At 37.8% G+C, this 50892-nt stretch overlaps 1 protein-coding gene and 1 pseudogene across 7 annotated transcripts; both read right to left on the bottom strand.

The window, feature by feature from the left end:
• Window positions 1–9478: 9478 nt before the first annotated feature.
• LOC104612326 (RNA-binding (RRM/RBD/RNP motifs) family protein) lies at window positions 9479–43738 on the bottom strand. 7 transcript variants are annotated; one of them, XR_016082536.1, is made up of 12 exons: window positions 43578–43719; window positions 43349–43492; window positions 39444–40992; window positions 39195–39332; window positions 21548–21622; window positions 17479–17520; window positions 17291–17380; window positions 11767–11874; window positions 11513–11605; window positions 11337–11416; window positions 10166–11243; window positions 9479–9855 (listed from the first exon to the last, which is right to left on the bottom strand). XR_016082536.1 is itself a non-coding variant. In XM_010279711.3 (12 exons), the coding sequence occupies exons 3-12, from the start codon at window positions 40878–40880 to the stop codon at window positions 9739–9741; spliced, it is 2901 nt and encodes a 966-aa protein (XP_010278013.2). In that variant the 5' UTR covers window positions 40881–40914; window positions 43349–43492; window positions 43578–43738; the 3' UTR covers window positions 9542–9738. The 7 variants fall into 7 exon arrangements, 5 of the variants coding, with proteins under 5 accessions (XP_010278013.2, XP_019055802.2, XP_019055801.2 ...); XR_016082537.1 differs by having other exon boundaries at window positions 39444–40914; XM_010279711.3 differs by having other exon boundaries at window positions 9542–9855; window positions 10526–11243; window positions 11513–11608; window positions 39444–40914; window positions 43578–43738.
• Window positions 31119–32868, bottom strand: LOC148802097 (C-type lectin receptor-like tyrosine-protein kinase At1g52310; annotated as a pseudogene).
• Window positions 43739–50892: the final 7154 nt, after the last annotated feature.

The raw sequence follows: 50892 nt of genomic DNA, 5'->3' as shown, positions 1-50892 counted from the left end.
ATTTTCCATCACTAAATCTCTTTCTCCATTATTTATTCTCTTGTTGTTGAGAAACCCCTACATAGTATTTGAAATGTATAGGGTTTCTCTAGTAGCAATCCACCAAGTATTAGAATGTACTTTAACAATATTAGAGTTAAAAACTACATGGGCTAGTAAAGTACATATTTTCTCCATGTTCTTTTTGAACCAAACAATCTTTATATGATTTATTTGCTTGCAATAAAAATAACGGACTCCACTATTCCCTCCTTTTCGCCCTTAAGATTTTTTGGCCCTTAAGACTTTTTGATATTCTTTTTCTATTGGCCTATGAAAAACTTCTTCTTATTTGGCCCTTGGGGTGTTTGTGCAACATGATTCACACTATCAATTCTACTTTTCTTGAGCATATCCTCTTCCTAGACATACATGGAGATCAACTCACTAGAGCAAAACATGTTCACTACATTGTATCTAAGTCCTTATGCATGTTAAGTCAAAACCATGCCACTAAGATGCATAACATCAAGCAGACAAGACCAAGAGCGACCCTGAAAGCTTAAAGGATCTGCCCCAATGAGAAGAGCTGATATATTATTGCATTCTCACCTTTGGGCAAAAGGGCAACATAGAAATGCTTTCTCTCTCTCTCTCTCTCTCTCTCTCTCCCCTTTTTCCTTTAAAGTGATAAGATTGCCACAAGGCAGATTAATATGAACATCATAAATTTTCGGGAATTTACTCCATTTGGCTTAAATCCTTGTTATTTATGGCATTCCTATCAATTATCTTGTCCCATTCAATTGCACAAGGTAATGACCCACCTTGGGGTCATTATCTATGACAATGTTATCAATACAATGCAAATTTTGTCCATACTTAAAACAAACGAACAATCATTTATCATTCAAATGCCATGAAAATTTTCAAAATCCGACCACTTCGATGGTTTTGAGATTTATCCAATTTGAATGGTTTCAAATCGGCTTGGTACATGATAATCCAAAGGTCTAATGAAGCAAAATATCACATATCATGCAAATAATTATAATTTAGATTTGCAGGGATGAATATTAAGCAAAATAGAATAACAATACTGACAAATTAAATGATAAATTGAACCAGTATCTAAATTAATTCCAAAATTCACAAAATTTTACCATAATGTAGTCCAAACCATTACAAGATTGTGAGAAAAATTTGGGTCAAAATAGTTTTAGAAAGCCCTTGAACCAGTCGATTAAAGTTTTAAGTTTTATAGAACTAGGGCAGAAATGTAGGGTTTTAATCATAATTAGAGCGTGGAACCCACATTTATGGATTTAGGAGGTCTTAAAACCCAGGGTACCAAGTTTCATCAAAAACTAATATTTATAGGGACATGAACCAGCCGATCAAAGTTTTAAATATAGATGAGCTAGTCTGGTCAAACCAGATTGTTAGATCACATAGGTCCTTACCGAGTTAACACGGTGAATTGAATCAGACCAACTCATTGGGTTAGCACGAATGAACTCACCTAGTCAAATCGATACCGAGCCTAGCCCAAAATTGGTTAAGCCTATTTGAGATCTGATACCAATTATAAGACACCATAAAACAATGTTTGCATGATTTAGCCAACCAATGTGTATGAAATAATATCTAAAATTGTATTGGAGGGAGACATAAAAATTCTTCACTAGTGAGAGCTCTTTAAAACGAGCAAAATCACAACCCTGATGCCTCCTCTTCTTTGGATTGATGGGGAAGCCTTTCTTTTCACAAAGAATGCATAGAGTTCAGGTAGGGGACCTTTTAAAATAGAGGAAAACGCTAACCGTTTCCATACCCATCAAGGAATAGTTCGACGATGGCATTCACTATCATTTGAAACGCTTGATCGGGTGTTATAGGGGGATTAAATGGTCAGTTGCATGACCATTAATCAACTAGTTTAATTGTTTTTAAACGTTTCATTCTAACAAGGGGAGGTCTAAGGCATTGTCAAAAAAACTCAAGGGAGGTTTGAAGGATTTACCTTTTTATCTAAAGAATAAAAGAGATTAAGGTTTGTTTCCTCTACAATGAATCTTAATTTGGTTGTTTATTCATGAATAAAGCAGAAGTTTAAGCAATGGAGTCTACTTAGTTGAATTGAAATAGAAAAAAAAATAAAAGGATAAGGTATAAACAAGTACAATGTAATCTTTATGAGTTGATCTCATTCAAGTAGACCTAGTAAAAAGTTGACCCAACTTGCGAACCTGATCCAACCCAACCTAAAAAACGCAGGTTGGGGTCTCTAGTGACTCAAACCAAAAGGTTGCACAAATTGTTTAAATCGTTCAAATTGAATGGCTAAAACCATATTTTTGGTAAAAAAAACCATTGGTTTGGTGCCTTGGTCAAAGGCCAACTAACCCGGGTGGTTAAGCCATTAACCCATTTGACTTATGGGTCAAACCTAACATAAATATTTATAGTCTAGCTTTTGCTGACTTGAACCCATCCCAACTCACTCCAAACTACTAGATCTACATTCAAGATTTGTTTTCTCCACCAATTGTGTTTTACATTTATTTTTGTAATGTTTTTTAAAGGGAAAATTATAAATAAGTGCCTTATACTTTGGGAGTAGTGATACCTAAGAACCTGAACACTCAAGTGCCACATTTCAATACCCTAAACTTTGAGAAATATATACTCAGGTCCAATATGTTAATTGATGTTATAGCAAATAGTGAAATGACTAAACTGCCCATTATCTCATAATTTATTTAAGATGAGTGCCACAAGTTTGGAATAAAAGGGGGAGGGGAGTTTCTTAACAATGAAGGATGCAAAGGGGAGGGGGTACTCTTTAAAATCTCCAACCTCCCTAACAACGAAGAGGCTAGAATAGCACCCCATTCTCCCTTTCTCCACCTTCTTTTTCTTTTTTTCACCTTCTTCTTCCTCTTTATTTCCTTTCCTTCCACTTTATAGAACAACTCTATTATGAGCCTGTTTTGGCTCTGTTGTGAGATTTAATCTACTCCCTATCAAACCCTAGTCTCACACTTGAATGATGTACATTGGCCAATTATGGAGGTCTTAGGCGTTGACCCACTAAAGCTATTAGATTCTTGGTGATATAATAGATATTGCTTGTGAACAAAAAGGAAATTGTTATTCCAAATTTTAGGTTGTAGATATCCCATGATGCCTTTTCCAACACAAGAAATCTTCAAACTACAAATGTATCAACTGAGATCAAAGCACACCATAATCATAGGAGAATACCCACCACATGTTTGCTTGTGGGCAAGAAATATTGGCTACTTAATTGACTACAAATCCTTCTCGATGAAGATGGACTTAGTAGGCAAAGCAACTCTTCCTTGTTCGAGTTTGAAGTTTGAAATGAACTGCAAATTCTTTCAAAATCTTCTCTATTCAGTTCATTCTCCATTAAGAAGAAAAATTGATAAACTAATTCAGTTCAATTGGGGTTGGGGAGCACCCTCTCCAATCTACATCAGTGGCATCTTTGTTGTTTTGGTCAATTTCTTGGTCTTTCTCATTGTCATTCAAAGCTTTTCAATTAATGAAAGTCACTTCGTAACGGGTCTCTTTTCCTTAACACCAAGTACATTTCATGCATTTAAAAGACTACTTCTTGGATGAGAGGTTAAACAGAAGTGTACTTTCGAGATTTTAAAATGTCTTAAGGCATATATGCTTAAGATAATTGATAGAATACTAATGGTTGGACTTGAGTATATATTTCCCATAGTTCAAGTGATTTAAGTAATTCTCCAAGTCAAAGTTGTAAACAAAAATGTCATCATCAAAAAACATGAGGACAAACTTCTTTAGTTATAGTGTGAAACCCTCATTTTTGAAGGCCTAAAATGTAGTTGGGGCATTGGTTAAATTGAAAGGCATGGTCCTAAACTCATACTGGCCATGATTACTTTTCAAGGCTATATTTGGAACATCCTCCTCCCACACCCTGATTTGATGGTTCCTAATCCTAAGTCCAATTTTGAGTATATCTTAGTACCATACAATTCATCTATTAACTCATCTATGACAAGTATAAGAAACTTGTATTTAACAGTCATCTCATTGAGTTGCCTATAGTCTATACAAAACCTTTAACTCCCATTTGTCTTTTTCACCACAAGCATAGGATAGGCAAAGGCACTAAGGCTAGATTTGATTCTACCTTATTGTAGCATTTCTGTCACCATTTTTTCTATCTCTCCTTTTTGAACATGAGGGTATTAATAGGCCCTTTGGTTTACAAGTATAGAATTAGGCTTAAAAGGAATGTAGTGATCATGGTTTCTAGCAAGAGGTAGCCCTTTTGGCTTAACAAAAACATCTTGAAAATTCAAGCAAAAACTATTTAATAGAAGGGGGGTGAGGTACTTGCTTTCTTCAGCTAAGATAGAGAACAATTGTTCAAAGAGCCTAAAAGGACTCTTCTTGAGTAGCCTCTGTGATGCTTTGAGATCAACAGTATGCCACACTTTCAATGTAATCTTCTTGCCTTGCTTGTTAATGGTAAGTTGAAGTATAGTCCAATACTACTGGAATGTGTGCTTTCATCCAATCAACTCCTAAGACCATGTCACATCATCCTAATGATAATGTTCTCAAATCAGTTGTGAGCTCCTGTCCATTCATGGTCCACATTTTAATTGTGGACACTTAATATTACTCACCATTCTGTTGCCACTATAACATATAATGGACTGGCCTCTTTTGTAGCACAACCTGTCTATGAAACTATAATAAGATACAAAAAGCTATATGATGAGCCAATGCCAATTAGAATGGTCAGAGGCCTCATCTCTACCCTTCCAATGATCTTAATAGTGTTGTGCGATGTGTGCCTTGCAAGAGCATGCACTGATATCTTCATTTCCTCCTTTGGTTTTACCTAATGTTGTGCGTCAATGGCTGAAAGCTCATCTTATGTACTTTCTTCCTCCTCATTTTCCATCAAAATACACACTTGCTTTACTTTACACTTATGGTCTACTGTGAACTTCTCATTAAAAAAGTAGTGAAGACCCTTATCCCTTTTGACTCTCCTTTTGGCCAAGATCATGGTCTTAAAGAATCTACACCTCATTTGTTTTCTTGTCAAGAAAGGGTTTCTGGATTGTTGGAGGGTTGTGGAAAGTAGGTCTGAGGCTGTGTAAGCGGTTTAAAAGGTTGAGAACGATTAAAGTTCTAGGTGTTCATGATAGGATTGATAGGCCTCAAGGGTGGTCTATTGCTTGATAGAGGGTAAAAGGATTAAACATTTGCACCATTGTATGAATTTCATCTTTTAGGCCACTTAGGAAACTAGAGATTATATAGTCCTCAATAAGACCATGATTTCTCTGACCCATGTAGGATTTGAATTCCTCAAACTGTTCTTGATATACCATCATAAAGGCTACTTGTTGCAGTTTATTGAAATCCCCTACAATATTTTCATATCCGACTTCTCCAAATCTTTAACAAACAACTTTTGAGTAAATTATTCCCAAGAAACAGAGCCCTTACCTTCCAAATAATCTTGAAAAGATAGATCAGCATTCCCTTCCAAGTGGAACATGAATTGATACATCTAAAAGAACTACACTTTCTTAACCATCCCCTTTGGTAATCACTATCAAAGAATGACAAATTGACCTTGGGCATCTTGAGAGAAGAACTCTATTTGTTAAAGTCTTGAGAACCCATTTCCTGACTTTTGTACAACCCCAAGTTCTGTCATCGGGCCCTTAGATTTGGAAATCTCTATCATCATGTGATTGACAAGAAACAAGTCTTTGAACCTTTTTCCAAGATCCTTATCTCTATTTGAACTCCCTTGAACTGCACTAGGTTGATCATGTTCCATTGGCTATACAAAGTTTGTTCCGCAATTTTGGACTAGGTGGGGGTGCCATCTGCCATGTTCTCTTAGGAATATACGGCTCTAATACCATATGTTACATCCTTAATACTAACAAGCTATTATGTGCCTCAGGAGAGCTCACCCCTAAAGCTAGTTAGAGGAAGGGAACCTAAGCACATATATACCCCACAACAAAATCTCATACTACCGATGTGGGATACCTCACATTAGCATCCCATACTACCAACATGGGACAAATGGATCGTAACAATCCAACACGCTCCGCAATCCCGACGCTCACACAGGATGGCTTTGCACTAGTCCACCTAGTCCCAGCTGAACACTGCAATACTATGAGCTCCGGAAAGGTCATGGCCGGCTCAAAAGAGTTTGAGTCGCCACCCATTTTTCTAGAGGAAATGGGCCCTTACTTTCGAGTTAAAAAAATGGTTTACTAGGCTTGATATTCTCCACCAAGGAAAAGCACTGAACCGAAAGGCTTTGGGTTCAAAGGATTGGGAGAGGGAAGGTGTTAGACACCCCTCTCTCCAAGCTGCTATAGCAGCCCACTACGGAGTAATTTAGGCTTAAATTCCGATAGAAACACGCACTAACAAGATTGTTCAAAGCTCATGAAATCTGACCAAAATGATTTGAGGTGATGTTATTGGGTCTTAGGTACTAATTTCCCTAAGACCCTCGCCTCTCTAACTCTTTTTCTCAATCTAGAGGAAGATGGGAATGCAAATTTCCTAAGATTTCAGAGCTTTAAGCAACTTGAAACTAAACTAAAAGCAAAGAGATGATGGAATGAGAGGCTTACTTCTCGTGTACGACCTTGAAACAAGCTTTCCAGTAGCCAAAAGGACTTCAATGAAACTTGAACAAGGCAGGAGTTAGGTTGGGCGTTTCTGGTGTTGAGACTGAAAAACAGAGGATGAGGCTTGAGCTTGGCTTCAAGGATTCCGGGATTTCAAGCAAGTTAGGTGTGTTACAAGAGTTGGAAAGCTCTCCCCTCCCCTCCTCCCTCAAGTTCGAGCTAAGCCTCTATTTATAGAGAAAAGTGAGGGAAATGGGTCTGAAACTCGTCCAATTACAGTGTTTGTAGCTCAACAGAGCTTTTTCACCGAAATAGGCAAAGATTTTGAGAGAATGGGGCTTGCAGTTGACCCTTCCTTCTTTGTGCAACAAATCTTCTCGATTTTGGGTGGTTTCTCATGGGTTTCGTGCGTCGAATGAGGGATTGGGGTGTGCTAGACGTTGCATCCCCGTATTTGGGGCTGACAGTGGCAAAAAATATAAATTTGATGAGATTTTAAAAGTCGTTTTGTCTTTCTTAGTTTTAAGTAGGGGTCTGTTTGGTATTTTAGGTTTTTTAAGCCTATTAGGCTCAAAATCAGAAGTCTAGGTGTTTTAAAGGGGTTAAGTAAGGATCTGACGTCAGTCCCCACCCACTTAAGATCCTAGGTTGGACAGCTGATGTGGTGGTTCAATCGGGTACATAAAAAAGGTATATCTTTAGTTTAACGGTCAAACGAATGAATCTGTTAATGAAATTTGGTGTGTTGGGGTTTTTTCGGCCTCTGAGCACAATGGTGAGGTCTGATCGGACAAATGGAGTTGGGAAGATTGAGATCTGTGTCTGATAAGTTTGGATCAATAAGATTTACTAAAATAGAATCTTTATTTGATGAAGGGTCAAGCGAGGGGATTTTGGATTGAAATTTGGTGGGTAGGCATTTTCAATCATGTCGAATCTGATGGAAGTGATGGATCTTTGATCAGAGCTGTGGATTGACTGATATAGTTCAGATCATGGTCTTAGCTTATGGTCTTTCAATTAACGAATGGGCCCGAAATGGAATCTTGCTTTTTCAATGGTCAAATAGAGGTGTTTGGTCATAAAATTTGATGTGCTGGGGTTTTTGGGGTCATTTAACATGGTGGCGGGGTCTGATTGGTCAAATAACGCTTGGATGATGGAGATTCGTGACAGGTGAACTTTTGATCAATAAGATTCGTCAAAACAAAATCAAGGTTTGATGTTGGGTCAAACAAGAGAATTTTGGGATAAAATTTGGTAGGTAGGTATGGATTGGGTTTATGAGGCTGTTGGAAGAGTTCAATCGTGTTAGGCGTGTGCAGATCATGGGTTTTAGTGTCACGGTGTTATATACATCGAAATGGGATGTCTGATGGATGATTGGCTAAATCCAGGGGTTTAAGGTTGAATTTTTGCGTGTTTGGTTGTTCGAGGATTTTGTTTCATGTGATGGAGTTTGATCAGGGATCAAGTATGGTGATGTGGCATAATCAAGACCATCGAAAGGGTTATGGGCGCTTGTGCTAAACTTTGGTTTCTTAGGGTTTTGGTATGTTTTAAAGTGATTGGTGTGGTCTGATTGAACTTCCAGAATGTAGGAGATGGGCCAAAAAAGGGACCGAGCAAAAATCGGGTGATAACAAAGACCGATGTCACCACCTGTGCCGCATGATTGTAACTGGGAAGCATAGTGTAGGCCATGATACCATTTGTTATGTGCCTTAGGAGAACTCACCCCTAAACGCTAGCTATTAGAGGGAGGGAACCTAAACACATATATACCCCACAACAGCATCCCATACTACTAAAGTGGGATACCTCACATTAGCATCCCATACTACCAATATGGGACAAACAGATCGTAACACAAGCAGAGCTATGGGTGTGCATCCACGAGACAGAAGCCCGATGAGAAAACCTAAAATGAAGGAAAGGTAGAATGAGAGAGAGAGAGAGGAAATCTCAAGAACAGAAATTAGAGAAAGAGGAAAAAAGAAATCTGTTATTACTTTTCCATGCTCGATTATAGTGCTATGATTACCCCTTTCATGGGTGTATTTTCAGAACTCGGACTAACAACCTAACAAACTGGCTGGTTCTAACAAATTGCCTAACAAACTCTCAATTAATATTACCCAATTAGCTTTCTTCTCGCCAGAAAAAAAAAAATACTAGCTTTCTTCATGGGTGTTTTTTCAGAACTCGGACTAACAACCTAACAAACTGGCTGGTTCTAACAAATTGCCTAACAAACTCTCAATTATTATTACCCAACTAGCTTTCTTCATGGGTGTATTTTCAGAACTCAGACTAACAACCTAACAAACTGGCTGGTTCTAACAAATTGTCTAACAAACTCTCAATTAATATTACCCAATTAGCTTTCTTCTCGCCAGAAAAAAAAAAATATATATATATATATATACTAGCTTCCTTCTCATATACAGTTCTGCTGCAGCTACAACAAGATGTCATCATAGATAATGACTAGAATTTTTGACAACTCAGGAATTTTGACAATTAACTTAGGGTTAATTAACATCTACCGTGGTCCTCAGTGAAAAAAAAAATCACCAATGAGCCGGATGACCAATCAAGGAATAGTCGTGAGATGGTACATATTGAAGTACCAAGGCATCTTAATAAATAATAACATTGCTCGATCATTTTCTCGCCTTATAAATCATGATTGTGTTTGGTACCATTGCTACTTCTACTAATAACTGTTTAAGTTAATGCAAATTTTTCAGAAATTGTAAATTATAAACATTTGATTGGTTGTTGACATTTATAGTAGAAACACCAAATTTAAGGTTTGTTTTGGAAATATCAATGATATCAAATGTTGCATTGATAACTCAAATCATATATAATAGACAGGTAAAATAAAATATATTCTCATAAAATTTGCATTGACCAAACTAAATCATTGCAGATAAAAGTGGCAATCACCAAACGTCACAACTCACAAGGGGTTCTTCGCTTTTGATTTCAGTGCTTTTATTGATTCGTTTTCTGAATCAACTTGTCCGCTTAATTCACAGGGGAGGTAGTGTGAAAACGTTGGCTACAATGCCGATGAAATAATGGGAAAACAAAACAGTGAAAATGCTGCCTGTGAGTTCATACGCTGCTCCCGGTGAACTCGTACGTTGTGATCGATCATGGGAACCCGAGAAATTATCTACATCCACATTGCCAATAAAGTACAATCATAACATAGATGAGTATAGAAACAAGTTAAGCAGTTGAAGGATTAAGAGTCCATGAGACGTAACAAATATTACTTATAAGATTTCTGTATATAGGATATATCAAGTTATCAAATAAACAAAGAGAAACAACAGGTAAATTGGGTTCTAGGCTTCAAGCTTCTCGGGAGAGTTGATCTGGTTTGATACAAAGTTAATCCCTCTGTTGAAAAGAATACATTAGACTGGAGTAAGGGGCAATGCAATAAAACAACTAATAAAGTTAAACCCTCCTTGTATTACCATTATAAGGATACAAAGAAAGTGGCGATGCATTCAACGTCGTGAATATTGATTATATCACAACAGCTAAAAGGACCTCGAGCTCTCAGCTAATATTTTCCACAAGATCAGCTCTAGAACCCAGTCAGCAACCGGTTATCTGAGATCAGACCACACTCCCAAAGAGAAGTCAGGCCAACTGACAAGCTTTCACTTTTTGTTAAGAACACGTAACAAGACACCCAACAAAAAGAGGGAACTCTCCGGGAACAAGGTGGACCAATCAAACCTCATGTCAGTGATGTCACGAAGTAGCACCTATTGTGGATGTGCTCATTTTGGAAACATTGCCAGATAGAGATCATGAGCTACATAACCTACCTCTACATTCCGATTCCCAAAAGGCCGCCTATGGAGACAATGTGCTGCCATGCAAGAAGCTTCTGTTCTTGCATACTCCACAAGAATGCATCCAGGTTCAAAAATGTAGCTAAGATCACTAGCCTCCTGCTTTTTATCACCTTTGTCTGTGACACCTGATTCAATTTGAGTAGCAGTAGCATCCAATTCAATGGAAACATCCTTCTTGTCATTAGTTTCCTCTGCTCTGAACTCTTCAACCATCAAATTGGTTCCCATGCCAGACTCCTTGGCCCAAAGAACATCAATGTCCTCTTTATTATGGACCAATTGACCTTCAGTTGCATCCAGCTGTACAGCTGGTTCTTGGAGAGCCCCATCTGCATTGAGATGACAGATTAATTCTACAAGGCCTGCTCTCTTATCAGGATGGCCTGGTTCACTTGATCCATCCTTTGCAAGATCCTGCACTGGCATATCAACACTAGTGCTGTTCTCTTCTGCAGTTCCACCACCACCTGAAAATTCTTTGGCATCATTTGGGTGCTCTGGTTTGCTATTGTCTTCAGAGCTTAGGTGAAGGGAATCTCCCATCCTTGGTATCTCCTTGATGTGGTCATCATCTTCTGGGTATAGCAGGTCCCTTGAATCATTCTGACTAGTAACCTCAGATGTTCCAAGAGCAAAGGCATAATTGCTTCTATCCTTGACAATATTAACAGACTTGACAGTCCCAAACCTGCACAATTGCAAGTGGGTTTCAATAAAATCACCAAAACTCATTTAAAGAATGATAAACAAATACACATAAAGATAGGATTTCATCATGGACCTGGCACACTCCAACCGTATATCTTCCAAAGTTTCTTCGAGTTCAGGTCCAGAAAGAGATGCAAGCTCTTCTTGATTGAACTAAATCCAATTGTTCCATACATTTTTTTTTTCAGATAAACCAGGAAGAAATAAAAGATAAAAATAACATCAACCATAAATAGCGTAGTAGCATACCACATTTTTGAGCTTCAGGACTTGTGTGGGTTTGTCAAGCAGTGGCTTTGCATGATCAGGAATCTCATAGGATGGTGGATTCTCAGTATTTTCCTGCTATAAGTTGTACTAGGTAACCATAAATGATGACAACAGTAATAAAACAGAAACACTAAAACAAAAAGAACATTTATCTACTCCATGGACATATTCCAGAAACATAGTCTCTCTAGTTTATCTGAAAAAAAAGGACAAGAACACAAGGCATTGGTTACCTCCGAAGATGCATCAGGCACAGCCTGAACTACAGTAAGGATCTGTCCACCCAACTTCATTCCATTCAGTCCAGCACATGCCTTAAGGGTGATTGACTTGTCTACATACTGAAACAGGAAAATATGAGTCACCAAATCATATTTTTCTCCACTTTCTCTATTATGGTTTAGTAAAACTCATCAAAATAAAACCCATTGTGATGAACAAAACTATCCTGTAACTTTTATTCCATAGATAATTATAGATATATGAGTGTCTATGAGAGAAAACAATACAACAAAGATCAAAGATACTGGGTAAACCAATGAAATTTATATTACTGCAGTAATTTAATTTCCAATACCATCAGACCTTCAATATACATCTGTGCTAATACCGGGGATTGATTTGCCACATCCTATTCTTTGTGGAAGGAGAAAACTCCTAGTTATTAGTCAAAAAGTACATATGTAAAATTCAAAAGTAACACTACACATAACTTTTATAATTATAAATACTAGCAGGTGGCCCACGGAACCATAAAGATTTGCTTACAGGAATGAAATAGAATAAGGTAGCAGAATCCCTAATTTTTTTAATTAAAATCTTTTTTAGGGAAAAATATTTACTTAAAATAAAAAAAAAAAACTAAACAAATTGGGTCGTGGATAGGCCTAAGAGTGATGGCTTTAATTGTCATCATCAATTTTTGTTTTATATAATGGCATAATTGTAAATAGTTGAATGTTTAAAAACAAATATAAAACATAACTTTTTAATTGTCATTAATACTGTCTTCTGTAGTGGCATTATTGTAAATATTTTCATGTTTAATAGCAATTCTAAAACAGGACTAAGCCCTTCACACATTTCATGCCTTTCGTATGTGGGATACCATTTACTGTCACCCATTTTATTGTTAGCATATATATTAGATGGGTATCATTTTTGTGTTTTGATTAGGGATTTGCTGGTTTTTTCTTTTGATTGGTAACTATTATTTTATTAATGGTAGCATATGCACTATTTACAATGACTTGTATACATATTACTTTCTCTTTATGGCTAGTTCTAGCCTACCCCCCCCCCCAATTTCTGCTTACACCTTTTACAAATGATTTTCACTTGTCATCACCCAATACATTTGTACTTGCACCCTGTTTTGCAAGTGAATCAGTAATGCAATTTGCTGATATAGGTATCCATCTGATTGAGATAACCATCTCCCTTGCTACATGCTTGATTTCTCCCGAAGTGTGTTTCTCAAGTTCCTTGACCATCATATATTAGCCAACCCACTATTGTCTTAGAATCACCTTCCACACTAGGTTTCTCATATTCAGTCTCTTAGACATCCAAATTCCACATAAAACTATTAGAAACATCAATCGTCCAATTATAAGAAACATGTCAGAAACGTCAGAAATGTCATATGGAAATAGTGTAAAAATTATAGACATGGTGGAAAATTGTAAAATATGCAAAAATATAGTGATGTCTTATGATATGATAAAAGAAGCATAGGCACACCTTTTTACATTATTATCTTGCTCCAAATCATTAAACAAAGCTAAGAAACTAAGGTTATAGATAAAAGAATACATTCCAAAGTTGTCCTATAAACCTTAAGATTCAAACCCATGGAAATGGAAACATGTCGTGGAAAAATTAAGGAATTTAGGGACATTTTAAACCATGCTCTGCTCTTGTGGAATCTCCAAACCCAATAGGTCCTGAATATAATGCTATGACAGCCCCAATGCTGTCTCTAAAAACTCCCCCAATCCCGTAGGCACCAAGGTAAAATATGCTGTAGGAATGTACTTGGTTTATCAAAATGGGATTATGCAAACATGCATGCATAACTGTTTAAGTATTTTACTTAGTAGCAAAAATAGTCTTTTTGGCAGTCTTTTATCTTACTGATGGTTCCGGAGGCAAATTACTCTAGTAATAGGGCTAAAGGGTTGAATTCAATCATGGCAATGGAGATTCCACCACAAGGTGAAGAGGCTTCGACTGGGTTTGCCACGCCAAACAGTGGCTGAAAGAAAGGGAGGTAATGCTTCTTCTATTGATGTGGAAGAGGAGCTCATGGATGTAACACCAATTGCAGTTGGTCAGATCTAGTATGGATCGTAAAACCTACTCAAACTTGATGGTGTGATCCAATGTTTTAAAACGCGGACGTGTGACGCGAGGTGTTCCACACCTAGAGGCGTGAGGCGTAGTTCAGAACGTAAGAGGCGTTAAGCCTCCCGAACACAAGGAGGCGTAAGCCTCCTTAAGAGGAGGGGGATGAGGAGGAAGGAGGAAGGAGGAGGAAGGGGAAGAGGAAGAAGAGGAAGGAGGAATGATGAGTCAAGCTTTTCACAAGAAAAACTTGAATGATGAATGAATAGCTTGATTTAAGATCCAATTCAAATTTGAACTAAACTCAATTAACTCAAAATTGGATATCCATGTGTAACTAAATGAATCCGATCGGATCGGAAAACTTGATCCATTTAATAATTGGACCGAATTTATAGCATGATTCGATTTGATTATATATCATATTAAATATAATATACAATTAAAGATATATACTGTTGTACTATTAAATATTATACATTGACATTTATTTTGTTTAAATGTGTATGGACATTTATGTCCCAAATATTGATATTAGTACATAAAAAAACAGTGTAATTTTCTATGAAGAGTGGACCTAAAATTGTCTATCTTGTCTAATCGATAAATAAAATACAACTCTCTTTTTCTTGAAATAGATATTTTGTCTCCTCAATGTATTAGTCCCTCTCTCTTCCATTTCCATCAATCTTCTTTATCCCATAAACTCTAAACCAGTTGCAACTTAAAGGCCTAAACCAGTAAACTTATTACTTGAACCCTCGATCAGTCAGTTGCTAAGCACAACTCATTGTGTCTAGTTGTTAAATCACCCAAACTTGCCTATTTTAGTGTTTCTCTCCTCTACAAAGTGATCTCCCTTGCTGCCATGTTGCTTCCATAGTTCATTACTGGCAAATCACCTTCTACGCTACCACTGACCAGTATAATCTGTTGCATCATCATTAGTAGTGCAACTTGAGATCCCTTTTGTTATTGTCTCTTCTAGCCTTTAATCTAAGGCTGCAAACTCTTCAAATTGGCTCTAGCTCTCAGAATCTCAGGCATTGTTGTTTTCTTTTATTTCTTTCTTTATGGTTTTGTCATTTTGGATTCAGGTTGTCCTGTTCATGGTGATGGTGTTTGGTCATCAACTTAGGTTTAACACAACAATAGAGGATTGGAAATCCCTGTTCCTGCATGCTACCCAATGGCCCAAGATTTTTTCTCATTTCTGTTTGAGATCCCACTTCTTCTTCATGTTACAGTCTGAAATCAAATCGAATTAGAATTGGATATCCAACAATATAAACAAATTGAATTCAGATAAGATTCTGTGGATATTTGTCAGATTCGAATTGCATGTTTCTTATCAAATTGAATTCAGATATACCCCATAGGGAGCGCGGATGGTTTGCTAATTTTGTGGAACCCTGTTAAAGGTAATTTTTTCATTCACAGAGTTGGAGAATTTCTCCCTGTGGAAATCGTAATCTCAGGAGTTAGGTGCCCAACCACTAATGTGTATGGGCCCCCTGCGACAAATAGAGGAAGACTGTGGGAGGACCTCTTGGCAGCCAGGGGCAGTTTGCAAATTTCTTGGATGATTGGTGGTGACTTCAATACCACCAGGTTCACTAATGAGAAGTCTGGAGATGAGTAGATTACAAAATCTATGAGGCAATTTAGGGAATTTGTTCAGGCTTTCAAGCTAGTTGACCTCCCCTTAGCAGATGCCCAATATAGTAAAGCAGGACAGGTTTATAACATATTCCAATGGAAAGATGGGAGGTTAAGCTAACGTTTCATAATATGCAGGCCTCTCTCGATGGGTGTCCAATTCAAGCAACTAACAGAAGATCAGAATTCAGAAATTGGAGCTTGACCCCCCCACCCCCACCCCGGAAAAAAGAAAAGAAAAGAAAAGAAAAGAAAATGGAACTTAAACAACCTAAGTGTGGAGGTGTGGCCATGTGGGAAGTGGTGAAGTCTCCGGATGGGGATAAAACCCCCAAGCCCCGATGGGTTCACTAGTCTATTTTATTAGAAAATTTGGAAGGTTGTGTAAGTGGATGTGATGTGTGGGCTCTGATCCATAGAAATGCATCTTTGGAGAGAAGCTACTTAGCTACCCTTATTCCAAAAATAAGGGTTCTGATCTTGTTCTTCCTCTGTTGTGATATACTTAATCTATGGTTATCATGGAACCATGAATTGTGACTTTTGATCTTCTTAAAGCCCTCATGGATTTATGTATCTTCTATGTAATTGCCTAAATGGATTGTGGCATTTTATAGATATTGAACTATCAATGTTTTTTTATAAAATGTAGTAATGAACAATCACATTAAGACATTATGTTGGTTTATGTGTTTTTTATTTGACATGGAATCCAGATTTGCACATTAGTCTATTTACATGTATTACAAGCAGAAGAGAAACTGAAAAGAGAGAGGGAAGAAAACTGCAGCCATGTTAAAGGGAAGAGAAGAAACTTCCAGAGAGAAAATCAGCCAGCCCTCTTTATATATATATATATCACTTAAACCTATTTAAACACTACCAAAAGATGAAGGATAAAAGGATAGCAAGGAAACCCAGCCTATACTCTCAGCACTCCCCCTCAAGCTAGCTATATATTTTATAACCCAACTTGGAAGTAGTGAAATCCACCCTTGGTCCACTAAATGCTTTGGTAAATAGGGCAGCAAGTTGATCCTCAGAACCACACTTAACCTTCTCAAGAACAAAGTGACAATCCATCTCAATGTGTTTCTTCTTTCTCTCATGAAACACAGGAATAGATGCAACATATGGTTGCTTGGTCGTCACAATGAAGATTGGGAATCCAATCTCCTTAAGTAAATGTCTCAACCACATTAATACACATTTGGTATGACTCATAACTAGATCTCTTGGGGAACCATCCAATTCCCTGCTATAGCTTGTTTTTACCCTGACAATCCATCTCAAAATGAAACCACTGTTGCTACATTTTTCCTTCGAGGTTTCCATAAAGGGTCATACTAGTTAAGCCAAAATGAAACCACTGCATCATTAGGATTAACATGAACCATTTTGATAGAACCTATTGCAACAAAAATACTGTTTGGTTCAATTTTACAACATTAATTACTTCTCAAGGCCCTATATCGACGAGCCAACCTCATGTGAAAGCATGCATGACAGAAGACAAAGCATTTTAAGGCATTATGAAGTCCATTGGTAATGCACAAAACTCCAAAATATCATGAAAATTGCTTAATGAATGATTTCAGCCACCAGATTATTAGATTATTGGGCCACCATCAATTTGGATCAATAATAGTCAATTATCAGAATTCAATGATAACCAAGTCATTGTGCCGAAATGCAAAATAAAGATCTTCTGCAAGAACAAAGAACCCGAAATATAGTTTTGGCATCCAATACCTCCAGAAAAGCAATTTGTTCCTTCAAATCTTCATTAACATGAATGCAGAATGCCTTCAGATGTCCAAAGGCACCAGCGATCTCCATAAGCTGTAAAAAAAATATAAAAAGCATAGGAGAATCAGTCTACAAGAAGAATGGTGGCAATTTTTATCTCAAATGTAACACAAATCTCATAACCAACTTACCATATCAGATGAGAGATCCCTTGAAATTCCACCAATGAATATCTGCAAAATAAAGACAAGGCACAGACAACATTTAAAACAACAAAAAAATTGAAATAGATAATCTTGGAATAAGCCACAAGAAGTAGCATGGTAGTATTGTGAAGCAAGAATTACAACTCATATTAACAGTAAGGGTGCAACTTGTGCAGGCTCAGGTTGAGGATTTGATAAAATTTGTATGGGCCTGGGCCTATGTAAATTATTCAAATCAGGAATGAATAATGTCTGCAAATTGTATATGGTTTCAAATCTCAAGAAGATAGCATTGAGAGAATCATTGATAAAGCTTCCACAACAGGGAAAAGAAGAAAGGATGCGAAATTTCATCTTGATTGGATTTTTGGCATGATTATATCATATCTAATTTGTAAGTTGGGTTGCTATCCATTTCAGTTCAGAGAAAACAAATATCTACCAATATTGACTTCCACCTACTTTATAAGAGATAGAGAAATAAAGAAATTAAATGTAGTCAAAATTCATGTAGAAGGTACACTGCAGCAAAATCCAGTGCACAATGAGTCAGCAAAAGATGTCCTATGCTAAAGCCTCTGATTGCATGAAGACGTGTACACTCAATCTAATGCAGTGAAGGAAGCTGCAGATGGGTGATGCCATCCTTTCTGTCCATTTCTCTTGTATTTCAGAACGGTTTTCTTCTCTCTCTGGTTGTAGGTGGAACCCTTCCCCTGATGTGGCAGGCCTCTTTGATACAAGCTTCTTTAGACAGCTGACGAAGAGAGAAAGGACAATGTGGAGAGCCACAAGAGTAGCAATACTTTTGAAGGTTTAGGAAGAAAGAAATAATAGAATTTTTCAAGGGCTGGAAAAGTCTGAGGAAGTAATTGACAGCATATCCATAAAGGTAAAACATTCATTGAAAACTCTTGACCTGTTTAAGGAGTTTTCAGTGGATAATATTCTCCGAGGCTAGAGTGCAGTGGCATGTTTGTCGAGCACTCGAGCTCAAGGTCTGAGATTCAGGAACACCAGGCCCCATCAACATAACAAAAGGTTAAGCTGAACTTTGATGGAAGTTCTTTTGATAACCCAGGTCCATCAGGCATAAGTGAGAGTATTAAGAGATGAGGAACGAAGAATGTTCGCCCTCTATTCCAGACCAATACAGGTGGGAGATTCTCTAAGAGATGAACTGACACCTCCAAGGGTTGAGATTGTCTACAGAGATGGGACTCCAACAGATTGAAGTGGAGGGGGATTCCAAGCCGGTTATAGGATGGATGCTGTAGACAAATGGATTGGTGTATCTTTAGGATGGGTTAGAAGGACAGCAAATGGACTGGTTGACGCCTTAGCCAAACAAGGGGCTACTAGAGAAGATCTCTTTTGGGCTATGTTGTAATTGTTGTTGTCCTGGAGGGGTCGACATCTTTTTTTCTGTTTGACAGATGTACTTCTAAATTAATTTATGAATGAAGTTACTGTTTAAAATTACGTATGCACATATATAAATACGTAACCAGTTGGTTGGTAAGGTCTCCTGTTGGTTGTAGCGGAGACTAGGGATCGAATCCCACCTGCACCTGGGTTGGGGGATGGGCTACCCCCGTTGAGTAGCCCTTAAAATGATATAAAAAAATGTATGGGAATGTATAAAAGTGATACAACAGGTTAGGTATTTGATACGTAGGGGATGTGTAATCTTTATGAGGTGAGACAAATGTTTCCCCTCTCTAACAAATAAAGGATGAAGTGTTGATTTTTGGAGAAAAGTACAAATTTATGGCCACTATTAATATAAGATGGAGGAAAAAGAATAACTTCAGAGCATGGAAAATCTAAAAGGTGGTGCCAAGTCTAGGCATCAGCAATCTTAGAATCTTAAAAGATGGCTCTAAAACCCCCTCTGAATATAGTCTTGGACCATTAGTGAGTTGTAGTAAACATGCAGGTTATTAAACAGTTTGAATCCAAAGGTAGCTGCTAGGCCTAATTCCAAGATCCCCTAATGCAGGGATTCCCATCTTCACAATGTTTTTTTTTTTATCAGTAAAGCTTTGATTATATTAATAATATGTGAAAAAACAGCACAACTTTGTTTTGCTAACCATGATATCAGACCCAAAAACAACACTATGTTACGAGATTCCCAGAACAATTTCATCTAACTCATTTGCATTCCTGACCCATTTGAATTCAGCACCCAAATCTTTTGCAGTCCTTTCTACTTCCCTATAGGCATCCTTGGGGGTCCAAAGTTTTAATCCAGAAAGCTACCTTCACTTTTATGATCTCTATTACCTCCTCCACAGATCTATTTTTGCCATTAAAGATTCTGTTGTTCATCTCCTCCCAAATCACCCAAATAGTTGCAGCCTTAGTAACTTTCCACACCGATCTTCCTCTTTCTTTGGTTGCCTTGGGAAGTTAGGCCTGAATATGTCTGCCACCTCATGAGGAGGGATCCAACTACAGCTGAAAATATCACAGAAAAACTCCCAGATATGTCAAATAAAGGAGCGGGAGATTAATAAGTAGGGTAGGGTTTCTCCACTATTCCCATCTCCACAATGTTCCTTCCACTAACTCAATATGGGCGATGTATATGGTATCAAATTTTGGAAATTTCACCTACCCATGCTTTTCAACTTCCCCATTCTCAGGATGTGGAACACTAGCACTCACAGAATTTCAAATTCTATAAGAAACATCATAGATGTTGAAGCTCCCCTTTCCCTGTTCATTTTATCCAGCATCCTTCCTTGATTAATTGTAACAGTTTTCTTATTCATTGAAATGGGTTTGCATCTCCTACAAATCCCAATACACAGCTATGGTTTTGAGCTCCATATCTGCTTTTCTTCCAAACCCTTTCAAAACTGTTCTGCACAAGCCACCTCTCTTGGATGAATTGAGCTTTCACATGCCTCCAAAGGTGGAAGATATTATTTGGTGGGTGATCCAGAAGACAAATTGATGTAACTCAATGATAGGAAACATAGGATTCATAGACAAAATGTATAGGATCAGAATTGTGTCCTGGCAAGATGGAAGCATAGGATCACTTTTTTTTAGCCAACAAGCATAGGATCTCAATTAATGCGTAAAAAAGGTCATTATCCAATGCTGGTCTTAGTTATCTGGGGTTTTGGGACAGGTAAACTGGATATGGTCCTAACCTTTGGCATTTTTTGCACAAAGTGGCCACCCCGAGACTCGAACCTGCATTCTCATACATGCCAACCTAAGATTTAACCATTGCACCAAATAATGGCCGTTAATGCATAGAGGATTGCAAATACAATTATTTAGCTTCATTTAAATGGTATCTATGTGTTTGAGAAATTCCCAATTGTACAGAAATCTTCACTGTCCTGAATGGGTTTCCCCATTGACCATCAACATGAAAAGTAACTCGCTACTATCTAGGTATAATAAACTTAGGGTCCAACTATGACACCAAAAACACTTCCAACCAATCAACTGGTATCATATTAATGGTAACCAATCAGGTGGTATTTATTAAAAATCAAAGCTCTTCTGGTATCATGTCTTTCAAGAAGCATAGATTTTCCCATAAACTTAACATTAACTTCAAAATCTTTAAGGGAAAAGCACTAAATGTGTCACTGCAAAACTCACATACAAAATGCATAAATAAATAGTAGCATCAACGTAAGATAAGAACATAAGAAAGTTCATTTAACACAGCTTCCTCTGTTTAAACAGTTCTCTTCATAATAGATAGTAAGTTGACGCCTCCAAGAAGCAATATGCTGACTATAACAGGCTAACCAATTTATCACAGTTAGTCTATTTTATAAAGTTATAGAGGCTCGTTGTTGAATACTTGTACAAAAATATTATGGTCATGAAGCTTCATTCAAAATTTTATTCCAAACCAGAAGAAACTATGAAAATATCATAATGGGAAACTCCTTTATTTTTGGTTCTTTCTTTTGGGAGGTAGAAGCAAGAAAGATGACAAAAGCATTTAGTTTTGAGCCTACTTAACAGTTTAGATATGCTATGAACATTGGCATACTTACAGAATGTTGTTTCATACCTTGTGTGGGGAATCATTTACAATGTCAGATATGGCATCAGCTGAGGTGGCCACTGGTTTCTGTGGGACTCCAGTCTGCATGAAAATAGCAACTGTCTGAAAACCTGCTACATGAATAATAACCACAATTCACCTCAGAAACCAAAAAGTACTAGTTGAAAATGAATGCTATCTGAACCAAACTTGCTTCTGTGACATGACAAAAACAAAGGCAATAAAAGCAAACAATCAACACAATGGAAAAAAAAATGACGAAAAAGCAAAAACCAAACAATCTATCAATAATTTGGCATTGAACACTGAAGGCCTGCAATCCATAAGTGAACTTTTGATGTAGAAAAGAAATATAATGATATATGAAAAGAAATATAGAAATAATACTCAAATAAGTACACATTATATCAGTATATGCATGAATATCTAAATTAAAAATTGGAACAGGAATAAAAAAAATGTGAACTGAGGAAGAGTGTGGATTCCACTCGTCACAGATATCAATAAAAACCAGCCTGATGAAGGAATATGACCTACCTCATCGAAGACATTCTTTTTTTTTTGGAAAGTTAATAATAATTGCATTTAGAAAGTAAGAAAAGTAGAGGTTACAAGATATAGCAACCTTAGAAAGAATATCAGTACTGATACCAATCCATGATTAAACATGCTTCCGCATCAAACTCCCACTATATGAAAAGGAGCCCCCCACTCTTGGTCGCATTAATCTATTTGCATTACCATTGATCTCCATTTTAAGGAAAACACTAAAGTATTTCATTAATGAAAAGGATAAAATTACAAAAGGTGATCCCTGTACAAAGATGATCCCCAAGCGACCTTATCCCCTTTGCTCAACCAAGCACCAAGGAGGCTCTTAACATCACCTGGAAAACACAACTCCACCTCAAACAGATTCAACATACTTACCCAGACCCTGTAGGCAAAACTGCAATGCACTAACAAGTGATCTATTGTTTCCATGCACCTGCAGCATAGGACACAATCAGTATCATCCACCTCTATGACTCTTCTGATTAAGTTCTCTGTTGTTAAAATTTTATCTATTGCTGCAGTCCACACAAAGAAAGACATTTTGGATGGGCCATGGGACATTCTTGTACCACATCCTTAAGCTTTGGAAAATTTCTGACCTCTTCCTTTGTCAACCTGCTGTAAAAAGATTTAACAGTAAAATCCCACCCCCCCTTTTCAAGTAACCACACCTTCCTCTCCTCCCTTTGCCTGTTACCCCTTAAGTTCAGATTCACATTAAGTGTCACTTCCAAACAGTTCAGATTCCTTCGAAACTGGGGATTCCAAATTATAGAAACATTCTATTCCACCATACAATCAGCCACCATTGCGTCTTTAATTCTTTATTTGCAGCAATATCAAACAGATCTGGGTAAAAATCTTTTTTTTTTAAATGAGTAATGAAAAGTATTTTATTAAAGACTAAGTCAGAACTATTATAGGATACAGCATAAAATATCGATATAGAGGCACGAGTTGCAGCCTCAAAGGCAAAACAAGTTTACAATTGAGCCCAGAATAAGTGATCCCTATGCACCCCTTGCTTTGCCAGAAAGTCTGCCAGTTCATTAGCTGATCTCCTCTCCCACTGAATTCTCACTAAAATGTTGGAAGTTAGACATTTGAATCTTCTCATCACCCCCCCAAAAGGATTAAGCTACTGTCTCCAGCTCCTTCAACCATCCAACCACCAGTTTAGAATCACCTTCAATCAGCAATCTCCCAAAGTTCAGCTCCTTAGCAATCTGTGCTCCCTGTAGAACTGCTTGAACCTCTGCAATAACCACATTCCCCATTCCAATTGGACCAGAGAACAAGGCAACAATCTGACCCTCTGCATTCCTAAAGACTCCTCCAATACCAGAAGGCCCAAGATTACCAAGGCTGCTATCATCAAAGTTTAGTTTGATAGTCTTCTTCAGGGAGCTTCCAATCTGCTACAAGCTTGTTATTAACCAAGGAAGGTTTTGCAGCCAAAATTTCTCCAAAGATCATCAAAGAACTCTCTGACCATTCCCTACTTCATATTTTACTCCCCTAATGAAATGCAAGTAAACTTTCTGAATTCCATTCCACAGTGAACACCCATAGGATGAACTTGCCACCCCTACATCCCACTCACTACTACTAAAGCCATATTTGGCAACTACTACCTCTCTGCACAAACACCCAGGCTAATCACTGAACCTCCACATTCACTTGCCCACAAGAACAACACTCATCTCCTTTAACTTCCTTATCCCCACTCCACCCCGCATTCTTTGCTTTACACACTTCCTTCCATCCTACCAAATGGAATTTGACTTACAATTGTCCCCCAAAGGCATACCCTAATATTTAGTAGGTAATTTGCCAACCTTTCACCCCCACTCATCGGCCCATTCTTCCAAATCTTCCACTTCCCCTACTGGCATTACCTCACATTTCATGTTTATTTTTAACCCCATAACCACTTCATACCATCTCAAAACAGCTTTGATGTTCCAGAACTACTTAAGAGAAGCATCGCAAAAAAAATTAAAAATAAAAGTAAAAATGAAGTATCATTACTATCATCTGCAAACTGCAATCATGGCACCTCTAAGACTGCTCCACCCACCTTGAAACCTTCAAACAAACCCCCTGTGCATGCCCTTTTCACCATTCTGCTTAGAGCTTCGGCTAGACAAATGAACAGCATGGATGACAAAGGATCACCCTGCTTGATGCCCCTTGAACTCTGGAAATGTCTAAAGGAACTTACTTCCATTCACACTTTTATCAAGTTTCTCCACTTCTGCTCAAAGTTCATTCTCCTTAAAATACAATACAAGAAATTCCAGTTCACATGATCATACACCTACTCCAATATCAGACTGCACTGATCTCCATTTGAATCTGCCTAATCTGATCCAAGCAACCAAGCATTGTCCCAATCTCTACAAACAGCACCCCCCAGTTCATTATCACTAACCAGATGTCAAGAATCAGGCTCCAGCTGAGACCCTACCTCCATTTGTGTATTCACTTCATAGTTCATACAGAGGAACACCTGCAACACAACCCCCAACTTCAACAATCTTTTATTGATTTGAAACCTAATTCCTTCTTTTGTTGTTAACCTTAAATTTCATTAATGAAATAAAATGAAATTTCTCTATTACTTATCAAAAAGATAGAAGAAAACATCTCAATCTCCAGATAGGATAGAGAGAAAGACATTACAATCAGTTCTCTGTTGCTAACAACGATTATTTCAAAAATACAATACATTGGATTTAGATCAATACGCGGCTCTGGTATTCCCCAACAAAGTTGGCCGGTTGGCCCCTGGTTACTCCATTTCTTTCAAGGGCATCAACTAAGATATTAGTTAATCTAGGCATCCATTTGACCAAGCAGTTCAACTTGGATGCCAAAGATAATGCTTATCTAATCAACTGTTGGAGAACCCATGGGCCCTCATTCTCCTCCATACAGTTGAGCATTTCCTTGCAATCCCCTTCCAGAATCAGGTTCAACCATCCTAAAGAATCAACTAGTTTTAGGCCTTGAAGAAGTACAAGAATCTCAGCTCTCAAAGAATTTCCAATCCAGTGAAACTCATGACAACATCTCCATGATGATCTCTAACTGCACTCCCTATTCCTTAATGTCCCAGATTGCAAGACCCATCACAATTTAGGTTCAAGCCATCTCCTAGGCTGTCCAAATGGTGTTGATGTGGTTTTGTTCATGGACACACCTTACCATTCATGCCCAACCTCTTACAACATCATCCATGGAAGGCCCTCAAGCTCTTTTCCCATCGCCACTCAATGAGTAGTTTTACCCATGCAATTTTCTATGATTGTGTTTTCGTCTTTGGCCTTGTTGTCAAAAATTCTTGCAGACAGAATTCATACTGTGGGTCTGCTAGAAGAAGGGAAAGGATGCTAACTCCTTGTGCAGCCTTTGTGGTGTGACACCTGAGTCAGCCAGCCATCTGCTCATCCATTGTCCTTTCACCCATGCAATTTGGAGCTACTTTCTAAAGCTTTTCCAAAGACAATTGATAGTCCCTCAAAACATTGCAGGTTTACTATCTTCCTGGAGGGTGTCGAGATTTTCTGTTAAGGGGAAATTCCTTTGGGATCAGTTGCCTTTTGTTGTATGATGGAGTCTTTGGAGGGAGCAGAACAGCAGGGTTTTTCAGGGGAAAAGTTCCGCGGAGGAGATGATTTCTAAAATTGAATGGACACTCATTCACTGGGATAGAGCATTACACCATCTTCTTGGAGTAGATCTTGGTGATTTTAAGGATGACTGGATCTCTATTATTTGTTTGTTGAGATATGATCTGCTTTTTGTACATACAATACTTACATATCATACATATATAGCAATTTGTAAATTTTCTGAGGGCACCTTGCTCTATTTTGCAGCAATACAAGACTTTTTACCATCTATAAAAAAAAATGGTGGAGTGAGTCCACCTGAAACTCCATGCATGAGAAAAGAGATAAATGGACTAATTAGGGCATTAAAGAAAGATTTGCAAGAAAAATGGCCCAAGGTCAATCACTCAATTGACCATACCTTCTTGTCTTGGGCCTCAAGGAGAAGGCAGACTTGTTTGAGTAGATCAATTAAATGGATGACCTCTTCACCATCAACATCCCTAAGACCCCCTCCAAAACCAAAAGGATAAATTACAAAGACCCCCTGCAAGGTGCCAACCAGTTGGTTGGTAAGATCTCCTGCTGGCCATAGCGGAGACTTGGAGTCAAATCCTGCCTGCACCTGGGTTGGGGGATGGGCTACCCCCCCCTCCCCCCGTTGTGTAGCCCCTTCAAAAGATATCAAAAAAGACCCCCTGTACTATAGGGCCAGTGATAATTAACCCCCTGAAGTTTCATTTGTGACAAAGTCCCCCCTGAAGTTTAACTTTGCAACAAATACCCCAGTACCCCACTAGCCATTAAGTGAGGTGACTGAATGTGCTAAAACTACCAAAATACCCACCTGAACTTTCCTTATTTTCTTTTTCTTGCTCTTTTCTCTTAAACCCTAATTGACCCAAAAATATCCCCATTTTCTCCAAATGAAACCAGCTAAAATAACAAGGATCATTTCACTGACATAGAAAAACAAGTTTCTTTAAATTCTAAATTCATTTAACTGACATGAACATCTTTCTTCATCTTAAAATATAAAAATTATCCACTCCTTTCTCCAATAAATCAAGAAAAACCAAATGAAACCTTAAATTTATATCCATAAAAAAAAAACTCTACTATTTCATCTGAATATTGAATCCAGAAAGAAATCTGCAAGGACCTATTAGAGCATCCGAGATGATTTCAATATTATATTTAGAAAACTAATCAAATCATAAATCATTCAAATAAATAAGAAAAGGTCATTTGGGGATTTGAAAAAATTTACACAACTGAATGAGAATCTTTTTTGAAATTAACTGACAGAACTCTAATAGAGGTGGTATTTGTTGCAAATGAAAGTTGAGGGGGGTAATTGTCACTGACCCCATAGTACAGGGGGTTCTCTTTGTAATTTACCCAAACCAAAATCCCAAGGTTGTGATGTGCACAAATCTTGTTTTTGTAAGTTGTTAAGGCATATAGTCTGCCAAAAAAAAGTGGGTAGAAACGATAATCACCCCAGATTTTCCAATCCTGTACCTTGAGACCTGCATGGAACTGTCTTGCAACCTTGACTTTAATTGGAGCTTATGGTTACCTCTGCCAGTTTTTTTGAAGAATCAAAAGAAAATTTATTAAAGAGAAAAAAAGATTACAGCAGAAGGTGATAAGGCATCACCTAGAGCAAAAAACATCCATGGGAAATCCAAACAGGCCTAAGAAAACTGCACTAACAAGCAAAATAAAACCCAAACAGACTCCATAAACAAAAGCAGAACCACCACCCAACTCTAAACAAAAGCAGAACCGATCTAGTTGCCAACATCAGTCTTCATCTGTAAACTCATCCTCTTGATTTGTGAACTCATCGTCCCAGACCTTGCTCCCTTTCAACTGTGCTTTGGTCTTCAATTTCTCTTCCTCTTTTTTTCTTTCAAATTCTTCAAAAGCCCACCTAGCAAAATCCTCACCACCCTAGAAACATAAACCCAAGCTTTTCCCAATTGTGACCTCCCTATCAACTAATTTTTTGATAGTCACCTTACCTGTAGCTTTATCAGCACTTTCATTCTCCTGTAATAGCTGCATTGCACCAGATTCCGATTCAGCATTAATAACCTTATTGGCATGTTGTTCCTTCACGAAAGGGGGGTCAGTGGTTGATTTTGCACTGTTGCCCCCCTATGATCAGTACCAGGTGTCCCATTAACCCTCACTCTTTTCCTTCTGTACACCCATCTATATTTCTTAGTAGGTCCTGCCCCTGCCAAGCCGAGTTTAAGTCTAGAAAAAACCTTTATCACATGAACCATATTGTGAGTTCTCAAATTGCGCGATTTCTTGTTAATTATCCCACCATTCTGATCTTCCTTCTCTTCCATTTTGCTCCTTCGACCCAGATCTACACCTAGCCTTCCAATCTCAACCTCCAGATAAAATAAGCCATCTTCATCCTGACTTTCAGCCTGTCCACCGGAAGAATCATCAACAGCTAAGTCTTCCTTTCCTCCATCATTGCCTTCGGTTTCTGACTCAGCAACGATACTGGCAATCTCTTTCCTAGTAGTTCCCCCCCCCCCCCTTTCCAAATTCTCCAACAGGAGTTGTCTCTTCTGCATGTGAAGAATCTGGACATTCCAAGTCATACCTATCCTCTGAGGACATCAAACTTAAGATCTCAGACTCATAGGGAACACAATTCTCGTTGGAACCCCTCCTGACCTCAGAGAAGCATCCGGCATCACCAAACACTGACAAGAGAGGACTGTTGATAAGAGTCTCTACAATGTCAAAGACAAACCTTTTCTTATCGCATTTGTCAAACCTAGGAATCACCTAGACCCACCTCTCCTCTCTTTTTCTAATCTCAAACAAGATAATTCTTCTCATCCCTCCCTTTCTTTTCAAGTCAGATTTTTTGGGCCTCAGATGCTTCCTCTCATTTTCTTTGCTATGTGTAGACAGAACTTCCTTCCTACGAATTTGCAAATCTTTCTTCACATCTTTAATACCAGTCAAAAATTCCAGGCCAGATTTCTTAATTGAAAAATTCAAAGGCTGATTTACCTCACCAAACTTGTCGTCACCCTCTGGCCCTTGTGGAGACACTTCTACAACCTCAATCTCCGAATCACCAGGGACCTTGCCTTGAGTTGAATAAGAGGATTTAAATCCCCTTTGCCTTTGCGATCCCCTCGAAGATCTTTCCTTTCGAGACAAGTGCCTATAATCTTCTCCAAGAAACAACTCCGCTTCACCCTCAAAAAAAAAAGACCTAGTTCGGATCCTCCCTGGTTTAAAGGGCCTTGTGGACACAAAGGGTTAGCTGACGTGGCTCCACCCTTAATGATCTCCGCGTAACACTTTGATCTCCACTTTCCAAAATATTTGAGTTATTGACATTCTTATCCAAAGACTTACCGACTAACCCGCATGGAGTCTCTTCATCTTCATTCGACATCTAGACATTATTCAAGACCTTTTGGCACGAACTCTTTTTTCCACATGTAACGCAACCTTCAAGGATGTCAACATCTTCCTTAGAACCTTTCACCCATAGAGTCGTTTCACCTTCCAACAAAACCCAAACCTTAAGCCAGCAACCATTAATGAGCATCTCTACGCATCTAGAAACTTCTTCGAGCTTTCAGACCCTCGACCCTTACTCTTGTTGCATGAAGATCTCCCTTAGAACCTTTCATCCATAGAGTCGTTTCACCTTCCAACAAAACCCAAACCTTAAGCCAGCAACCATTAATGAGCATCTACACATCGAGGAACTTCTTCGAGCTTCAGACCCTCGACCCTCACTCTTGTTGCATGAAGATCTTGGAGATTAAAGGTTGTCAGCAAACCGCCTAAAACTTGGATCAATTTTACCAGAGTTTCCTCATTCCAATAGTTGAAGGGAAGCCCTACCAGCTGGACCTCGAGAGAACATTCTAAGATGTTATTCTGGTTACAAGACGCAAACCAGTTCTCTACCCTTACTCTTCCAACTGAAGTTTCCACCATCTCAGCACTTGGGATCACTACTTCTTCGCCAGCTCCATATAACAAAGCCTTTGAGTCATCAAAAGGTCTAACTTTAGCGGTACCTTTTATATTAAATCTCTTTGCAACCGCCCCTACAACATTCTCCCAATCTTGGACTCTTTTGGCTACAGTCAGAATCAAGTTCTTCTCCCATTCTCCTTCCGCTACATCTAAGAGCAATCTTCAACTTCTAGAGTCATTGCAAACTATGGCTTGAGGTCCTTTAAAGCTTTGTTCTTCTTCCTTCGAGTTATCTCTGTAGCTCTGCTTAGCACGAATTTCTAAGCCACCGCGAAGATTTGAGATTTGTCTTCTATCTACACTTGTAGAAATTCATGTAGGGCCTCTGTGAACATTCTCCATCCTACTCTCTCTACCCTCTGGCACACGCACCATGTGTTTTCTATTGTCATCACCAACTTTCATAATCACTACAAACCAACCCTTTGTATTTCTTCTCAACTCAACTTCATAACTCTTCCCATCTACTGTTACTTCGCTCTTCTAGCCTAATTTTTTAACAGAGAGAATCGTCCCATCCAATAAACCCTTCAGCCATATAATCACTTTCTAGACCACAAAAATGGTGGCTCTATTTTCTTCTTTGATCTTTAACCATTCCTTACCCTCATATCTACCTTTTTCGAAACAGAAACTTTTGGCTTCAATTTTCACTTCCTTTCTCCAGATCGCCATCATGGAGATGGCTATTGGGTATAAAGACTTAACGCAAACTAAAACAAAACCATTAATGGAAAGCCAAATTTGTTATGGGAACTGCTCATTTCAAATACTGGGTATTCTCTGTTTGATGGATTTGCATTCCATTCTCATTATAGATATTGGGTAATCACCAATACCCACTCATCATCTCTACCAACTACCCCCACTTTTAAGATTACAATCCTTCCTTTATCAAGAAAATCTTCCATACACAATTCCCCCCACTTTTGTTCCACCATCAACCGCATGTCTCTCCACAACAAATTGACTTCAATTGTCACCCTACTTTCATATATTTCACAAGAAAAACTAAGCACAATGAAGGATGGGATGAGGGAAAGATTGATAGCTTCCATGAGGATCCTTGCAAGTCGCAACCTGTAATCGATGCTGAGAATTACAGCAGGTATCAATATGATATGACCCAGAAATTTGACACGCAATTCACAGACTTACAGCAGCGTTCACACACTCTAACATCAACAAAAGATACTAGTATTCATTCAGCAGAAAACATTAACAGTTGGTCGATTCTTCGAGAGACCGCCGGCTCTCCCAAAAACTCTTCTTTTTTCATAACTGCCATAGCTATAAATGCCCCAAGACTCTCCTTATTCCCTCCAGCTATAATTGCCCTCATGTGATTAATTGTTCAATTATTTCCCCCCCTTAGCTGATTGTTGACCTTTCTTCTTCCTGGCATACGTAAGGTTAATTGAAGCCTATCATTACCCGCCGCCCAAAGTCTAACCTTGTCCTCAAGGTTAAAATGAGGAAACTAGTCTCGAAAAAGACTCCCAAGAATCTTCAAAATCAGAGGTCCTACCAATGAATAAGCACTTCCAACCAGTAACTCCAGGCATAGTGGATGGACGCACACCGCGCACGGCAGCAAGATAATGGAGCTTTGCAACTCTTCCAATCTCTGAATAAAATTCCTTCTTTCTTTGAAAGGTAGACCTTTTCAATCTCTTGACTGCTACCCTTGTTCCATCAGGTAAAAGCCCACACTATATGTGCCACCAGTCTTGGCATTTCCAACAAGACGGTTACCTTCACTGAAATTCTTTGTAATTGGCCTCAGTTCCTCATTGCTAAAGACTTTCCATGATGGGGTAACTGATGCAAATGTCGATGGATTAGATGCTCTGCGAGACCTTCTGCGCCTCATGCTCCTCCTGTATGCAAGCAATCAAATTACAACAGCCAAAGTTGTGCAAAGGATCATCCCACTAACAGTTGCAAGGATGATAAGATACTCCTTGTGGCGGCGCAGGTGGTAGCATTTGTTCTCTATATCAAGCATACAGATGAACTCATGAGAGTTGTTGCATCTCTCACCCACAAGGGTTGGCTGGCCATTAGTCACCGATGTACAGGTATTGATTAGATTAATGCCTTTGCATGATGAATCGGAGCCATTGGAGTGAAATGGTGCCCCAGGGAGATGGACTCATTCCAATGTGTTGCATTGTCAAACCACTTCCAACTAAAACCACCTGTAGAATTGAAGCCTCTTCCTCCAACCCATCATCCTCTTGTTGTATTAGTGCAGAGTTTTCCAGCAAAACTTAGTTCCTTGGCTGATGTCAGTGTTGCCAAGTGCCCATTATAATCCCTACATCGAGACTCTGATACATCCCAATAATTGGAGTTTTCTATCAGCCCAAAACACTTGCTCTTATTCGGACTAATTACCGGCAGGTCTCGTAGGGGAGCAGAGAGCACCTCGAATTGGCGACGATATTCCTTAACAGTAGAAGACTGATTTAACGAGAAGAGTTGCTCCTGTAAATTACCCTCCTGAGTCGATCGAAAACGTTCAAGGAGGAGCTCTTTGAATTTTGTCCAACCACGAAAAGGTCGCCAACCATCTTCCAAGTAATACCACGCCAATGCATCGCCCTCTAAACAGACAACTGCAGCTCGCAGACACTCTGCCGGAAACAAGCCATTAATCTCAAAATAGCGCTCCGCGCGAAAAAGCCAGCCGTCTGGATTTTCCCCATCAAAGATAGATAACTCCAACTTCCAAGGAAGTGAATCAGAAGTATGTTCCAGGACTGATATTGAAGAAGACGTCAAGAAAGCTGCACTCTTCCCTTTGTCAGCCGCACAACTCGATGCGACTAAAGGGGGAGCAATGTCAGTTGTAGACAAAGGAGAAGAAGAGACCTATTGATGAAGCAACAGATCAAAACGTCTTACCAGATCTTGAACGCCTCTCTCCAGAGATCGGACCGAGCTCTCCAGAGACGAGATCTTCGAAAGTCCAGCTGCTACCTTATTCGGATCGAGACGCTGAAAATCATTACGTAAGCCATCCATCTCCAGATGAAAATCAGAATGCAGAGAAGACAAGCGTTCTTCAAATCCCTCCACCTGCGAAGCCACTTCCTTAACTGTCACCATGGCCGAGGAAAGATGGGCTGATACCACTGATATAACTCAGAAATTTGACACGCAGTTCACAGACTTACAGCAGCGTTCACACACTCGAACATCAACAAAAGAGACTAGTATTCATTCAGCAGAAAACATTAACAGTTGGTCGGTTCTTCGAGAGACCACCGGCTCTCCCAAACACTCACAATATTCTTTACTCAAAGAAAAAACATACCACCCCCTATTCCCAAAGCCCCTTCTTATACTCTTCTGATAGCATAACTGACTCCCTCTATAAATGCCCAGCTGGCCTAGTTATAAATGCCCAAAAACTCTTCTTTTTTCATAACTGGCATAGCTATAAATGCCCCAAGACTCTCCTTATTCCCTCCAGCTATAATTGCCCTCATGTGATTAATTGTTCGATTATTTCCCCCCCTTAGCTGATTGTTGACCTTTCCTCTTCCTGGCATACGTAAGGTTAATTGGGGCCTATCACGATACAGAGAAATATCCTGCAAGCATCTCCAATAGCACAAAATGTGCAAAACCACCATTTAAGAGAGCAGGATACCAGCAACATAAATCCATAGAGTTCCTTTTAGGTCAACTTTTTAAAAGAACTAAATGGAGGGATCCATCACCCATTCCTCAATGCTGGTCTACAAAATTGGCAGTTTTTTTTATGAATGCAAAATTGACAGTTTGTCACCGAAAACACTAAGTTTCCTCTTTGTTTGACAACAGGAACAAACCTCCACCTAGCCTCCTCACCTCAACTGGGTTAGTAGTATTCATTGCTTACTTTCCCAATTTGCAACCTCATTTTCAGTTGGATTAGCTTTCATGAAATAACAAACCCTAACAGTTTGAATAATCTCTGCTGCAATGTTCATAAATTTGCAACTTTCACATGGCAAACCACAGCTTTTGCCAAACCCATCTTTCCTCTTAGACAGTTTGGTCTTTTAGGTTTTGTCATCATGTCCTTGAGGACTTGGCATCTTCTTATATTTCCATTTCCTGCTTCTTGATTTTCCTAGAAAGTTTCTTGTTACTAATCAAAAGAAAGCCTTATTGGTTATCGAGGCAATTCAAGAAAATGTTTCAAACATCAAAATAATAATCCTAGTTTGATATTTTCACGAGTTAAGCATCATTATTTGGGATCAGCTAAAGAATTCCTTAATTCCAATTATTTTTAGATCAACCACACAAATCTTGTCCAGACATTAGGCTCTATCAAGAGCTATGTTTTCTGTCAAATTTTTTATGTCTTTAGTTCATTTCTTTCCACTACAGCTACATTTTCTTTTGTCTTTCCCTTGCCTCTTTAGAGCTTTCTACTTGCACCAAGTCTCTCCTCATTGCTGCAATCATTGATCATCAATGGACATGATAAAACCACCTTGGTCATCTTTCCCTCCTCTTATCACCAGTTGGAGCTACTCCTAAGTCCTCCATAATATGCTTGTTTCTAATTCTGTCCTTTCAAGTCTTGCCACTCATCAATCATAGCCAAGGTTCAAAGTAACGATACACCCCAATATGGCAGAAGGGGTGTATATTGGTACTTTGTACCGCAAGCTTCCTTTTTTTAAATTTCTTTTTCAAAAATAAGGCTAAGGGGTAAGTTTAAGTATGGATTATTAACATATAAAACAGAGGATTTTGGGACTAGCCTTAAAAAAGGCTTATTGGCACCCTGCCGATACAATACGATACGCCTGATAGTGTCCCAAGTGACCAATTTGCCGCGCCATCAAGTGCCATCATCACGCCATCAGTATGCCATCTGAGTGTCCAAGTGTGTCTTGGGTGGTGTATTGCATGTACTTTGTTTGGGGGGAATGCCAATGGCAATCTTGTAATTCCGTAGTATGATTTTTCACCATTTCCATGTTTCTTTATGTCACTCCCCCAAAAGCTTAGCGTACTCTTTGAGGGGAGGTAGGTAGTCAAGTGAATCAGTAGCATGTAAAGGTTTAGCACGAGATCCCCTCGACACTAAACTATGTGCTTGTGCTTGCCACCAATTTATGCAATACAAAGTGCCTTTTGTCTAATTCTTGTGCCTTCTTGTTGCCTTTTGTGTGTTGTTGCTTGCATTCGTAGGCTTACTCGACCCCATCAAGCACCACATGGGGCCTCGTCACTAACCCCGTGACAATTGGTATCATAGCAGGAGCTCCTACATGCACATTGGACCTTGTCCACTGCTCCTTATTCAGCACAATGAAGAGCAACCGCGATATCGCCGATGACATACTACACGGGCTGTACCAAGCCCATAACACCGATGAGGCTCCACTCGATGAACCTGCCAAGACACAAGCCCCGAAGGGCCGCACAACTAAATCTAGCAAGCGTGACAAATTAGTCAACCAGATAGCTAGCATGGACATGCGCATCCTACGTTGTGAGGCGACAGTAGGTGAAACCAGAGATCGGATCGATGAACTACACCACAACCTGGAGACTGTTGAGAATGCGATGGTCGAACTAGAAGGGTGATTCAATGGCGCCTTTAGAGAGATGCACGCCACCTTACAACTAGATGAGATGAGAGATGAAATGACTCTCCTAAAAAGGGCGATGGCCAACTCTACCAGCACTTCAGCCACCCTAGCTCCCATGCACATCAAGATCCATGAGCCAACACCCTACTTAGGCACTCGGGATGCTAGGGAGCTTGACAATTTCCTGTGGCAAATGGAACAATATTTCTCTGTCGCTGTCATTATTGACAACCAAACCCAGGTACGCACAACAGCTATGTATTTGACTGATATTGCCATGTTATGGTGGCGTAGGTGTTGTCAAGACATTAAACGTGGCACCCGCACCATTGACACCTGGGCTAGATTCAAGCATGAGATCAAGTGTTAGTTCTACCCTGAGAATGTGGAGTACCTGGCGCGCCGAAGAATGAAGAACCTTAGGCATCAAGAATCACTACATGACTACGTCAAAGAATTTTCTGCCTTGACGCTTGAGATCTCCGACATGTCAGACAAGGACCTCTTGTTCAATTTCATGGATGGTGTGAAAGACCTCGCCACAACCATGGTCGTAGCTGAGCAACTTGTTGATATAAGGACACCTAATGAAGAAGACCAAAATCCATCCAGCCCACGTACCATGAGTTTGAGTGGGGGAGATCAACAATCAACCTCTACGCAAGAGAAACCAGGGCACACTGACAAGGTTAACAATTATCAACAAGGAAAGAAGCCACAGGGAGCCCAAAGCTATGAAGGTCACTGGTACACTAGGAAACCTGCCTCTCCTCCTTCACCTTGTTACATTTGCAATGAAAAGCACTGGACTAGCGACTATCCAATGCGAAAGAAGATCAATGCCCTCATCGCCAAGCTTAGTGATGATGGAGTGATGAGGAGAAGCCCACACCAGCACCAAGAGTAGGTGCCCTCCAACTGATAAATGCTATGGTAAAGAAAGAAGCCACATCCAAGCGGCCCACCAAAGCTCACAAGGGGCTGAAATATGTAGACATCACCCTCGACGGAAGGCCGACCCAAGCATTGGTGGACACTGGGGCCACCCACAACTTCATCTCGCTTGCGAAGGCAAAGTGACTCGGCTTGACCACTACCAAACAAACAAGGTGGGTCTAGGCCGTCAACTTGGGGGCCAAGGCAGTAGAAGGCATGGCACGTGCAGTAGACCTACAAGTGGGACCATGGAAAGGCAAAGTCAACTTATCTGTGGTTCCCTTGGATGATTTTCAAGTTGTTCTTGACACAAGCAGAGGCAGCCCTCATGCCACACCTTGACCATTTACTCATCTTGGACGAGCATTCTCCATGCATGATCCCAATGACATCAGCCCTCCAAAACATGGGAAGCAGCTGTCAGCCCTACAATTGTACCAAGAGACTAGCAACAACGAAGCCAGTGTCGTGCCAGCAAGGAATACCCCCACTCTAACATCTCACAGCAGCACCAGAATGGATTGGGAAGTCTCCCCCAAAGCCATTCCAACACCAGCGCCAACATCAACATCAGCACCAGCATTAGCATCAGCAGAAACCGCATTCGCCTGCAACTGATGGGCGTGGAAGAAAAGAAGATCGTGGAGCAGCTGAAGAATCCTCCTTGACCAACACTAGACTCACACCACAAGCAGAAGTTGGTCTTCGAGGACGAAGACTGGATTGAGTGGGGCAGACTATCACAAGTGACCAAATTGTTGCGCCATCAAGTGCCATCAGCATGGCATCCGAGTGTCCAAGTGTGTCTTGGGTTGGGTATTGCATGTATTTTGTTTGGGGGGAATGCCAATGGCAATCTTGTAATTCCGTAGTATGATTTTTCACCATTTTCATGTTTCTTTATGTCACTCCCCCAAAAGCTTAGCGTACTCTTTGAGGGGAGGTAGGTAGTCGAGTGAATCAGTAACATGTAAAGGTTAAGCACGAGATCCCCTCGACACTAAATTGTGTGCTTGTATTTGCCACCAATTTATGCAATACAAAGTGCCTTTTGTCTAATTCTTGTGCCTGCTTGTTGCCTTTTGTATGTTGTTGCTTGCATTCGTAGGCTTACTCGACCCCATCGAGCGCCACATGGGGCCTCATCGACTAGCCCCGTGACATATAAAACATAATATTTTGGGACTAGCCTTAAAAAAGGCTTATTAGCACCCTGCCAGTACAATACGATACGCCTGATACAGAGCATATCATGTTGATACTTTGAACCTTGATCATAGCATCTACATCTCAGCTACACTCTATTACATATAGCATTCCTGGTCTTATAGTTATGTTATAAATTTTTTTTCTTAGTTACATTGGTATACAATTGTCATATAGAAATTACATATTAGTCATTGTTTGTAAAAAAGTAGGACAGGAGTGTTCTTGCATAATGAAGAAAAAAGACTAAACTACGTTGTTGCCCACTATCGTAGATTCTAGCAGATTCTATAGTATCCCTCCATTGTTCTATCTTTGAATTCAGCCCATCTGTAGTCCTATCATCAATAATAAATCATTAGCAGATAAAGATGGAACCATCACTACCTTGTGCCTGCACCTTTGTCAAGAAAAACTCGAGCCACTAAACAATGGACACCGCATGAGGGATACATTAAACTAAACTTTGATGGAAATACTTTTGGCAACCCTGAGCCATCAGGAATGGGAGGTGTTTTTAGAGAGATGGAAACACATTGCCTTGTTCAAGTTGCAATCCCAGGATTATACAGGGCTGAATGAATCTAAATATGTTGATTATAGAAGATGACTCCAAAGTTGTAACACAATGGCTAAAATATACTGATAAAACAGTGGGGGGTACAGGAATGATTTAAGGCAGCTCAAATGGCTAGCAAGGAATACACAGATAAAGATCAATTGTGTGCCTAGATCTGCAAATGGGTTATCTGGCCAAGCAAGGGATCTACTAGGAATCAATTGTACTCGGCTCAATTGTAATTTTTCTTTATTTTTTCTTTTTGACATGGGCTGATTGTAAAACTACATCTTTCTGAGATCTTAATAAAACTTTTTTTCAGTTACTCGTCAAAAATAAATAAATAATTAGCAGATGAAACACATAATACACATGGAACCCCCTGTAAAAATATAGTCTCTTTATTTTTTGTACTCTATTTTCTTAGTAAAGTTTCTTTAATCAGTTACTGATCTAAACAATATTTATATTTTGATTGTAGTACCTCAATGAGGACATATTTTGGGTTAATATTATTAATAAAAATGGGAAGCAATCTCTGTGTATTTCATTATTGATCATTATCACTAAAATTCTATTACTTGTCAAAAGAATATAAATTCTATTACTGAAGAACCCTAACAAGAATCACAAACTTGGAACTTTCTTCTTTTCACATTCACTATCAGACATCAGAACTTGTACCTGGAAACAATCAGAGCATTTTGATGAGATAAGCTGAGTGGAAAGCAATTATCTTTTCAAAAGTTAAAAACTTAGATTCTATTTGACATAATAGAATCTTATGAACCAAATATTTACGTTAATCAAAAAACACTTACCACCTAACGAAGGATTTTATGTTTTAAGGACTTAAAGAAAGACAGAAATCATTTGAGTTGCACAAAAGATAATGCAAATACATTTTTAATCTAAAATTTAACACCAATTCTAATATTACAATTATATCCATCAACCCATGACTTGGAAAATCCAAGAAAATTTTGTGACAAGTCTAAGATGATATCCACCATTCCCAAAATATTTATCTCTCTGGAGCAAAGATATTGAATATAAATATGAAAGAAGAGAACAAGCAATGAGGCTTCTGCAAAGAAGAATTGTAGAGATGCAAACATAATTAGCAATCTTACTGCTGCTTCAACAAAGTCTTTGGGGCGTCTGATTTTTAGAATAGAGCCTGAGAAAGATCTTCCATCAAAAGAAAGAGCTGCTGTGGCATCTTCTGCTGTAAGAAATTCCAAAATAGCATGGCCCTTTTCTTTGTTTATCTGCAGTTGAAACATGTAATAAGGATAATAGGCATGCCAAATGCCAGATAGAAACGACAAGCATGATCCTGACCAAGTTCATTGTGTATACAGGATAAATCAGTCACTTACAATACAACTTATGCATGGATGAGTTCCTTGGATATGGTTAACACCTGAAGACAGCAGAAAACCATTTACACATTCAATTACAGCTTTATCAGAGGCTGAGGCCGGTACATTTTCTACATAAAGTCTTCTCATAGGCCGGGTTGCTTGTGTAAGTTGAATTGAGTCAATGGATTCAGTTTTGGTCATTGATAATGTATTTGGAGAAACTCCAGAAAGGGCTCTTGCCACATTTAATGTTGCTTGAACAACATTTGGCAGTTCTATATTTGTTGTTACAGTTTGATTTGAAGACTGAAAATTAACTAGCAAGGAACCAGCAGATGCATTGTCTGTATCCTTAGGTGGAAGATCCCATCCAACAGTTTTCCTCTCTGGTGACCTGACAGTTGGCGAAGGAGTCTTAGCAGCTGCCTCAGTTCTTCGCTTCCGGGGTGAATAGCCACCAAGCCCACTTGTAGAACCACCATGTCGACGATGGTGGCTACTTGGATATCCATTGTTTGATGTCCTATGCCTATCTGCATCAGAATGCTGTTTTCTTGGCCTGTCCTTGGAAGAATTAAATGAAGAATCCCCATGCTCCTGCCCATGATAAGATGAACGCTTGTGTGACCTGGGTGAAAGTGAATGAGACCTCCTGTCTCTATCCCTATCATGTTCACGACTCCTTGACCTCCTTCGTTTCTGCCTGCCTTCATCATAACGGGACTGAGATGACTCTTTCCTGCCCTTTCTTTCTGAAGGTTCTGATGAATCATGCCATTTGCCAGAATCATATTTCTTTACATCACTCCCATTTATATCTGACCTTTTCTTCTCATCATCTCCTGTCCGTTGCTTTCTTTTGGTTTCTCTTTCAGATTTTCCTCTATCTCTGTCTGAATATTTGTCCTTCACTGTTGTATTCTTGGAATGCCTCTTCTCAGATTCATCTTCAAAATAATCCCTCATTCGGTCATAACTTCTGCTTTTGAGTTGACTCTGCTTTTCATTCTTGTCCCCTTTGGATCTACTGCCCATATTATTGTTGGATCTTGCTGACAATTTGTTTTCTATGTCATGACTCCCATCATCCTTATCTTTAACGAGCTTACTTTTCTTTATGGGTGTATTTCCTTCTTGATTTTTTGAGATTCGCTTGGCAGTATCCTCTGAAGCATTCATAGCAATAGCATCCTTACTCCATTTGTAACCTCCAGCCGCTTCAGAATGAGTACTTTCAACATTATCTTTTCCTGATACTGATAGCTTCCCTAGCTCTCCAGTTCCCTCTTTGGCATCTGAAGTCGGTTTCTTGTTTTGCCTTCTTAGCATAATCTCCTCAAAGCTAAAAGGTCTTGTCCGAGCAGCAGTTCCTTCATTACAGTTATCTCTGGAAAGCTCATAATCTAAGCCATATTTATCTTTTTGATGACTGATTCTACTCATTTTTTGCATCAAACAAATCCTAAACCATCAAAATCCAGTATTCCTGAAAAGAATGAAAGTACTCATTCAGCTAACCCAAATGTAATGCCTATTATCCATTTGTCTCAACAACGTCCAAACCCTACAATGGAAGCAACAGGTCAAAAAGGTCCTACGAATGTGAACAACAACTAGGCTCAAGAACATGAAAAAAGATGCAACAACCTTCAACAAAGCCATGGCAATAGCATCCATGTAGGTAAATTTGAAACAATTTGAAGGTGTCATATACAAAAACAAACCCAAAGCAAGAAAAGTTACTTTTTGAAAGAAACCATCAAACTTGATGGTAAACAAATCTTTATTAGAATACTATTTCAACGAAAAAGGGCATTTTACCTCCAGTTTGACTCTTATGTCATTTGGTTCAACACTACTTTACTCGGTGCTACAAGTAAACTTTTTATCTGTGGAACATCATTTTGCTCTCATTCTGAGTAAAATAACTAATCAGGTTTGTAAAAGACACTTTTAAGGTCTAGCAAAACAGGGGGTCGCAAGAGATAAGATGTTTTGGGGTATAACATCAAGGGGAAATTGCAATTGACAGTCTTAGTGGTGGTTAGCCAAGGTTGGCTACCCATATAAATAGGCTTTGAACTTATATTTATCTTTTCCTCACAATTACTAAAGTTTTTAACAGTTATTAATTGAAAAAAAAAAATGAAACTTTTGCTTACATCAAGAGGCAGTAGAATGGCAACTGCATGCTCTTGTTTTGGATCAAGAGATCTGCTCCCCCCTACTGTTGCTGTTTGTGCAATGAAACACAGTTTTTTTCCTATTTTTCTTGGTCTAACCCATCTGTTCTTTACCCTCTTTGCACACACATAATGAATGACTATTTTCATTCTTGCACATGCTTGCATGTACATAATGTTAAAAAAACAGTAAAAAAGGATATGCAACTAATTGGACACAAATGAGAAAGATAATAGGCATATGCACAAGAGTGAGTGAGAGAGGGAGAGAGAGGTGGCATGAGATCCACTTTTCTTTGGTAATGGAACGACTTCCCCTGGTTCCAGTGATTTAAAAAGTGCACCTAGTCACACAGCCAAGGCACATTTTAGAGTATGCACCTTGCCTAGGTCCAAGGTGCAGCACTTTCAAAAGGCGCATACCTAGTGCACCTGGTGCATTTTGTGCTTCAGCCCAGGCACACGCCTTTTGAAAATTTGTACATTTTTTCTGTTTTTTATGCTTAGCAGGTGGGCCAAGGACTCTCGTTCACCAAACCTCCGAAAACCCCATATTTTCTAAAATGTTATTCATTCATCCTAATAAAAGATATTTTCAAAAGACACTTAAAGTTATAAAAACTTTTTATAGGGATTAAAAATTTAAGACCCTAATGGACTTGTTTGGGCTTACTACAAAGGCGGCTCGTAGAGTCAAGAATGCATAATGTTTACCATCACATTAGCTATTTGAAGCAATCCAATTGGGAAAACAACAAAGAGATTAAGAGTTTGCATGCTTGAATATGTTTTATATGTTACTCTTGATTTTATTTTTAAATTTTCATTTTAAATATGTTTTATATGTTATCTTTACATATTTTAATTTGAGATAATAGGTTTTTGAAACATTTATTTTAAAATTTAAGTTTATATTTTTAATTAATATTGTGTTTAATATTTTGCATTTTTTCAATTTGGCTTTTTTTGAATTTTTTACCACTTTTTGCATTTTTGCAACTTGCTTCAGAAAGGCATGTGTCTTGCCTCACACGGTCACACCTGAGGCACCAAATGGCCCTTGCACTTTTTTTGCACCTTGCGCTTTTAAAACACTGCCTAGTTCATTCCAATTCCCATCAAATGCCTTTCTACAAAATGTACAATGAAATATACAAGTATCTGTACACAAAATATTCTATCTATTTGAGTCCGTATAAAAATTATCAAAAGCCAAAACCAAGCTAGGGCTGCAAACGGATATTTGACAGTATCCTAATTCAATTCAATCAGACCGGTTTATAAATTCTCATATCCTTCAATTCGATTAAACAATTGGTTACCCAATTCGTATTGATTCGATTCCCTGAATTTATCTATGACCTACCTGCTACAGAAACGGTAAAATGATTTACATAGAATAGCAACAGAGCAATGTGTTGAAAATGAAACCGACCAGATGAACTGGATTTAACCGAAAAAGGTCAAACAGATAATTGAACAAGAACGCTATATTTTTTTCTCCCACGTAAAAAAAAAAGAACATAAAGGAAATTTGAATAAGAAGAAGAAGAAGAAGAAATTATTAAAATGAAGCGAACCATGGATTCAAGAGGAATAAACCCTCTTTCTGTGTTGGAGAAAAGAAGAAGAACAACCAAAAAAAACTTTTGAGCTTAAACGGATGGTTGAGCAGGGATGCTATATATCCCCCCCCTTCAAAAATTTAAAAAAAAAAAACGATAAAGGAAATTATACCTGGCTACAATCAAAATTACAGTGATTGGAGTAGCAGTCTCGGATGTCCTACCATTCGGTGGGTAGCGGTCGTCCCAAGTTCGCAATGATGGTCTGAAGAACTAGTAACGTTAAAGCTCCTCTCCTGTTGTCACACCGATCAGTCTAACACCAAAAGGTAAAGTGAAAGATTAGGAACTTAGGGTTGTCATGAACCAAAAAACGAAAGAATGAAAACAGAAGATTATACCTCTTCAACTCCTCGACCTCTTCTCACGTTCTTCTTAACCAGCGGTGACAGCGGTTGGTGGTGGTAGTGGTGGTGATGGTCGGTGTAACCTCCTCCAGAAAGAGAAGCAGCGGCGGCAGTTGTCAGCTGTTGATCAAAACATGGCGTTACCATTAGGGATTGGGTTCTGTTTAGTTTTTCCTTTTTTTTTGTAAATTAGAAAATCTTTCCGGATTTTCTGACAATATTATAAACCTCCATTATATTTTGATAGTTATAAAATCCTCCCAAAGTTTTAAAAAGTTTTGCAAATACCTCCTTCCCAAAGGTGTAAAACGGGTCGTGCCGCCCTCCCATGGATAATTTGGGGGGTCGGCCCGGCATGGCCCACAACCCAAGCCCATGGGGGTTTGTGCCATCTCACGGACCTTGGGCGTGGGCCGAACCGAGACAGACTGGTTTTTTTTGTTGTTTTTGACATTTTTGATATTTTATTTCTTTGGTAAGTAAAACTAAAATATTTAACTTTCTTTTGAAAAAATAAGAAATCTAACAAAAAAATAAAAAAAAAATACTAAACCATATAAGAAGTAGACCTCTTCATGGGTCGGGCCGGCCTCCAGACGGGCTTGAGCATCAGTTTTAGCTCGCGGGCTTGACCTTGGGCCTAAAAGCCCAGCTCGATTTTTTTCAAGCCGGGCTCGGGATTTGTCAAAAAAGCCCGGCCCGGCCCGACTTTTATATAGTTTAACCTTTAAACCCTAAATTCCTTCTATCTTCTAACTTATCTTCTTTCTCATCCTAAGTTTCTCACTCTCAGACTCTCAGAACTGACAAACCCAAGCGCACCGTTTTCACTCTTCGAACTTAGGTATCGACGGCCGGCACCACTAGAACTAGGTCCTCTCTCTCTCTCTCCAACTGGCACCGTTTTCATCTTCTATCTTCTCATTTTCTTATCATTCTTAGTTTTTCACTCTGAAACTCTTGGAACCAGTGAACCCAGGTGCACCGTTTTCACTTTGTGAACTCAAGCACTAGTGGCCTGTGCTACCAGAACTAAGTCGTCTCTCCCTCTCTCTCCAGCGGTGAATGCTCTCTCCCTCTCTCTGGCTGGCACTGTTTTCATCTTCTATCTTCTCACTTTCTCAGTTTTCATTCTCATTCTCAAACTCCCAGGAATCGGCGAATTAAGGCACCGATGCTCAGACTTCTAGGTCGAGCTTCGGGCTCGGGCCCAAGTTGTAGGTCCGTTGGTCGGGATGGGCTCGGTTTCGGGCCTGAAAATTTTCTGTTAATGAAGAGCAAAAGCCTGGCCTAAGCTCGGCCCGACCCATGAACAGGCCTAATAAGAAGCCAAGGAAGCAAAAACTCAAAGTGAATAACAAATTGAAAGAAAATTAGGAATTTTATTTCATTTAAATTTGAATGATACAAAGCATACAATGGTTGGATGAATGAAATATGAAAATTGGAAAATGGAATAAATTAATAAAATATAAAAATACAAATATAGTTACAATTTGAAAATAAAAAAATTATGTTATTAAAAAAATATCAAATAAATTAAAACAAAATTTACAATAATTTGAAAAAATGATATACAACTATTGAGTATACAAAAAATATTGACTTCATCAAATTTTCCTATTGTCCTTGACTTTGATCATCTGCTTTAGGTGAAACATCAGGTGTAGTGTCATTCCCTCCTTTATCTTGTAATCTATCTTCAGCATCCAGCCAATCTTTAAAGCAGATGCACGTCTATAGACTTTCATCATTCATACAAGCTTTTCTTGTCATCCAACACCCTATTACCCGCACTAAAACAAAATTCCAATGGAATTGTAGACATCGGAGGGGTTAGTAGATTGCATGCCATGGTGGCAAAAACTGGATAATTTTTTACATTTTCACTCCACCATGCTAAAATATCAAAATTATTTGTTCCCTCCGAGGTGAAGGAAAAATCACCTAAAGTAGAAAATTTGCTTGTAACTAAAAATTAAGTTCAGTAAATGAACTTGTTGTCGAGGCAATGGATTTCTACCTCTTACTTATTAAATAAATTTTTTTTCTTTTCCACTACTAGACTCAAGTTAAGAAGTGAAAGATGCAGTTGTACAAGTTGTAAAATTTTTATTATTCCATGTTACTTCATATTCATATAAACTATACATTTCAAATAATAAACTATTAATTTCTTCTTTTTTATTTCAAATTTCAATATTCATATTTTCACAATATGTTTCAAGTAAAATATCTAAACCATATTTCTTAATCCTAAGATCTAATATTGTAGCTAAGAGGAGAAATGTTCTTCCATTATTTTTTAAATTTATTTTCCATTATTTCAACAATACTTTTAAATTGTTGATTCTTTCTATTTTTTGCAAAACAATCACTAATTATCATTAATTGATAAGCTAAATTACAACTAGTTGGATAATAAATGCTCGATAATTTATTAGTTGCATTATAAAAATATTTTAAAAAATCTCTTATAAAAATTGCCGTTTTCAGTCTTCCTCAAATATAACATCAGTAGGCATTTTTGCATTATAAAAATCAATAAAAATTTGTTCGTGAGAAATAAACTTTCCAAGATAGCATATGTAGAATTACATCTATGTTTAACATCTAATGTAAAATGTTTATACTTTAAACCATAAATTTGATATAAATATTTAAATTCTTGTTTTCTTGCTCTAGAACTTTTAACATATATAATACAATTTATAATTTTAGAAATATGAGTAGAAATAATATTTAAAGCATCCTGATATGAAATAGTTTACCATTTAAACATGGTTTTAATTGAGATTTTAAAATATTTATTGCTGAATCATTATTACTAGCATTATTAAAACTAATAGAAAATAATATATTGTCAATTCCATAAGCATGTAAAGTATTTAAAATACTAGTAGCAATAGTTGGGCTAGTATGTGGCCATTTAAGCCTAGTAAAATTTAAAATTCTTTTATTTAAAAGCCAATTTTTCATCAATAAAATGACCAATAATACAAATATAACTTATGTTAAATTTAGAAGTCCAAATGTCAGAAGTAATTGCAACTTTAGAATTAAGATTTGATAACATATAAATTGAATTTTGTTTATATGAATAACAAAAATTTAAAGCATTTGATCTAATAGTATTCCTATAATCTTTTTTAAATTGTGGATTTACAAAATTTCGTAACCATTTTTCAAATTTATTATCTTCAACTAACAAAAATGGTTGTTTAGCATGTATAATGTATTTTGCTAATCTTTGCCTCTTTTTTTTGAGAATATTTAAATGTACCAAAATCCCATGCTCAATTTGTGTTTGTGTTGTTTCTCTCCCTTTTTCTTCTTCTTCTTTCTCATGGGTGATTAAATGTCTGCCCAAATGGCCATTATCACCATTGCTACAATACTTAAAGTCTTTCCTACATTTTTGGCAAACAACTCTTTTTCCCTTCCCCTAAATCTTCTCTAATTTAAATATTTTCCAAACTAGGCTAATTAACTTAGTAGCATTCTTTTTCTTTTCCCTAGTATTAGTGCTAGGGGTAGAAGTTTTGTCAATATCAATAGCATCCATATCGGTGCTAATACTACCATGTTGTGACTGAATATAATTGACATTGAAAATGTTGGGGATTGGGAGGAGTCGACCATTTTTTTAATTCTAAAAAAAATAAAAATTAATTTAATTGCACTTACCTGGATTGCTAGTTCGGAATTCCAACTTGATTTCAACGGTTGAAGCCTTTCAACTCCAAGAGTCCAAGCCTCCTAAATTGCTAACTTGAGAGTTGAGATACTTGAGCTATTAAGAAAGCCTTCTTCTTGTTGAAACTTCAATAAATTTGAGAATTGGAGAATTAGAGAATGTATTAGAGATTGAGAGATTGAGACTTGAGAGAGTATGAGAACTAGAGAAAATATTAAGAGAATTGTTGAATTGATGTGATGAGAATGATAGAGGATAAGGCTATCTATAGGAATTGAAAATAATTCAATTACCCAAAGTACCCTAAAAAGTAGTCATTTTTTAGTTGTTGGGAGGGGCATTTTGGTCATTGTAAAGGTATTTATCACTTTACCCAAAATGCCCCCAAACTAGTTGTTATATAGCCGTTAGGAGGCATTTGTGTCATTCTTTCTCCCTCCAAAACCAAAATACATAAATACACCTCTATATAGTTGTTTATAACTGTTGGGATATTTCTGTAAAAAAACCTAAAAAGTTGAAACTAGCCGTTGGGGTAGGTGGGCCGAGCGCTGCCTGCTATTGGCCTGTAGGCCGTGCCGGCCCGTGGAATTGGAGCCCCAGACCATTGTACCGGGCCTAGCATGACCCGTGTGCTGTCGTGTCGTGTCGTGCCGAGTTGTGGGCAACACAACACGATTTACACCTCTAATGATACTCATAATCTCACCCACAGGGTAAAGTTGCTAAAACATTAATGGACAAAATTCCTCTTTTTATTTGTGGGCAAATAATTTAGTTTATGCTAATTTGGATAAGTTAATTTAGATAATTTTAATTTAGGTTAGGGATGGGAATTTTCTCTATAAAACTAAGGCCCCCACCCCGAATGGGATGGGCTTCTCTGATCTTAAATAAGGATTGGGTAAGTATGTGGAAAATATTTTCTCCCCGAATTGAAAATGAGACGAAGATGGGGTTTGTATATAATCCTTCAAACTTGACCCATATCGAGTTCGGGACAATACTCCCCATCCTCAATCCTCGATTTTAAAATAAATCCCCATGCCTAGCCCCAATCCTTGTCGAGGATAAAAATGACCCTCCATCCTTGATCAATGATGGAGACGAGTTCCCCATTGGGACGTGAATCCCAGAGTTTTTAAATTAAATTCATTTTAGAAAATAGATTTACTTAAAATAAGGAACATTTTTTAAAATATACAAATGTTTCAAATATATTTTTATATATAATATAAATAATATTATATATAATTGGGGTCAAGGCGAGGCAAGGAATTCATTTTCCCATCCTTGTCCCTGCCCTTGGTTAAGTATCACTATCAATCCCCGTTCCCACCAAAACAATCTCCTATGGGGTCATGGAAATTGGGTATCCATCGGGGACAAAGAAAATTGCCATCCTTACCCCAAATTTGATGGTAAATTAGTAAAATACCCTTATAATTAATATTAATTTCTAACATACCCATGGGTTTCTCCCAAATTTCAGAAGCCTTAGGATCCCATAATTTTATTTCTAAAATACTCCTAAATTGATATATCCAATTCCTAAAATACCCCCAAATTAGATGTATTTTTAGGTGATTGCCTCAGGGCAAGAAAAATTTGGAGATTACTCACCTAATAGGGAGTGGATGCTTTGACCCAAACTCACCCTACCATCAAGGATAGTGCAACGATATTGTATGTTAGCTATAAGGCAAGGATAGGGAGGGGTAAGGGTGCCTTGCCTAGTTGCCAATCATACTTTAGATAATTATTGTTAAGGATATTTAATAATCACTACTAATTATTAATAACAATAATTAGCATTAAAAATCAATAGAAGTTACTAAGAAAATACTATTTAATAGAAATTACTGTTAATTGAAAGAATTAACTTAGATTAATGGATAAACTCCTTAAATTCCCCTATAATTTGATCTCTACATATATTATAATGCCTATATTAATTACCAAATCAATTTAATTAGTTTATCAGTGCCCCTTGTTAAGGCCATTGTTTTAAAAAGGCTTTAAGCCTTGAGGCGAGGCACTTAGGTTTTGCCTCAAGGCTTAAGGCCATGTTTGGGAGTGCTTAAAAATAAGTGCTTATTAAAAAATAAGTGCTTATTTGGGCAAGGATCACACCATTAAGCACTTATTGGTGTTTGGGAAATAAGCCCAAAATAAGTGCTCATTTTAAAAATAAGGCTTATATTTTAAGCTCAAATTTCCAGCTTTTTTTTAAGTGCTCATACAATAAGCACTTATTCAAATTTGTACTCCCAAAATTATTCATGGTAAATTTTTAGAATACCAATTATATCCTTTTACAAAAGCAATTTTACAAAGGCACTTTTATAAAAGTAATTTTACGAAAGTACTTTTACATGAAAGTAGTTTTATAAAAGTACTTTTATGAAAGTACTTTTACGAAAGCACTTTTACAAGAGTACTTTTCTGAAAGTACTTTTATGAAAATAATTTTACAAAAGTACTTTTATAAGAGCACTTTTATGAAAGTACTTTTATAAAAGTAATTTTACAAAACACTTATGAAAGTACTTTTATAAAAGTAATTTTACAAAAACACTTATGAAAGTACTTTATAAAAGCACTTTTAAAGCATTTTTATGAAAACACTTTTATAAAAGTACTTTTATGGAAGTACTTTTATATAAGCATTTTCACAAAAACACTATAAAAGCACTTTTACAGAAGTAATTTTATAAAAACACTTCTATCAAAGTACTTTTAGTCATTCACTTTGGATTGGATGTTTTGAAAAGTTGAAACAAAATGAAGGACAAAAGAGTCACAATTGCTTATTAGAGAAAAAGACCACCAAACATCCAAGATGAAATAAGTGTTTTTTTTTTTTAAATAAGCATTTGAAAAAGCTGAGTGCCAAATGCAAATAAGTGCTTATTCGAATAAGCACTTGTTTTTATGCACTTATTTTTAACATAAGCACTCTCAAACATGGCCTAAGCCTCACAACTTTGGTATGAGGCTTAAGCCTTTATCAGAATGAGGTGTAAGCCTCAAGCCTCAAGGCGTGAGGTGTAAAAAGGCGTAAACCTCAAATATCAACATTATTTAGTGGTTTCATGCAAAAAAAATAAATATTTTATGTATTTTTTATAGTTCAAAACGTATAGAAAAAGCACTTTAATAATTATGGGCCAAATAAAAAGAGTAAAGATGAAAAACAAATAGGACAAATCAAGTTCTATTAGCTTTTCTTAGTATTTTATCCTAAGAGAGTTCAATGCAAAAAAAAAGGCCAATCAAGTTATTAATTTCTCTTGGATAAATCAAGTGAATTTTTTTCTTTATATTCTAATTTAACTTCCCAAGTTTGTTATTTTTCTCATTTCTTTTCCCAATGGATTTTTTTTTTCTTTTTATTGATTTTCTTACATAGATCAAATCAATTACATTGTTTCTTTTTTCACAACTGTTGGATGACCATAAATCTAATGCCCATTATATAGATGATTCTTCACATGAATAATTTTGTAAGATTACACTTTGAAACATAAATAAAATTTCTATAATTGTTAGATGATTAATTATTCTTTTATTTAATGCTTAAAAGTTAAAACTTATTACTTGTAAATTTCT

The sequence above is a fragment of the Nelumbo nucifera genome, chromosome 2 (genome assembly GCF_055504915.1).
Source record: "Nelumbo nucifera cultivar China Antique chromosome 2, China Antique-T2T, whole genome shotgun sequence".
NCBI lineage: Eukaryota > Viridiplantae > Streptophyta > Magnoliopsida > Proteales > Nelumbonaceae > Nelumbo > Nelumbo nucifera.
This window is presented reverse-complemented; position numbering and strand designations above follow the sequence as displayed.

Coding starts and splice junctions, on each gene's coding strand:
- LOC104612326 (XM_010279711.3), bottom strand. CDS start 40,880: ATGCAAAAAATGAGTAGAATCAGTCATCAAAAAGATAAATATGGCTTA. Junction 39,333..39,443: donor ATCCATGCATAAGTTGTATT/GTAAGTGACTGA, acceptor TTTCAACTGCAG/ATAAACAAAGAAAAGGGCCA. Junction 11,875..17,290: donor AACAAATTGCTTTTCTGGAG/GTATTGGATGCC, acceptor TTCCTGTTTCAG/TATGTAGACAAGTCAATCAC.